The following is a 72,089-nucleotide window of genomic DNA, read 5'->3' as shown; positions in this document are numbered from 1 at the left end:
TAAAATACATAAACAACCAGGTCCTTCTGTATGGCACAGGGAACTCTATTCAATATCCTGTAATAAACCATAATGGAAAAGAATATGAAAAATGTGTGTGTGTGTATGTATATATATATATATATAACTGAATCACTTTGTTGTACACCAAAAACTAAGACAATATTGTAAATTAACTATATTCCAATAAAAGTAAATAATAAATAAAGAAAACCCCAACATAATCAATGGGCATTTACTTCAAAAGAACTTAAGAATTTAAAAGAAATGATCTTTCTAATCTTAAGAACTGAAATTTTGCAAAAGCAAGGGAAAATTAGAGGGGTTTGGTGAAGAGGAAATAAATAACAAAAGGGATGGAAAACTGAACCCAAGAAGAAAGGGTAAAGAATTCAACTGTATTCACTCCACGCAGAAGCAGGTAAGTGGGAGCTAGACCCTCACAGCACTCAGTATTCTCAAAATTTCTAGGCACTGAATTCCTACTGAATTCCACCCAGCGTGGGTCTTCCTGGGCCATGTCCCAGGAGCCTGGGTTAACAAGGCAGGCTAAGTTGCTTCAGTCAGGTCCGACTCTGTGCAACCCCACGCACTATAGTCCCCTGTCCACAGGATTCTCCAGGCAAGAATACTGGAGTGGGTTGCCATGCTCTCCTGCAGGGGATCTTCCCAATCCAGGGACCCAACCCCAGTCTCCTGCATTGCAGGCAGATTCTTTACCATTCTAGCCACCAGGGAAGCCCCATGGATGATCAAATCCATGTAAAATTCCAACCAAAGTTAGGGACTTAAAGAATGAAGAGGACAACTTTACGTCTTGGCAGGGGGACAAAATCTGACCCAGGACTTTTCCATCTCAAGCAGCCAGTGGAGGAGCCTGGGATTGTCCAGCAGCTCTCTCTGCTCAGCCACCTGCCACTCCTTTTCTCAGGCTGAACAGTGTTTCCAGGCAGCAGACAGGAGTGATGGCTGTCTAGTCCTGAGATCTGTCTGTCCTGTCTGACTTGGGTCCTGCCTCTGAGCCTGAGGTCTAGAACCTTTCAGCAGCCTGCTTTGTGATGAGGTGGACAGTTTGGGTCTTCTATCTGACAGGAGCCAGAGTGCCCAAGGGACCCCAGCAGGGAAGAAGCAGAGCAACAGACACACCCTGACTCGTGACTCTTCTCTCCTCCAGCCAACAGCTAAGCCCAGCTGGAAGGGAGAAGGCAGGAGAGCCAAGGGACACAGGCCACAAAGAACAGCCTCTGGGATGCTGAGCAGAGTAGAGATAGGTGGAGAATGAATGAGGACTTGGGGGACACCTGGAGACCAGTGCAGATGGTAAAGCGTGGAGCCAGGATTGGGAATGACCAGCCAGTGGAGGAGAAGGCAGAGCAACTGATATAGAACATTTAGCCCCAGCAGGACTTTAGCCCCAGCACCCTGTAGACAGTCCAGGAGAGCACTTTCAACACATAAACCATCTGTCATCCCGCCCTTGCCACTGTCCACCAGGACCCAAGGAGACAGGGCTGCAGTCTTGAGTCCCAGTAGAGGAGGAAGGCCAGTGGGTGAGCACATGGGGAATCACTTCTGCACAGCATGTCCAGCCCAGCAGCACAGGGCCTGGAGGGAGAGGGGGACATAATCAGAACTCCATGTCATAAACACCTTCTCGTCTTCTCTAAGGATGCTCCCTCTTCTACAGGCATTATGCTGTGACACTCAGTGGGTTTCGGCCTCTGCATTCAGACAAGCCAGCATCTTCAACAGACATAAGAGTTGGTGCTCAGCTACAGGGGAAGGAGAGAGGGTGGCCCCGGGGAGGGGTGGAGAAGAACCACGTGGGAATGAGGGGAGGAAGGAAAGCTGGGAGATTTTGTACAATCCCAATGAGACTAGCCACCGAAGATGCCTGTGTACATATGTATGTGTTAGTCACTTAGTTGTATCTGACTCTTTGCGACCCCCTGGATTGTAGCCGGCCAGGCTCCTCGGTTCACGGGATTCTCCAGGCAAGAATACTGGAGTGGGTGGTCACCCCCTCTCCAGGGAATCTTCCTGACCCAAGAATTAAACCCAGGTCTCCCACTTTGCAGGCAGATACTTTATCTTAGCCACCAGAGAAGCCCAAATATGCCTAACATTTTAAAAATAATTAAAAAAAATTTTTTTATATCATTATTGGGCCATACAGCATGTGGGACCTTAGTCCCCTGACCAGGGATCAAACTTGCACCCCTTGTATTGGAAGGGTAGAGTCTTAACCACTGGTCCACCAGGGAAGCCCACCTAAACTTCTGATAGAGATAAAACAGCTACTGATAATGATAACCATTTCAATTTTGCTCGACTCTGATCCCTAAATTACAACATCTCATCACCACTCCCCTCCTCCCCTTAAAAAAAAATCTGACTTTTCCAACAGAGTCAGAGCCCTTGGTTTCTTTTCGTTTGAAAAAAGTCAACTTCAAGAATGACTGCATTCTCATTCAAAACCAGTCTGAAGTCTGGGCAGGGCCTGCAGACATTTTGTCTCCTCTCTGCCTCTGCCCCGGGCTCCATCTAGCGGCCGCCAGCCAGTACTACACTCTTCATCCCACTTCTTAAAGATGTCTTTTTTTTTTTTTCCCCCCCCATAATGAGCTGGTTTCATAGAAAGTCATGAGACTTGATGGGGGAAAAAAAATTGGCCTCTGTGACAGACATTTTTTAAAAGTGGTTGAGCAATAAAGACTTCCCATTTATTGGATTTCACACATGATTTTGCCTGAGCCAAACCAAAGACTCATGACTCTCAAAAACGATGAATAGGCAGAGTACAGAGGGTTTGGGCAGTTTTATCAGGACTGTCTTGTTTTTAGGAAAGATGTCCGTGTGGACATAGGAATAGATGACTGATTTGCACATGGAATATGCACGGTTTTCAGGGTCGGTTCTCATACAGCTAAGACTTACTGGAGTCCTTGTTTGGTGCTGAACTGTGCCCCCACCTCAAATTCAAATAAATCCTAACCCCAAGTTCCCCGGGATAGAACCACACTGGAGATGAGGCAGTTAAGACTGGTGTCCTTATAAGAAGAGGAAATTTAAACATAGACTGTGTAGACACAGTGGGGGGACCAGGTGAGGCCACAGCAAGAAGATGGCCGCCCACCAGCCAAGGGGAGAGACCTCAGGAGATCCCAACTCCACTGGCACCTGATCTCGGACTTCCAGCCTCCGGAGCTACGGAGACAATACATTTTTCTTGTTTAAGCCCTTCAGGCTGCAGGGTTTTGTTGTGGTGGCCCTAGCAAAACTAACACAGCCCCTAAACTTTTTTTTTTTTTTTTTAATGTTTATATTTATTTGGCTGCACCAGGTCTTAGCTGCAGCACTCAGGGTCTTTACTTGTGGCATGCGGGATCTAGTGCCCTGACCAGGGATGGAACCCCAGGGCCCCCCGCACTGGGAGTGCGGAGTCTCAGCCACTGGACCCCCAGGGAAGTCCCTCCCCCTCAACTTTCCCCAGCCCACAAGCTGGGCAAATGTTGGGACACCAGAGGACATACTGGTCACATTAAGTTACGAGTGACCAGCGCGTTTTGTGTCCCTACAGCTCATACACAGTGAGTCTGGACTCTGCAGCGTTGGGCAATAGCTTTGGAAACCAACCGCCTTTGCCCACTCTTCCCTCCCGTCAGTAGGGGCGCTAATAAGAGTTAAACCTATCCTGGGACTGGGTTCATGGGCGGAGGTTTAGGAGAATCAAGACCCTTCCCCAGGGGGCAGTTGGGTGATAGACCTGCCTTGGACCACAACCAGGTGTGTAAGCTTGGGTAAGTACCGCGCCTCTCCCAGCCCTGGTTTTGTCCTCTGTAAAATGAGGGCGGCCGGGTTGCTAGGAGAATTAAAGGTGCTCATTTCACAGGACCTCTGGCTCCTATCTGCTCAGGACACTTCCACCAGCCACACCTAAGCCGAAGGGTGAACAGCAGGATCTTAAGGTGGGGAGGGGGTTGCGGAATCCGGACCGCCCTCCTCTCCAAAGAAGAGACGGAGAAGCTGGTTGTGCGCGTGTAGACCTTTAAACACCCTTGTTCTCCGCCCCTTGTAGTCCCCAGGGGACGCCCGGATAAAAGCCAACTTCGGAAAATTGCTTCCAGTGACCTTGGATTTCATGACCTCTCCAATCAGGATACAGGGGCCTTTGGCGAGAAATTCAGACTTGACAGAAACCCGATGGCTGCAGCACCTGCACCAGGAAAGGGCATCTGGCGCGAGGAGCCAGACCACCGGGGAACCGCAGCGCCGACTCAGCCGTCTCCGAGCGAGATCGATCTCCATCCGGCAGGGCCGTTTCCTTCGCCCGGCCCCGCGGCTCCGGGGCTGTGGCCGCGCGCGGCCCATTAGGGGCTCGGGGACCCGACGGCGCAGCGCTCCGCCCGGCGCCACGCCCTCCCCGCCCGGCCGCCCGCTCGCCCGCCCCGCTGGGGGTGAGGACAGCCCGCCGGGCCCCCGCAGTCCGCGTCCCCTCGCCACGCGGGCGGTGCGCACGGTGTCCCTGCGCGCGCGGCCGCGCCCTGAAGGCGCCGAAGCCCCGCGGCCCCTGCCTGGTCCCAGCGATGGGGTGGGGGGCGGCGCCCCCTGGCGGACATCGGCTCCCTCCAGCCGCTTCAGATGTTGAAGTTCGGTCGTCTGGGGGTGGTTATCTGCACACACTCACGCGCAGGCATACACACACGCACGCACGCACAAATAAAAGCCAGATGAGAGATTTCAGTTGGGTGCATCCGAGATCTCAGTGGCAAGATTCACACAGGCTGAATCAAAGAACAGAAAAGCAATAAAAACGAAAAATGGATTCGGCCAGAAACAAGCGCCGGGAAGGCTCTGGAACTGAACGCTATGTACCCAGCAGCCATAGAACACTCTGTGTTCCGTCTGGACTTATCTGCCCCGGGAAATAGAGGCGTGTGGCCTTTCTCTCCTGGAACCACTGTGCATTTGGCAAGGAAGGAATGCTTTGCAAATGACACTTGCTTTTTTTTTTTTTTTTTTTCTGAATGTATAATACTGACTCAGGAAGGCTGCTGTCAGAAAAGGGAAGGTCTCCTGTAGGCTCAATGAAGAAGAGAGTTAAAGCACCATAAACTTGAGGAGTTTCATTTGTTGGTTTGATGGAAGTAGAAATGATAAGTAAACTGTGTTCATATGAACATCTGAAAAAGCTTGTAACGCTCAGTGGCAACTCTAATCCAGCCTTGTGTTTTATTTCCTTCATAAAACATTTAAATGTGGAAAATGTCTAGGAGTTTCAGCCATCTGCGGCAGGCAGGCAGCCCCGTGACGGGGGGCCCCTTTCTGTCGCTCATTCTGTGCGTGGATGGCGGTGTGGTCAGTCATGCAATGGGATCTCATATAAAGCCCAGCAGAGGTAACAGGCTGACCCTTCTGCACAGAGCTGCAGTCGCTGGAGAGAGGAAAAAGAGGAGACGAGGCAGAGAGAGAGAGAGATGCTCTTGTTGACTTTGCAAACTAAATTAAAAGACATGTCCTTTTTGGACCAAATCAAAAAGGTGGCACTGTGTCCCTCAGGGCCTGGGGTTCTCAACCCTGGGGAAACCAGAGGGGCAGAGGAGCTAAGAGGGGTGAAGGGTCTCCTGGACGGCCCAAGGCCCAGCCTGACTCAGAGGACATCTTGGCCCATGCTTGACCACGTGGAGGCCATCTTCAGTCATTATTGAGAAAAGTCAAAATGATGGTCCAGGCTTTGTATCCACCACTCTGCCTGTGCAAGTCAGGGCTGCACTTCCTGCTTGGAGCCGCAGGAAGAGAAGCTGGTTACTCCGTGTTCTATTTAAACACCCCTGTTTGTTGAATTCTGCTCAGTGTTATGTGGCAGCCTGGATGGGAGGGGAGTTTGGGGGAGAATGCATACACATATATGTACAGCTGAGTCCCTTTGCTATCCACCTGAAGCTTTCACAACATTGTTAATCCGCTATACTCCAATATAATATAAAACGTTAAACAATAAATAAACAAAAATAAATAAACGATAAACGCCCCTGTTCTCCACCACTCAGCTCTGCTCTTGCGTTCAGGAGAAATGGAAGAACCTGGGGCACTGGAGGTGGAAATGGATCCGGGGAGTAGAGACTTTCAGAAGTGGGCGAAGGGAGGGACCTTACGTTTACATACTTTGGAAGAAATGTTATAGGTTCTGCTTTAGCTTTTGTGTTAAGTGATCAACTCAAGTCATCATGTGTTTACAAATACTTTTTAACTGCAGAGAACAGGAAAAGTTGGAAAACAAAGCAGTAAGGAATGAAGGCAACTTGACGTCTGTATACTGGTGAAAGAATAACTTTTCTTATCTAATCAAGACTAGTTAAGACCAGAGAGCAGGCATCACTCCATTATTATGGTAGCAGACATGTGACGCCTGTTGTGGCCAAACATGCTTGTGATGAAAGTCGTAACATCTTTGCTTATCTGCAGATGTAATGGAACTCTGCATACTTTACATTGTTGATTCTCAAAAAGTGTCACCTTGGAGCATATTCGAAATGCAGATTTTCAGGTCTCTTCCTAGACCTCCTGAGTAAGAAACTCTGAAGGTAGACTCAGCAGTCTGCTTTAACAAGCCCTCCAGACTGCAACACAGGGGACCCAGGTTTGATCCCTGGGTAGGGAAGATCCCCTGGAGAAGGGAATGGTTACCCACTCTAGTATTCTTGCCTGGAGAATGCCATGGACAGAGGAGCCTGGCAGGCTACAGTCCTTGGGGTTGCAAAGACTCAGACACGACTAAGCGACTAACACACACCCGGCGATTCTGACACTCTTAAGTTGAAGAACCTCTGCTCTGCATCGCATCTTCCTTGTGGTGTCAAGTATTTAACTTTGATCTGAAAGTAAGAGTAAATCCATGAGTGATGGGCTTAAAGTCAGGTTTGGAATATGGAAAACAAAAGGTTGATAAATATGAAATCATCATTCGCAACTCCTACTAAGTGTAAGACACTGCATAAATCAGCAGACAGCCTATGAGAAGAGACAGGTGAGATGAAAGGGGAGGGCAACAGGCTTCATGGAAGCTGGAGGGAGATATATGGTGAAGAGCCATGGGTACTGCTGCCAGCCAGGCCCGTTGAACATCTCCATCACTGATAATAAGCCAGTGCTTACCAACGTTAACATTTGCAGATCTAACTAAGTTTGTGGAAATCCCAAATTGATAGAACTGAGAAGACAGCAAACACAACTGGGATGATGGTTTAAAGCTAATAGTTTGTCATTTATTGGGGATAAAGTATTTTAGTCAGGGGGCTTCCCAGGTGGCTTAGCAGTAAAGAATCCACCTGCCAATGCAGGAGACACGGGTTCGATCCCTGGGCCGTGAAGAACCCCTGGAGGAGGGCATGGCACCCCACTCCCATATTCTTGCCTGCAAAATTCCATGGACAGAGGAGCCTTGTGGGCTACAGTCCATAGAATATGGTCACAAAGAGTCGGACGTGACTGAAGCAACTTAGCCACACACAGAGAAAATATACTCAGTGTAAAAGTCAATGGTATGATATGACCACCAGAAGACGTTAATGAGATGTTAGGCTCTCTTAAAGAAAGCCTTGTCTTTTAAGGGGAGTATGGTAGAGTGGAAAAATTCCCTCCAAAGCTACCCACGTCCTTATCTCTGGAGCCTGTGAATGCTACCTTATAAGGGCTTTGCTTTGCAGATGTGATGAAGTTAGGGGTCTTGAGATGGGGAGATGGTCCAAAATTATCCAGGTGAGCCCTAAATGCAATCAGATGCATTCCTCCTAAGAGGGAAGCAAAGGGAGATGTTACTAAATACAAAAGCGACAGTCCTGTGAAGACAGATGGACGGACTTGAAAGTGCTGGCCTTGAAGACTGGAGCAACGCTGCCACAAAATCAAGGAAAGCCGGCTGCCACCAGGAGCCAGAAGAGACAACAGAGTCTCAGGGCAGTGTAGGGGGTGGGGGACAGTCCAGGCGACACCTTGATTCTGGCCCAGGAACACCAATTTTGGAATCCTGGCTTCCAGAAGTGTGAGACAATAAATCCCTGTTGTTTCAAGCCATCATGTTTGTGGCCGCCTGTTACAGCGGCCACAGGAAATCAATCCAGGGAGAGAGGAGAGTTCCCTTCCATCTTTCCATCTTTCCCTTGGCAGGGCTGTGTTTGGTCTGGGCACCACACTTGGGAGATCCATCTACTGAAAGAGGCTTTAAGGGTTGTTCTGAACCATCCCGACAGGAAAAATGAAGACCAACAGTTGTAAGCTACCAGGTGCCAAATTTCAGCTTAAAATAAGGAACCGCCCACTGGTCAAAGAGGGAATGTGAAACGTGTTAGTTGATCAGTCATGTCTGACTCTAACCCCGTGGACTGTAGCCCTCCAGGTTCCTCTGTCCATGGGATTCTCCAGGCAAGAACACCAGAGTGCATAGCCATTTCCTTCTCCAGGGAATCTTCCTGACCCAAGGATTGAACCTGGATCTCCTGCATTTTAGACAGATTCTTTACCATGTGAACCACCAGGGAAGCCCAAAGAGGAAACAGCAATTTTAAATGGTAGGGACGCCACCATGACTAAAGGTATTCAAGCAGAGACTGAGCAGCATTTGTTAGGAATGTGAATACTGTAAAGGCGGTTCTAGCCCCAGAGGCAGGGTGGGTTGGAGACTGGATAAAATCCCTTTGAACCCAGGGATTCTAAGCCAGAGTGATTTTACAGCACTTCTCTGCTCTCACTGGAGCCCAGGCAGACAGGAAGAGGGTGCAAACAGTTGTAAAAGTCTGAGCATGCAATGATTAAACCCAGGCACGGATGTGGCTTTGGAGATGGAAAGGAAGGAATGCATTTTTAAAAAGGTTTTGGAGGCTTAAGTAATCAGCCTTTGGCAGCAGCTTGAATCTGGAGAGAGGGGAGTATTTATTAGGTGCCTACTAAGAGCATTGACCCGGTAGCCATGGGCAAAATAAATAAAGGATGGACGCCTATCTCCGGGAGAGGGGAGCCCACGGGAAATAATTAGGGCGCCGGGTGCGGTAATGAAGTCGCTGCGATGTGAGCGACAGTGGAGCACAGAAGGGGATTGAGAAGGCTGGATTCGTCGGAGTTTGGGGTTTGGTTTTTGAGGAAGTGGGCATTGAAAGCAGGAGGAGGGGAGTGAGGCTGGGCTTGGAGCTGCGGTGCCAGCAACGACAAAGCCTGAAAAGGTGCAAGATACCGAAGACGATGTTCAGCTGTTGTCACGCTCAATTTGAATGTGGTTGCGGCGCCTCCAAGGAGAGGATCTTGGTGACCCCAAAGTGGGAAAGCAGTTCTTAAAACCTCAGAAGGGCAGAGCGTGCGGCAAGTGCTTAATGGATTTGAATACATCACAGCAAAAGGATCTTAGAGGAAGGACAAGGTTGTCAGACAGACTGGGAGAAGATACCAGCAATAGCAAAACTGACAAGGGGCCAGCTCAACATGTGCACGAGCCCTGCGACTCACCAGTGGGAGTCAAGGTCCCCTCTCTTCAAGGAACGAAGGATCAGAGGAGGCAAATGCACAGAAGAGGCAACTGTTCTGGATAACAGGCATGCGAAGAGATGCTCCAACTCATTCGTAAGTAGAGAAATGCAGATGAAAGCAACAACCGGGCATCATTTACAGCCATTTGATGGGCCAGGATTGGGAAGCTGGGTGTTGGCAGGTAGTGGCCCAGGTGTGGCAACACTGGGACTCCTCGGTCCTGCGGGAGGTCTGCAGAACAGTGCAGCCTTTCTAGAGAGCAGCACTTAAGTCAAGGTCAACGTTCAGATCTGTAACCCAACACCACCCACACACGCATCCTGGGGAAGTCCGCCTCCATGTCCTAAGGGCCAGGGAGATGCTCACTGAAGTTCTGTTTGTGGCCGTGGGAGGTCCATCTGTGGGCCGAGTGGGAACAGTGGAAGAGGGGCTCTTGAAATGCCCTGCCAGAGCCCGAAGGCACGGGGTAAGGCAACGGAGCCTTGTAAACATACTGTGTGTCGGGAAGTGGGAGGCCAAACGAGGGCTACCAGACACCTGTGTGGGTTTCACGGCGCGTGCGTGTGAAACGGTGCAGGTGCGACGAGCACATTCGGACGGATGCCTAGCTGTTGCCGTTGTTCAGTTACTAAATCCTGTCCAGCTCTTAGTGACCCCATGGACTGTAGCCCGACAGGCTCCTGTGTCCTCCACTGTGCTCCCAGAGTTTGCTTAAACTCACGTCCATGAGTCGGTGATGCCATCCAACCATCACATTGTCTGCCGCCCCCTTCTCCTCCTACCCTCAATCTTTCCCAGTATCAAGGTCTTTTCCAGTGAGTGGGCTCTTTGCATCAGGTGCCTAGAGGGGAAAGAAAAGGCAGTAGGGAGTGGAAGCCAAAGATGAACGCACACACACACGCCTGGATACAGGAGGGAGACAGGGCTCTGCAGCAACCAGGGGTAAAGTACAGTATCACCAGAGGACTGTCCTCACCCCGGCCTCAGCTCCTGAGAGCACAATGACAGATGCTCCGAGGCCTTCTACCGATTATTAGTGCAATTCCAGACCTGAAGAGTACGCAGATGGCCTCTGAGATTGAGTAAAGAAAGTGGTACCACGAGGGACCCATGATGGGCTACAAAGTTGAAGTCACGACATTTTTTTTTTTTTAATGTATAGAACTACCATGGCTCAGATGGTTAAGAATCTGCCTGCAGTGTGGGAGACTTGGGTTCAATCCCTGGGTTGGGAAGATCCCCTGGAGGAGGGCATGGCAACCGACTCCAGTATTCTTGGCTGGAGAATCCCCACGGACAGAGGAGCCTGGCGGGCTATAGTCCATGGGGTCTCAAAGAGTCAGACACGACTGACCGACTAAGCACACCAAACTAGCAGATCAAAGAATGCCATTAGATATGACACTGCATTTTCTGCAAAACGATGGGATACTCTCTGTCAAAGTAGCAAAGAAAGGTGGCCAGGATGAGAAGTACCGAGTATGTCGTTTGTAGTTAGGTAACTAAATCCTGTCGAGCTTGGTTCAATTTAATTGAACAATCAATTTAATTCCATCTAGAGCTATGATTCTTTAGTTTTCAGGTCTGTACCCTTTGAGACTCTTACAAAGTGTTGGCTCCTCTTCCCAGAAAAATATACACAGTCATATACAAAAGTGGGCTTCCCAGACGGTGCTAGTGGTAAAGAACTCACCTACCAACGCAGGAGACATAAGAGAGCTGGGTTCGATCCCTGGGTCTGGAAGATCCCCTGGAGGAGGGCAATACAACCCACTCCAGTATTCTTGCCTGGAGAATCCTATGGACAGAGGAGTCTGGCAGGCTACAGCCCATGAGGTCGCAAAGAGTCAAAGACAATTGAGCGACTAAACAGTGACAAGACAGATGCGTGGCAAACGCGTAGCCTCAAAGCCACGAAGGCTGACCTTGACCTACATCTGCTTCCTGAGCATCGTCACCTCATTTACAAAGACTCCTGCGGACCAGCCTCTGCTCTCAGTTGACACGACTGAAGCGACTTAGCCTGCACGCACACAAAAGTCTGTGTTCAATACTGGGGGCGGGGGCAGCGTGCACCCTTGGAGCCACGGCTCTCAGGATTTTCAGAAGCAGCGGGATGCTCCGTTTTTTTTCACTGTATCCTATCAGGTGGCACAAAACTGTGACTTGTTCCATTACTGATGACGTTCACTTGGGTCACCCAACTAGGGGAATGCCAGCCAGTCTCCCCCTCTGTAAAAGCACTCGTCTCTGCTTTGCTATTGATAACTATTTCGTGGGGAGGCATGTCTAAACTGTTTGAATACCATGTTCCTCATCAATTTAGCCTGTCATTTATGTACATATATTCTTTCACCTATTTTTTCTATTTATTCTTTCATTTATTTATATCTTATGTACTTGTCTCCTGTTTTATTCATCAGGTTATCTCTTCCTATAATTTTGTATTTTGACGCTCATATTGTCCCCAGTTTGGCCATCAAAAACCCCAGCAAGACGTTTTCTGTTATTTAGAAACCCAGATCTGGGTGTTTTGCATGCTCATTGCAATTTGAGTGTCACTGCTCCTGGGGAAGGGACGTAAAATACAGACATAGATGGAGATGGAGATGACAATACAGCTGGACACACACACACAGACACAGCTATATTCATCTCTGTATCTTTCTGTTGAAAAAGGAGTTTGAACACCTCCAATTCCAGTCTAACTAGGAATTCTCATTTTCTTCCTTTCCATATTTGTACCTTCTTTCCCTGACAGTGATAAACTTGCTCCCTGTCATCCTTGAGACATTCATTTCTCTGACAATCTCCCTGCAAGTGGCCCATTCCTGTCCCCTCTCCTCCCCTCCCTAGGGCTCTGACCTCCTCCTTTGCACTCTGCCCACAACCCCACCCCAGCCCACCCCTGCCAAGGAGTTACCTAATTGTCTGCTCCTAAGCTAACAAATGGAGAAGGCAATGGCACCCCACTCCAGTGTTCTTGCCTGGAGAATCCCAGGGACGGGGGAGCCTGGTGGGCTGCCAACTATGGGGTTGCACAGAGTCGGACACGACTGAAGTGACTTAGCAGCAGCAGCAGCAAGCTAACAAAGAAACCTTAAAACTATACATGGTGCAAAAAATGTTCCATGGATTTTTACTTGACCTCCTATTTTCCTGATTTTAAAACCATCGGTCCTCTGATGTCTGTGCGTGAGATGTTGAGAAATCCCCCACCTCTGTTTGCATGCCTAGATGGGCACAGAACCTACGCCTGGCAGCTAAGTTCGCACCGCCAATGCCAACCCGCTTGGAACCCCAGCCTCAGGTCCTACTGCCTCACGCTCGTGCCTGAGTCCCCGACCCTCAGTCCCCGACCTGTCCTTTCACAGCCTCCTCAGCTCAGTACTGGAACCCCCTCCACTGAGTTACCCTGAAAACCCAGAAGTGATCCTGCGTTCTCCTCTTTCCCAAACACCACCTCCACACCCGACATGGAAACCTTTCTCCCACACGTATGTAGCCCACCTCCGTTTCTTTCTGCAGCTCCACAGCCAGCACCCTGGCCCGGGTCACCTCTGCTGCCCTTGAACCATCACAGTGACTACTCACAGGTCTCCTGGCACCGCCTGCTCCCTGGGCGGGTGGTACTGCTGTCCTGCCCAGTGCCCACACCTCCTGCCTCATCGACTTTGGCCTGTGCGCCTGTCCACGTATGGGATGTGAGCAGGGCTGGGCTCCACCTCCAGGCTGCAGGTCTCAGCTGCAGGGGATGGTCCCTTTGTCCCCAAAGGGTCACAGCCTGGCGAGAAGGGGCAGGGACAGTGCCACAGCCTACAGAAACCTGAGCTGGAATGGAATGTCACAGTCAGCATGGGCAATCTGGGGGTCGTAGCTTATAAAGGCAAAGCTAACGAATAAATCCTCGGCAGTCTATTCTGTGAGCAGCCATAAGAAATCTTTCAAAAAAATAAATCAATATACACGTACCCCAGTGTTCATTGCAGCACTGTTTACAATAGGCAGGACATGGAAGCAACCTAGATGTCCAGAGAGGAATGGATAAAGAAGATGTGGTACATATACACAATGGAGTATTATTCAGCCATAAAAAGGAACAAAAGTGAGCCATTTGCAGAGACATGGATGGACCTAGAGGCTGTCATAGAGAGTGTAAGTCAAAACGAGAAAAATAGATACCGTATAATATCACTTATATGTTGAATCGAGAAAATTGGTACAGATGAGCCTGCTTGCAAAGCAGAAACAGAGACACAGATGAGGAGAACAAACATATGGAGGCCAAGAGGGGAAGGGTTTTAAGGGATGAAAGGAGATTAGGATTGACATGTACACACTATTGATACGATGTATAAATAGGTAACTAATGAGAGTCCGGGGCTTCCCTGGTGGCTCAGACAGTAAAGCCTCTGCAATGGCACCCCACTCCAGTACTCTTGCCTGGAAAATCCCATGGACGGAGGAGCCTAGTAGGCTGCAGTCCATGGGGTCACTAAGAGTCGGACACGACTAAGCGACTTCACTTTCACTTTTCACTTTCATGCATTGGAGAAGGAAATGGCAACCCACTCCAGTGTTCTTGCCTGGAGAATCCCAGGGACGGGGGAGCCTGGTGGGCTGCCGTCTATGGGGTCGCACAGAGTCGGACACGACTGAAGTGACTTAGCAGCAGCAGCAGCAATGCAGGAGACCTGAGTTTGATCCCCAGGTCAGAAAGATACCCTGGAGAAGGAAATGGCAACCCACTCCAGTATTCTTGCCTGGAAAATTCCATGGATGGAGGAGCCTGGTGGGCTACAGTCCATGGGATCTCAAAGAGTCAGACACGAGTGAGCAACTTCACTGGTAATGAGCCCACTGCATAGCGTGGGGATCCACTAACTGCTCTGTGGTGACCTAAATGGGAAGGAAATCCAAAAAGGAGGGGACATTTGTATATATCTAGCTGGTTCACTTTGCTGTACAGCAGAAACTAACACGTCACGGTAAAGTCAGGTCTGACCTGGTGGTAGCCCACCAGACTCCTCTACATTCCAGGCAAGAATACTGAAGTGGGTTGCCATTCCCTTCTCCAGAGGATCTTCCCGACTCAGGGATTGAACCCAGGTCCCCTGCACTGCAGGCAGATTCTTTATCGTCTGAACCACCAGGGAAGCCCGAAAGCAACTGTACGCCAACATGAATTTTAAAATTAAAAAATATTAATAAATGAATCACTCCCAGTGACTTCACCCAGTCCCAGCGCCACCTAGGGTCCTGCTGGGTGGGCATGGGGGGAGCCCCAGCCCCCTGAGGCTGCTCCGTAACAGCACTGAGCTCCAGGCCTCATTCCCCCTACCCTGTGTGGGTAAGTGACCTGCCCAGGGCCCCACAATCCATCAGCCAGAATGGCAGGACCCCTGTCACTCAGCTTTCTGAGCCAGAAACTCGCCTGCTTCTCTAATCACTGACATGATGGTACCAGCCGTGCCTGGTGGCGGGGAACACACACTCCATAAATATTCATTCTTTACTGCCTGTGCACTTTTCTGCAGTGCAGTGACTCAGTCCTGCAGAGAAACACTTTGCTGCCTCCTGTAAATTCACGCTGGTAGCCAAGGGCTTTATTTTGCTCCAAGGCTTGTGTTGGGTATGTTGACCTCCTAACAGCGCCCTGCCACCAGTGGCTTCTCCCACCTCTGGTTCCAACATAAAGCTGTAGTGTGCCCCCTACACACAGCTTGGAAAAAGGCTATGAGGGGGGGCCAGGTGTCAGCTGGACCTGAGTCATGGTCATGGGTGTGCCGAGAAGCCAAGGGAGGCTATAGACAGAATGATCAAAACAACTTTCGAAAACAAGCAGAAATGCATCTAGCTCTTGAGTCTGTGGACTGTGTTTTACAGAGTGTTCCTTGAATTGTAAAGATGTGATACTTTTTTTTTTTTTTTGGATCACACAGCATGGCTTGTGGGATCTTAGTTCCTGGACCAGGGATGAGAACCCACCCACTCAGCAGTGAGAGCAGGAAGTCCTAACCATTGGACCACCTCGGAGTTTCCAAGATCTGACACATTTTTTTAAAAAATCATGAGACTTGTGAGCTGGGAGGAATTGTTGAAATCATTCACTTTGATTCTTTCCTGTTAAGAGTGAGCAAACTGGGGCCTGGAGATGTTACGATTTGGCCAAAGGCACAGGGAGAGTTAAGAGGAACCTAACTTCTAGATGTCTTTAATCACAGCCTCTCCTGTTAGGATTTAAAAGACCAAATGAATCAAGCTCTCTCCCTTCCCACCCCCACACCCCTTGCAAAAATCATGCCTCTTGTACAGCCTGACTACCCTCTGTGCTTGAGTCTGTCTTATCCAGGAGCCCTCAAGGAGGCCTGCCCATTGTTAAGGCATTCTGAGAGTTTAAAAAATGCTTGTTATTGATCAGCATCTGATTGCATGTAGCTCCTACCTGTATTAACCTGCTGCTGGAACTCGAGAATTCAGAATCTAGTATTTCTGATACCGTTCCCAGATACACAAGAGGCAATGGAAACATTCCAACTGAATTCCAAGCCCAATGAATGCCTGCACACTTACTTGTGGATAATGACCCCTGAAAACAATATCACAACCTGAAACTTATTCCTGGTTTCTGCTCTGGATGAAAATTTTCTAAACCTTGGCAGAAGAGGAACCCCCTCGGCCCTGAGTTCTGATGCCACTTTCATGGGTATCATGGTCAGGCTCTTGGTGCTCCTGAAAGAGAGCTCCCTGGGGATTCCTTAGCCACCAACTAAGAATCCACCCAACACACAAAACCAGCAAAGGGCTGCAAATCCTCCCAAGAGCATCTGTGCCACACTCAAGGCAAGAACGCCTTGTCATGGTCTTGACCGTCTATGTCAGATTGGAACATACCCACAAGGTGCTGAAGGCTTGCTGGCCTTCTCCAGGCAGCAGAGTGGAGGAGCCAGGGTTCACACAGGGTTGCAAGCCAGCTGTCAGGTGGTGGAGAAGCAAAGCCAGGTTCAAGGGCACAGAATTATGGAATTACCGGGAGGAAGAAGGTCATCAAGTAGAGCACATCTTAAAGAAGTCAGTGAGAGGTACCATTTGCTAATTACCTGGTGTCAGCCTCTTTGCGAAACATGGAGGTATGTTATCTCATTAAACTGCAATTAACTTCCCTAAACATAAGGAAGTGATTGTCATTCTATTTTGTAGAGGAGGAGGAAACAGAGCCATAGGGAGGTGGGATCCTTAGTAAAGGTGCTGCTTTAATAAACAGGATTCAAACCTAGATTCTCCAGATTGAGACTTGGAACCCTTCCTCCTCTGGCTCCTTTCTGGGCAGACTCTCCCTGAAGTGGGAGGGAGGTGCCTCTCCCTCCCTGCCCCCTCACCATAGCCAGAAAGTGCCCAAGTCTTCAAGTCCAGCTGTCTCCCACCTGCGGCCTAAGTGTCAGATGCTGCATGTGTGCTAAGTCGCTCAGTCGTGTCCGACTCTTTGTGACCCCATGGACTGTACCCCACCAGGCTCCTCTGTCCATGGGATTCTCCAGGCAAGAATACTGGAGTGAGTTGCCATGTCCTTCTCCAGGGGATCTTCCCAACCCAAGGATCGAACTCATGTCTTCTATGTCTGCTGCATTGGCAGGTGGATTCTTTATCACTAGCTCCACCTGGGAAGAGGCTGTAGGACTCAGTTTATGGAACAAAATGCCAAGTCAAATGGCAGACATGATTCACACCCTCTGTCAACCCTCCCCAGAGACCAGGTGGCCAGTCATTGGTCATAAGGCCACTTTCTCCAGTGGAGCAGGAGATCTGACTGGAGCGAGAAGCTCCAGTCACATCTGGAGCCTCTAGGCCCTTCAAGTGCCTCCAGTACAAAAGCTCCTGGAGGCTTCCTCCAGGCAAACTGCTGGATGGAGCACTAGCAATTATGGCGGGGCTGCCCAGGCTGAAATCCGACCAAACTTCCTGAACAGGGATGACCAGCAACTGGGGCCCAAAGCCACACCTGTCCATGCAGGGCCATGGCGGTGGCCCCACCAGCCTGGGGGCAAGACTCTGCAGTCAGGAGCTGGAAGTGCAGGGGGAAGCCTGTTGTGACCCTGCTCACCATCTCCAGCATCTCCTCCTGGCCAGCAGGCCAGCGTCTGAACGCCCTGGCCTAGCACACACAGCACAGGTGGTTCCTGGGAGACTACAGTCTCCTTTAGTAGCATCACTTCCATCTGACTCACACATTCCCCCTTCTCCCCTTTCACAGTGAGCTCCTCACTCCCTGTGCCTGCCAAGGTCTTCTTGATCCGAGCCTGAGCACAAGCTGCACCATCTAGCCGCAACGAACACCTGCTGTTCTCTAAGACGTAGCTCAAAGGTCCCGTCTTCTCCAGAACCTTCCCTGATCCCCAAGTGAGATTTCCTCTTAGGTATCACATGGTAAGTTATTCGAACATCTATTATTCTAACGAATGTACTAGACTCTTATTACTTGTTTGTGTACATCTTCTCTTTCAGACCCCAAACTTCTCACAGTAGCCATTGTTGTCATTGTTTTTCAGTCACTCAGCTGTGCCCAGCTCTTTTCTACCCCAGGGACTGCAGTACCCCAGGCTTCCCTGTCCTTCACTATCTCCCAGAGTTTGCTGAAACTCCATGTCTATTGAGTCAGTGGTGCCATCCAACCATCTCATCCTCTGTCATCCCCTTCTCCTCCTGCCCTCAAATCTTTCCCAGCCTCAGGGTCTTTTCCAATGAGTCAGTTCTTCTCATCAAGTGGCCAAAGTATTGGAGCTTCAGCTTAAGCATCAGTCCTTCCAATGAATATTCAGAGTTGATTTCCTTTACAATTGACAATCCTTTACAACTGATCTCCTTGCAGTCCAAAGGACTCTTAAGAGTCTTCTCCAGCACCACAATTCAAAAGCATCAGTTCTTCGGTGCTCAGCCTACTTTATGACCCACATAAAGCTCTTGCATCCGTACATGACTACTGGAAATACTGTAGCTTTGACTATACGGATCTTTGTTGGCATTAGGAAACTATTCTACATTTTTCAGCCAACAGCCCAGTCCTCTTATGTGCTGGCATCTCCAACACAGCATGGATCATGATCGGCTGTTATTCAGAATATTGCTCACCACTCTGATCAAGGTGAGCACTGCCTTTTGCAAAAGTTACACTGGATTCTCATCACCTCGATTTTACAGAAGAGGAAATGAATTCAGATGGGCTGAAGAGGCAGCGCAGTTCCAGCTAGTGAGTAGCCACGCCAAGATCCCCAAGGCCTGTCCAACTCCAGACCCCAGGTCCACTCTAAGGCCCTGATGATGCCAGTGCTGGCTACGTGGGAGGCTCTCCCTCCCTGCAGGGCTACGTTGCTCTGTTCACAGAAATGACTGTGTAGTTCCTCACCTCAGCTCAGCACAGGTCTTGGCATCCTCTGTGGTGCAATCACTTAATATGAGCAGGATAAAAGCCAAACATTAGACATCTGAATCTGAGCTCCAGAACTGGGCACGAAGAATGACTCCAGGAAGCCCTCAGGTTACACCAGTCACCTGCACCCCAGCCCAGAGCAGTCCCTTCCCAGAAGACGAAAGTTTAAACAAACACACCCACACCCAGGAAGGCTACCGCCTTCCTGTCACATACCAATGATTAATAAACACCTTCACTCGCGTGTTCAAGAAGAAATATGCCCACCCCTCCCAGGGGTAATCATTTCTCTGTTACACTGAAGTACATGCTTAGTTCTACAAATTCACAACCCTGGTTGCTGACTTTGAGAGTTTCAGTTCAGTCAGTTCAGTTGCTCAGTCATGTCCGACTCTTTGTGACCCCATGGACTGGACCCACACCAGGCCTTCCTGTCAATCACCAACTCCCGGAGTTTACTCAAACTCATGTCCATCGCGTCGGTGATGCTATCCAACCATCTCATCCTCAGCCGTCTCCTTCTCCTCTCGCCTTCAATCTTTCCCAGCCTCAGGGTCTTTTCCAAGGAGTCCATTCTTTGCATCCAGTGGCCAAAGTACTGGAGTTTCAGCTTCAGCATCAGTCCTTCCAATGAATATTCAGGACTGATTTCTTTTAGGATGGACTGGCTTGTTTAATGATTTGTTTAATGATTATTTTCTATTTCCTCTCCTGTAGATATCAACCTTTTTCTTGTCTTCTGGGATGAAATTATATCCAACACACACTGTCCACTTTTAACAGGCTTTCAGTGTCAACAGTTGAAATTGGCAGGAGCGGAGGAGGAACGACACAAGGAAAGAAAATGAGTCAAAGAGAAAAGAGGAGAGGGAAAACCTCAGCCTCTTAAACCTCAAGAATTGCTGTAGCTTCCCAGGCCAGCCTCTCCCTCTGGTGGGAGGAGTTGGGGGCGGGGGGGTGGGGGGACGCGGAGGGGGCGGTCCTGGTTCGCGCAGCCCGTGGGTAGCATTACCGACTGCGACCGGCAGAGGACGGCTTCCCCTTGTTTAAGGCAAATAACGGCACCCGGAGCTGCTATTCTCCCTGGGAATGCAGGTTTAAAGGCGCTTGCCTAAGCAGAGATCTTCTCAGCACGAACTGTAAATACATCTCGTCTTAGCCTTTACCTCTGTCGAAAGGGCAAAAAGGGGCTGGTGGAAAAACAAGCTGCTCGGCAAGGTCGTCAGGACACTCGCACACATGTTCGTGCATCATCCAGGTCTGGATGACTAAAGGTTTGGAGGAGGGGCTGGGCGTGAAGACTGGCCAGGAGGGGCGAGACCCACCCTGCTCCGGGAGCGCAGACTCTGGGAGGGGGTCAGAAGTCCATGGACCAGTCAGGGGAGCCCAAAGCCCCTGGAGGCGTTGGCACGCGTACCCACCTGCTCCTTGGGCGAGTCATGCTCAAGACCTGGGTGATCCCGCCTCCCAGGCCCGGGGAGAGCATCCCCTCCCGGTCCCATCCCCTATATTTCTGCTTTTCCCTGAACCCCTCACCCCCCAAGTCTTAAAGCAGGTCCTGAAGGAAGATAGCAGACCTTAAGACATTGTGTAGTTCCCTGAAAGAAGCAGGGCTTGGACCCACATGCTCTCTGGGCACCTGCTCCGTGCCACACAAGACCAAGCTCTGACTCCGATGAACTTAGGTTTCAAAGGGTGGGTAGCAGGTTATCAGTTGGTGAATGAATGAGCAAGGTAAATCCAGGAAGTGAGAAAGGCTGTAACAACAGGATAATGTGACAGAGAACCCAGGGCAGGTGGGACAGCGGGGGTTGAGGAGGGGCGGGAGTTGGGGGGCAGGTAGCACAGGCTTTCCAGGGACGTGATTTGGAGTTGAATCTGAAATTCCTTGTTCAGAACACCGCTCAGAGGTCTCCCCTGGTGATCTAGTAGCTGAGACTCTGAGCTCCCAACACAGGGGTTCCATCCCTGGTTAGGGAACTAGATCCCACATTGCCGATCCCATGTGCCACAACTAAGACTCTGGGCAACCAAATAAATACATAAATAGATTTTTTAAAAAAGAAGAACATCCCTCAGGTAGGATCAATTATTTACCTTCTGGAGTAGGTTCTTTCCAACCAAGGGGCCAGCAAAGACCCCTCGCCTTCACACAGGCTTGAAATTAGGGGGCAAAATGATCTGATTTGTGTTTTTAGGATGCCGTTCTGGCTACTGTCCAGAGCAGATCCAGGAAAGGACAGGAGACATCAGTGGGCATCAGTGGGCCAGGCCGGAGAGGACCACTTCTGGCCCCGCAGCCCACATGGAGATCCACAAGCCCACCAGAAAGAAGGAATGGTGGCCCTCACACAGCTCCGCCCTCCTCACTTCCCGGTGACCCGCTGGGAATCCTTTGCCCTTGGAGACATTGTTCAGCTCCCTAGGAGAAGCTGGGCTTGAACTGCATTTTTTAGATGGCGTTACTGTTACCGAGGTCAGGGGCAGCAGCAGAGAGGAGCAACCCAACATCCAAGGAGCGGTGGCTGCACCGGCGCAGGAGGGCCGAGAGGAGCTACTCCGTGATCAAGGTCCGGAGGGACAGCTGTGAGGAGATACCCCTCGTCCAAGGTAAGGAGCAGCGGCTGCGCTTTGCTGGAGCAGCCATGAAGAGACACCCCACATCCAAGGTAAGAAACACCCAAGTAAGGTGGTAGGTGTTGCGAGAGGCATCAGAGGGCAGACACACAAACCATAATCACAGAAAACTAGTCAATCTAATCACATGGACCACAGCCTGGTCTAACTCAATGAAACTAAGCCATGACGTGTGGGGCCACCCAAGACGGGCGGGTCATGGTGGAGAGGTCTGACAGAATGTGGTCCACTGGAGAAGGGAATGGCAAACCACTTCAGTATTCTTGCCTTGAGAACCCCATGAACAGTATAAAAAGGCAAAATGATAGGATACTGAAAGAGGAACTCCCCAGGTTGGTAGGTGCCCAATATGCTACTGGACATCAGTGGAGAAATAACTCCAGAAAGAATGAAGGGATGGAGCCAAAGCAAAAACAATACCCAGTTGTGGATGTCACTGGTGATAGAAGCAAGGTCCGATGCTATAAAGAGCAATATTGCATAGGAACCTGGAATGTGAGGTCCATGAATCAAGGCAAATTGAAAGTGGTCAAACAGGAGATGGCAAGAGTGAACGTCGACAATACAGGAATCAGCAAACTAAAATGGACTGGAATGGGTGAATTTAACTCAGATGACCATTATATCTACTACTGTGGGCAGGAATCCCTTAGAAGAAATGGAGTAGCCATCATGGTCAACAAAAGAGTCCGAAATGCAGTACCTGGATGCAATCTCAAAAACAACAGAATGATCCCTGTTCGTTTCCAAGGCAAACCATTCAATATCACAGTGAATCCAAGCCTATGCCCCAACCAGTAATGCTGAAGAAGCTGAAGTCGAACGGTTCTATGAAGACCTACAAGACCTTTTAGAACTAGCACCCAAAAAAGATGTCCTTTTCATTATAGGGGACTGGAATGCAAAAGTAGGAAGTCAAGAAACACCTGGGGTAACAGGCAAATTTGGCCTTGGAATACAGAATGAAGCAGGGCAAAGACTAATAGAGTTTTGCCAAGAGAACGCACTGGTCATAGCAAACACCCTCTTCCAACAACACAAGAGAAGACTCTACACATGGACATCACCAGATGGTCAACACTGAAATCAGATTGATTATATTCTTTGCAGCCAAAGATGGAGAAGCTCTATACGGTCAGCAAAAACAAGACCAGTAGCTGACTGTGGCTCAGACCAGGAACTCCTTATTGCCAAATTCAGACTTAAATTGAAGAAAATAGAGAAAACCACTAGACCATTCAGGTGTGACCTAAATCAAATTCCTTATGGTTATACAGTGGAAGTGAGAAATAGATTTAAGGGACTAGATCTGATAGATAGAGTGTCTGATGAACTATGGACAGAGGTTCGTGACATTGTACAGGAGATAGGGATCAAGACCATCCCCATGGAAAAGAAATGCAAAAAAGCAAAATGGCTGTCTGGGGAGGCCTTACAAATAGCCGTGAAAAGAAGAGAAGCGAAAAGCAAAGGAGAAAAGGAAAAATATAAGCATCTGAATGCAGAGTTCCAAAGAATAGCAAGGAGAGATAAGAAAGCTTTCCTCGGCGATTAATGCAAAGAAATAGAGGAAAACAACATAATGGGAAAGACTAGAGATCTCTTCAAGAAAACTAGAGATACCAAGGGAATATTTCATGCAAAGATGGGCTCGATAAAGGACAGAAATGGTATGGACCTAACAGAAGCAGAAGATATTAAAAAGAGGTGGCAAGAATACACAGAAGAACTGTACAGAAAAGATCTTCACGACCCAGATAATCACAATGGTGTGATCACTGACCTAGAGCCAGACATCCTGGAATGTGAAGTCATGTGGGCCTTAGAAAGCATCACTATGAACAAAGCTAGTGGAGGTGATGGAATTCCAGTTGAGCTGTTTCAAATCCTGGAAGATGATGCTGTGAAAGTGCTGCACTCAATATGCCAGCAAATTTGGAAAACTCAGCAGTGGCCACAAGACTGGAAAAGGTCAGTTTTCATTCCAATCCCAAAGAAAGGCAATGCCAAAGAATGCTCAAACTACCACACAATTGCACTCATTTCACACTCTAGTAAAGTAATGCTCAAAATTCTCCAAGCCAGGCTTCAGCAATACGCGAACCATGAACTTCCAGATGTTCAAGCTGGTTTTAGAAAAGGCAGAGGAACCAGAGATCAAATTGCCAACATCCGTTGGATCATCGAAAAAGCAAGAGAGTTCCAGAAAAACATCTATTTCTGCTTTATTGACTATGCCAAAGCCTTTGACTGTATGGATCACAATAAACTGTGGAAAATTCTGAAAGAGATGGGAATACCAGACCACCTGACCTGCCTCTTGAGAAACCTATATGCAGGTCAGGAAGCAACAGTTAGAACTGGACATGGAACAACAGACTGGTTCCAAATAGGAAAAGGAGTACGTCAAGGCTGTATATTGTCACCCTGCTTATTTAACTTCTATGCAGAGTACATCATGAGAAATGCTGGGCTGGAAGAAGCACAGGCTGGAATCAAGATTGCCGGGAGAAATATCAATCACCTCAGATATGCAGATGACCCCACCCTTATGGCAGAAAGTGAAGAGGAACTAAAAAGCCTCTTGATGAAAGTGAAAGAGGAGAGTGAAAAAGTTGGCTTAAAGCTCAACATTCAGAAAATGAAGATCATGGCATCTGGTCCCATCACTTCCTGGGAAATAGATGGGGAAACAGTGAAAACAGTGTCAGACTTTAATTTTTTGGGCTCCAAAATCACTGCAGATGGTGAGTGCAGCCATGAAATTAAAAGACGCTTACTCCTTGGAAGGAAAGTTATGACCAACCTAGATAGCATATTCAAAAGCAGAGACATTACTTTGCCAACAAAAGTCCATCTAGTCAAGGCTATGGTTTTTCCAGTGGTCATGTATGGATGTGAGAGTTGGACTGTGAAGAAAGCTGAGCACCGAAGAATTGATGCTTTTGAACTGTTGTGTTGGAGAAGACTCTTGAGAGTCCCTTGGACCGCAAGGAGATCCAACCAGTCCATTCTAAAGGAGATCAGTCCTGGTTGTTCTTTGGAAGGACTGATGCTAAAGCTGAAACTCCAATACTTTGGCCACCTCATGCGAAGAGTTGACTCATTGGAAAAGACCCTGATGCTGGGAGGGATTGGGGGCAGGAGGAGAAGGGGACGATAGAGGATGAGATGGCTGGATGGCATCACTGACTCGATGGACATGAGTTTGGGTGAACTCCGGGAGATGGTGATGGACAGGGAGGCCTGGCGTGCTGCGATTCATGGGGTCGCAAAGATTCGGACATGACTGAGCGACTGAACTGAACTAAACTGTTACTGGAGACTTGGAGGTTTTGCTGAGTAACTAACCCAACATCTCACAGATGATAATAATAATAAAGGACAGAGGTGATATTCAAACCCAAGTCTGTTGACCCCAGCACGTTGTGCTCTGAATCCTGTAACCACAGCCTGCCCGTCTCAGATCCGGGCCCCAGGGCCTCTGGAGCAGCTGGAGAAGACAACCTAGGAGGAACCAGGCCTTTGCTGCATCATCTCTTCCCGGACTGTCCTTCTCAGCAGAGGCAAACCCACCACTACCACGAGCACACAGAGAAATCAGTTTTCCATGGGCAGGTTCTAATCCAGACAGTCAGTGGGCCACACTGGCTGCCCCACTCCCAGCCCGGGCAGTCCTGGCTGTTTCCTTCATTCAGCCCCATCCACGGCACTAGGAGGTGGAGATGGGAGGGAGGTGGAGATGCCAGGAAGGCAGCGAGTGGAAGCTCTGGAGAGTATGAACAAGGCCCAGCCACACCTTGCCTGACATGTTCCTCCCAGAGCCCAAGCAGGAGAAGACCATGTGTGGGGAGGGGAAGCAGGGCCTCCAGCTCACTTAACAGAAAGTACACAGGAGCCAGCTTGAAGGAGCTCCCACTGATCAAATCTGGGACAATGAGTCCATCGAAACCAATAATGACGGCAATAACTCTAACACATTGAATTACAAATCTGTAATCCAAGGTGATACCGAAATCTGGCTCTGTCTCACAGTAGCTGATGACCTGGTTCAGGCCACAAATCGCCTCTGAGCCTCAGGTTTCCCCCTCTGCGCAGTGGGACGCCTGTCTTTGTAGTGTTACTGTCAGATCAATGATGATAAAGGTTACAGCAGTACCAAGTTGGTCTCAGGCCCTCAGAGACTGAATTCTGCAATCAGGCATTTGGATTCTGCTTCAGGTAACTTATTTAATATGTTTAAAGCTGGTTTACTCAAATGCAGAGAAACAAAAGCAGTAGTTTCTACCTCACAGGGTTGCTGTAAGGATGAAATTAAGTGATGCATACAAACACCTTAACCCCTCAACAAGCTTCTAGTTTATCACTGTAGTCATTTTTTTTATTACATGAAAGGTCTAGAAGCTATGACATCTCAATAGTAATAAACACACTAGCACACACGTTTTGTTTTCTAAATACCATTCCTATTAACAGGTGCCAGAGCTCCTTAGAGAAATAGCCAGGTCCAGCTGTTTCTTGCTATTGGGAGAAAAAAAAAAGCAAGGTGAGCCTGGACCATGAATCAGGGCTCACTTAACAGAGATGTGTCGAAAGTACACAGGAGCCAGCTTGGTGGAACTCCCACTGATCAAATTTGGGGCAATGAATCCACCAAAACCAATAATGATGCCAATTAACCCATATAACACATTGAATTAAAAATCTATAATCCAAAGTGATACCAAAAAGCAAAACAAAGGGCTTGAATTTTGCAACCCACCGATGTACTATGGGACTCGGGCAAGGATCGCCAATGGATCAGTGGATGCTAACATGAAGATTGCTGGGGAACAGAATAGTGCCAGGATCTTAAAGCAGCACCCCACAAGCTTCTCATTAACTACAGAATGTAAGCAGTGCCTTTTCGTGGAAAGACCTGGTTATCATTATTTGTTATCAAAGTTAGCATTACCAGAAATGGGCTTATGTACCTCTTGGAGGGGTTTCTCTGGGAAAATATAGCAAAATGTCAGCTGGTGAATCCAAGTGTAAGATATATTCATTGTACTGTTCTTTCAACTTTTCTGTAGGTTTCTGAGTGAGTGAAAAAGTTAGTCGCTCAGTCGTGTCCCACTCTTTGTGACCCCATGAACTGCAGCATGCCAGGCTTCCTGGGCCTTCACTGTCTCCCGGAGCTTGCTCAAACTCATGTCCATTGAGTCTGTGATGCCATCCAACCATCTCCTCCTCTGCTGCCCTCAATTTTTCCCAGCATCAGAGTCTTTCCCAATGATTCTGTCCCTAAATCTGTGACTTTCTTCCCCACTGGTGTCCCAACATCCAGTCATGAGCTCTCTACTCTCTGCTGGATGCCTCCCCGCCCTCCAGACCTCAAATCAGGGAGGCATGCTGCCCACACTTATACCCCTAACCTGCTCTTCTCATACCCCTAACCTGCTCTTCTCCTCTCTGTCTTTTCTGAGTTAATGGTGACTCTCTATTCTTCTGAAATCTAGGCAACCTCCTGACTCCTCCAGCTCATCCATCCCCTAAATCCCATCAGTCACCCAAATCCTGCAGATTCCACATCTCATCCAGCCCTCCCTAACGTGCTCACCGCCTTCGAGCAGGTCTCCCCAGTTTCCCTCTGGATTAACTGAATGAATCCATGGTTCCCCAGCTTTTCAGTCTTGCTTCCTCCAAAATGGCTCCTATACCGCCCATACAACAATCTTAGGTACAAATCTGACCCTGTCACTTTGCTACAGAGTGCGAAGCCCTGCTATACTCAACCTGGCGGTCTGGTATTTCCCTCGTTGTGGTCTTAGTGGGCTATTCTCAGAACCCCAAGGTGTTGTCATTTGTAGCAAGAAATATGTATCTGATCCCTGTCTGTCCTGTCTGGTTACCCTGTCCCCATCTTCCTGGCAGAGTTCTCAAACACTTGGAATTTCCTAAGTGTTGAGAGAAGTAAAGGTGGTTTTTGTGATGTTACTGAGGTGACTTCTGGAAAGCCCCCAAGTCTCTGAGGGTGGTGGGGGCCGCTCACCAGAAGACCTAACTGCAGGATGAGAGGGTTGGGATTTATAGTCCCACCCCCAGACCTTCCTGGAGGGGACAGAGGCTGGAGGTGGAATCCACTCCCCATGGCCAAGGAAAGTGGGGCTGGATCCCACATGTTGCAACTGAGAGCTCACTGCTCTCAAGTGGAATTTACAAACTGAAACTAAAGATCGTCTTGCCGACACTGAAGTTCCTGTGTGCCTCGACTGAAACCAGCGCAGCCAAATCAGTAAATAAAAATAAGCATTTTTTTTAAAAGGATGGCATTTGTTTGGAGAGCTAGGGAATGGATCTACAAGATGCCGTGCTGGGCCCCAGACCCCATGGGGCCAAAGCTCCTTGGTTGGAAACCTCACCCAGGTATCGCTTCTGGCTATTGACGCTTACCCTTTGTGCTAGACCAGTCACCTCATCAGTCACCTGGTTTCCTGAGTTCCGTGAGCCCCTCTAGAAAATTAATTGAAGCCCAGGTAGGGGTCGTGAGAACCACCGATTTAGAGTCAGTTGGTCAGAAGCACAGGGCTAGTGATTGGTGTCTGAAATTGGGGGTCTTGTGAGGCTGAGCCCTGGACTCATAGAATGTGATGCTCTCCCAGGGAGAGTTTCAGAATTGGGTTGAATGGGCAGAGGCGGGGGACACCAGGCTGGTGTCAGAGAACTGCCTGGTGCAGGGAAAACCCCCCATGCTGAACCTGGTGTCAGGAGCTCACCCTGACACTCCTGCCTGGTTCCCATCTCCAGGCTCTACCCAGGTTTCCCTGTCTACAGTGCTCACCACTTCAAGGATGCCTGACATCCTGCTAGACCCAGCACGGACCTCAGCATCCCTTTTAGGGCTCCCCCAGTGACTCAGATGTGAGTCTGCCGTCTTCTCTTGTTCAGTCACTCAGTCGTGTCCGACTCTTTGCGACCCCATGGACTGCAGCACGCCTGGCTTCCCAGTCCTTCACCATCTCCCGGAGTTGCTCAAACTCTTGTCCATTGAGTTGGCGATGCCGTCCAACCATCTCAGCCTCTGTCGTCATCCCCTTCTCCCCCTGTACTGCCCTGTATTCTGAGAATTCACGTCTATGTCTGTTTCCGCGTTGGGCTCCCAGGAGGCAAGGACACAATCTTAACTTGCTCTCTCCAGTGCCCATCACTCTACTTGACTTTGTCAACATCTGATTGCTTCAAAAACTCAATCTGAGAAAACCCTAGGGTCATGAAACATTTAGAACTGGAAGGGGAGCCGCAGAACCCCTAGTCAAACACCCTCATTTTCACCTGAAGACATTGAGAATCAGAGGTAGGTGGCTGGCTTGTCGTTGCTAGAACTGAGATTCTTTCTCGCTTCCCTTCCGTCCATGTGAAGTCAGGTGAATAAGAGAACTTGTGTAGGGGAGTGAGGAGACAGCAGGCTCACACGTGCCATATACCCGGGAACACCTGCCAGTTTTGAGGATCCTTGGAATTATAAAAGATATGGAAGTCCATCACTCCCCTCACCAGGGTCCTGACTGCGTTCAGGGGCCTGGCCTGGTCTCAGTCACACCCTCCCACCCAGCATGAGGCTGAACAGCGTGAGGGTTGACTCTCCTGCCCAGCTCAGAGGGCATCTCCAGGGTCCGTGTTCCTTTTATCACCGTGTTATACTCATCAGGGTTGTTAAGCCATTTGGTATCCCAGGCAACCTGCAAGCAGCTCCTGGATGTTTTAACTCAAAGAAAAGACATTTCCAAAGGGGCAGAAAGCTCTCTTCTCTAGGGTTTACCTCCACGGGCTCAGGAAGGCTAGTGTATAACCTTCCAAGGGACTACTCCCTGAGAGACTGGGTGCTCTCTTGGGCTCTGGGGGGTGGAAAGGAAGGACTGGGAGAGGAATATCAGCTCTGTAAGAACAGGTTTTTTTTTTTTTTTTCTAACTATGAAAATAGATTTCTGAAGTCTGAAACCCCAGCTGAGTTTTTCTGCAGGGGAATCCACAGGTTTCTGCATTAGCCCAGATGGCAGGTTAATCTTGAAATCGCCCAGTCAGAGACCTGAGGCAGAGCCAGTGGTTTCCTGAAAAGTCCCCAACCTGCTCAAGACAGCCCCGTGCAGCCCCGTTGCCCTTGACGCAGAGCCACCAAGGTGCTACCCAAGCCAGCCTGCTTGCAAAGCTTACTCCCCATCACCCCTGCCCATTTCCTTCTTTTGAAACCTCACCCTTGAATTCAGTTTCAGGGTTCCTATAAGTCCCCCAGGCTGAGAACATCAGACGTTCTGATGATTTTCTAGAGCCTCCATTCATAAAACACCTGGGCATTTCCACGTGGGGTGTCTTGTTCTTCACAGGGAAAGAAACAAAGGAAGTTGCCAAGCCCGTGTCTCTGTGAGTCATTAAACCCTCCTGCCCGCATCCCCAGGATGGCGGGGTCCCACAGCCCCTGAGGTCTGCACACCTGGGAGAGAAAAACGATGCTTGAGTTAAGTAGAACCTTTAATAAACAGACACAATCAGGCCGAGTGTGATGACAAAGTGTGCTGCTTTTAGGCGTGGTCCGCAGGGAGGCCAAGCCTGGCCGTGCACCCTCCGAGGTGTCGCCTTGTGGAAGTCCCCACAGCCCCCGCCTCTGCCAGCATTCTCGTGTAGCCCGCCCTCCGCAGGCCGCATCGGTGGGCTGCGGGTGTTTCCCTTGGCTAGTGTTTTGCAGGACCTGGCTCCGATCCACTGATTCACTGATACTTTCAGGGTCTCCGAAGCCCTGTGATTGCACTCACCCTGCCCCTTCTCCACCCCGCTCTGCCCCTGTGATTGCCGAAGCTCTGGTGGTACAAGGGCAGTCGTTCTGAGGCTACCACCAACAGTCAAGGGCACAGGCCCTCGCCAGGTCTGCAAAGGGCACTGACCCCCATTAGCACAGGAAGCTCCTATTGCCCTATTGGAACTTCTCTGGCAGTCCAGTGGTTAAGAATCCACCTGGCAATACAGGGAACATGGTTGGATCCTTGGTCAGGGAATGAATCCCACATGTCGTAGGGCAACTAAGCCTGAGCGCCACACTACTGAAGCCCAGAGCCCGTGCTTAGCAGCAAGAGAGCCCACTGCAATGAGAAGCCCAAGCCCTTGCACAGCAACAAAGCACCCGTGTGCCGCAAAAAGGCCCAGCACAGCCAAAAATAAACGGCAGAAAAGAACTTATTGCCAGGAAGGAAACTCAGCCCCTCCTGTGGGGTCATTCTTCTGATAGGATTAGATCCTAGGTTGAATGCTGCTTAAACTGAGACCCTGTATTAGTAAACGTTAGTCTCAACCCCTGGAAAACACCTTGATGCTGAGAAAGATTGAAGGCAGGAGGAGAAGGGGATGACAGAGGATGAGATAGTTGAATGGCATCACCGACTCGGTGGACATGAGTTTGAGCAAGCTCCAGGGGTTGGTGATGGACAGGGAAGCCTGGCGTGCTGCAGTCCATGGGGTCAGAAAGAGTTGGACACGACTAACTGACTGAACTGAACTGGTCTCAACCCCTGGTGGCTCAGATGGTAAAGAATCCGCCTGCAATGCAGGTAGACCCAAGTTTAATCCCTGGGTTGGGAAGATCTCCTGGAGAAGGAAATGACAACCTACTCCAATATTCTTGCCTGTGAATCCCATGGACGGAGGAATCTGGCAGGCTACAGTCCATGGGGTCACAAAGAGTCAAACACGACTGAGCACACACAGCCTCCACCGTGAATAGTGAAAAACCCCAAATCTCAGTGGCCCAAACAAGGCAGTGTTTGTGTCTGTCTCACATCCCCACGGAGGATGGAGTTGGTGAGTTCTGGGCAGTTACAGGGACCTTGAGGGGCCCAGCCACTTCCATCTTGCAGCTCTGCTCTGTGTGCTTCGGCTGCCAAGGTCTCCTTGGGTATCGTATCTCTAGTCCAGCAACAGGGACAGAAAGACCAGAAGGGGACAGTCCCTCTTTTGAAGAGCACTTCCTGGGAGCTGCAGCCACCCCTTCTGCTTACTTTCCATTGACCAGAATGTGGCTGGCCTTCTCAGGGGGGTGGGTGGGCATTTTTGTGGTTACAAGGATGGGGGCGGGGAGGATGTGACGGGCATTTACAGACCAATGATGCTAGACATCCTGAAATGTGACCAGTAGTCCCACACCACAAAGAGTTTCCGCAAGTTCCTGTGGGGTATTGAGGTTTATAATTATCTAAGCTGAAAAAGACCCTGATGCTGGGAAAGATTGAAGGCAGGAGGGAAGGGGACGACAGAGGATAAGATGGTTGGATGGCATCACCGACTCGAAGGATGTGAGTTTGAGCAAGCTCCGGGACTTAGTGATGGACAGGGAGACCTGGCGTGCTGCAGTCTGTGGGGTCGCAAAGAGTTGGACACAACTGAGTGACTGAACTGAACTGAAGCTTAGAAATTAACTCCTTTTGACATATTTACCAAAAACTACACGTGGTATTTTTTGAACTACTCAAATATACATTGAAATTTTCAAGTGTGCAATGATCAAGTTTTTTTTTTTTTCTTTCAGAATTGTACCAAGGCTTGTTCCCAATTTCAGAAATATGTCAACCACGACAGCTCCCTTCATTGCTACCACTGGAAAAATTCAGCCTTTGCCTGATGCCACATTCAGAGGGATTTATGTCTGTGTGCCAGCTTCCGGGGCCCTTCTTTCATCTTCTGGGAGAGACGTGACTGAGCATTTACAATATGTTAAGTGTAATATTTTGTTATAAGTTACTTTCCCTCTAGTTTCTCTTTAAAGTAATTTATTGATTTTTTTAAGCCTATAAATTTAATTTTAGGAGAATAAAGGAAAATTAGAAAGCATTTGTAGAGAAAGAAATGGCAACCCACTCCAGTATTCTTGTCTGGTTTCCTGACTTGCCCATGGACAGAGGAGCCTGGAGGGCTACAGCACGGGGCCGCAGAGTCGCACACGGCTGAGAGACTAAACTTCGACAAGGCATTTGTCATCGAAGGAGCTGCCAGGTGTGATGGGGAGACCACTGGCACATGCATAGCCTCAGAGCCACGAAGGCTGACCTCGACCTACATCTGCTTCCTGAGCATCTTCACCTCATTTCCAAAGACTCCTGCCAACCAGCCTCTGCTCTCAGTTGCCTGTGGGTCCCAAGCCCAGACCCAGCTCTCAAAACTTGCCCCCATCAGCACAGACCATGTGGCTTCCGGTGTTGCGGACACAGACTCCCCCAGGAAGGTCTGTGACAATTCAACACAGTCATTTTGTCACCGGGGACATTCCAACATGCTTGCCTTACTCTTGGTTTGACCCATAGGTGGAAATTAAGCTTTCAGCTATTTCTATCACCAAGTAACAAAGGAAACAGATACTCTGTCCCCTTGGCTCAGCCTCACCTGTATCTCCTGCCATGCCAATCCCACTCCCTGCTGGGAAACGGGGCGCTTGCATCTCAGAGACGGGCTGAAGGTCAGGGAGGTCTGGTGGACCAACTTCTTGGCAGTAAAAAAACCTGTTTTTAGATTTTGTTATGAGTCTTCCTGGTATAGAACAGCCCTCCAAAATGGACTCATCAAAATGACTTTCTCAAAAATTCTGTTTCACCCCAAAGACCAGAGGAAATAGGGCTAAGAAATGGAGCGCACTAGAAAGGACCACCTTGGCCGGCCCTGGATAGACAGAAAGTGCCCAGCGGGCTCAGCACAGGCGACGACATGCCCGGCTCTTCCCACCCCACCCGCCACTGCCTCTTCCCTGCCTTCAGACGAGAGTGACAGCCTTGGGGCCCAGATGGGACACCACCACCCTGGGGAGGGAAATCAGCCAGACTGCTTCAGATGAGTACGGATGCCTGGCTCTCAGCCCCGAGGCTTGCCTTTCATTGGTCTGGGTGGGCCTGGGCACTGATATACATATTTCTCAGCAGTCCCTTGGCGATCTGAAACCCATACCACCAGGAATCTGCACCACAGCTCCTCTCAACAGCTCTCTCCAACATGCCTTTATTTTGGCATTTCCCATTTCTTCTAGCTCCAGGGAGATGTGTATGTGTGCTAAGTCCCTTCAGTCGTGTGTGACTCTGCGACCCTATGGACTGTAGCCCACCAGGCTCCTCTGTCCATGGGATTCTCCAGGCAAGAATACTGCGGTGGGCTGCCATTTCCTCCTCCAGGGGATATTCCCGACCCAGGGATCAAACTCACGTCTCTTTTGTCCCCTGCATTGAGTTCTTTATCACAAGAACCATCTGGGAAACTCAGGGAGAAGGCTTTGGGGATGTACTACGAAACAAAAATGTTCATTACTCCTTAATAAGATGAATTTAAGTCACCCACAATCTGTCCTCCTGTCTCTGCCCTGACTCCTCCCTTGATGGGTCTCCATGCGCCATCCCTTTCTGTTTTCAAACTGATGTCTGATAAGTCACCATATTTTGAAAGACACCCTGTTAAACGAACAGGGTTGTTTTGGGGTTTTTTTTTTGGTAGGAGGAGGATGTTGTTCCACCCACCCAGCTATAAGTCAAAGTTATTTCCCCCTTGTTTTATAGTCAAAGTCAAATAAAAGCAATTACAGCACCTGTTATGGAGAGAATTATGTCCCCCCAAAATAGATATGTTCAAGTCCTAATCCCTAGCACTTCCGAATGTGACCTTATTTGGAAATAGGATTGTTAGGAAAATAATTCGTTAAATCACAACATGGTCATAGGAGTAATCTGACATGACTTGTGTCCTTCTGAGAAGATGACCTTGTAAAGACCAACATGCATATGGAAAATGCCACAGGAGGATGGAGGGTTGGCCAAGGGACACCCAGGACTGCTGGCAACCTCAGAAGCGGAGCAGAAGTCCCAGGACAGAGTGTCCTCCAGAGCTTCTGAGTGAGCACAGCCCTGCCCACACCGTGGTCTTGGACCTGTGGTCTCCAGAAGAGTGTGCGTTTCTGCTATAAGTCACCCACCTCATGGTGCTTTGTTACAAGAGCTGAGGGAAAGGAATGCAAACAAAGTTATTATGCCCACTTTTGTTTGTTTGAAAGAGGCAGTAGGTTGTGATGGCTGAGGGCGCAGACTTCCGTGTCAAGCCACCTGGCTTCCTGTGACTTCCTACGTGGCTTTTCTCACGTGGAAAATGAGGACCCTAAGACCTTAACGCAGAGAGTTGTTATCGTTGTTTAGGTGCTCAGTCGTGTCTGACTCTTTGTGAGCTCATGGACTATAGCTCGCCAGGCTCCTCTGTCCATGGGAATTCTCCAGGCAAGAATACTGGAGTGGGTTGCCATTTCCTTCCCCAGGGGATCTTCCCGACCCAGGAATCAAATCAGGGTCTCCTGCATTGGCAGGTGGACTCTTTACCACTGAGCCACCAGGGAAGGCAGGTCCTGCAGAGAGCTGTTAGGAAACGTGAAAGAGGTGATGTCTAAGAAGAACCCAGGCCTGGCACTCAGAGGTCCTCCCAAAGTACAGGGCTGACTGAGGGACAGGGCCTGGAGCAAGGAGCCAGGCTGGCTGTACAGACAGAGGAGGGCAGAGGCCAGCCAAGTGCCCACCCCCCGGGACGCTGTCAGGATGAGGGCGGTGATACACGAGAGCCCTTGCAGCGAGCGTCACATCACCATCATCAGGCTGCCATCGATTCATCACTGTTTCTGAGTTCCAACCTGATGGTGTTCAGAGCAATGCGGAGAGTGGTGTGCTGGGCCACAGTTCACACCCCAGGCATCTGGCTGACACGCAGACAACAGCAAACCCATTCACTTGGGTCTCACTGCTTAATTATTGCAATTTGGCACGGCTTCCGGTGCCTTGAGAGCCCTTGGACACGCACCATACGTTTTGGGCAGGAAGGCACGGCTGGCACGGGGACGGGCCCGTCAATCCTACAGCTCTGCTCTGCTAAGTGGTGGATGCTCTCCAAACACTCGGCCCCAAATGTACGGGAAGCAAAAGCCTGGCACTCAGAGGCACCAGGGCCACGCTCACCCACAACCCGCCTGCCAATCGTACCATCCTGCGTTCGTCACCAGAGGCAGTTTCCAGCCTGGTGGTGGAAAGAGGCGAGGGGGCAGCGAGTCATCAGCCGGCGAGATGTTTCATATGTGAGGAGGACTGGCCCAGGATACATAGAAGGCTAGAGCCCCTCACCCCCCAAGCCTGAGTGAAGAGCTGTGCGCCTGCCTGTCTTGGATGGCCCTTGACTATGGGTGCAGAGCAGAGATTGACTGAAGCCACGTCACCCACCCATTCATTCCTTTGATCAACCAACCAGCGTTCACTGAGCGTCTGCTCTGTGCTCAGCCCTGGTGACACAGAAATGACGGAGAAAGGGGGCCTCCTGAAAGGGAACATGGGTCTGGGCTCCCCCTATTCCAGAAGGATCCTTCACTGAATCCTTCGGGAGGCTGGAGGGAGCTGGCCCAGTTGCCAAGTTTGCTGATGACACTCATCGACAAGAGTGTAGCAACCTCTCTGATGGGCTGGGCAGACACAGGAGCCTGAGCTTCATTGGTGAATATTAAAAAGGTCTCACCCCTCACCGAACTTATATTAAGTCCCTAGGGAATGTGACATTTGCAACCTGAATATTTTCTAATCCTCTTGTGTGTGTGTGCACTGAGTCATGTCCAACTCTTTGCGACCCCATGGACTGTAGCCCGCCAGGCTCCTCTGTCCGTGGGATTCTCCAGGCAAGAATACTAGAGTGGGTTGCCATTTCCTTCTCCAGGGGATCTTCCCGACCCAGGAATCCAACCTGCATCTCTTGCGTCTCCTGCATTGGCAGGTGGATTCTTCACCACCAGCACCACCTGGGAAGCCCCAGGGAGACTTGGCCACAGTGATTTTCTACAGAGTTAGGAAGATGTCCTCACTTCTCAAAGCCCCAGGGTAACAAAAGGCAAACAATATACTCTCTCTCAAAGAGCTGGACACCAAAGCCAGAGCCCGCCAGCCATCTCACCACTTCCTGCTGAATGAGCAGGCCTGTCGCAAAGGCAGATTTGGCTCCTGCTCCTGCCTGAGGCTGCAGCAAAGCCACCTGTTCCTGGAAGATGACTCGGAGGTGACCTCTCAGGGAGGACAGGAAGATGGTCTGACAGTGACGGGGCAGAGGCCGGGCAACAGGGCCCAGTGTCCAGCTGAGAAGGCCTTGCTGGCCTCTCAGGGCTGGCGTGTCCCATCCCTGTGCTGAAGCGGTGATGGGAGTTGGGGGTACTTCTGGAAAAAGAAGAGGGACAAGGTCTTTATCTTGAGATGTGGTTAGAGGAATATTCCTCCCCCCGGGGAATAGGAACGGAAGCAGAAGGCAAATGAAGTCTCAGGAGGGACTCAGAACCAAGCACCCAGCCGAGGGTGTCTCAGCTGTGGCTCTCTGGACATCTGGGGCCAGGTACCTAATTCTTTGTTGTGTGTGTGTGTTGGGGTGGTGCGGTGGGTGTTGTCCTGTGTCTTGTGGAAAGTTTAACAGTATCCCTGGCCTCTGCCCGTTGGATGTGGTAGCCTCCCGCACCCCCAGCTTTGGTGACCAAAAAATGTCTGCAGATATTGCCAGGTGTCACCCAGGGACAGAATCGCTCCCGGCTGAGAGTCTCAGTCCAGCGGTCTCCTGGAACGAGTGTCCCCCGCGTCTGCCTGGCCGGCTCCCAGACCCCACTTCCTCTTCCCCGTGTCGGGACTCTCCCGGGTTTAGCTCTGAGACCCCCACGTCCCCTCAAGCACAGGCGGCCGGAACAGGTGGTCATTCTGCAGACTCCTCCGCGTCGTCGGCAGGAGCCCCACCCACTGTCCCTGAGCCCATGAGTGCGGCCGCCCCGCCCCTGCCTTCCCGTCCCTATTACCCTACCGTCCACATCCTCTGTAACGCAGCACCTATCGCCTCCTGACATCCTATTCGGGCTTCCCAGGTGACGCTAGTGGCAGAGAAACCGCCCCTGCCAATGCAGAAGCCTCAAGAGAGGCGGGTTGGATCCCTGGGTCGGGAAGATCCCCTGGAGAAGGAAATGGCAACCCACTCCAGTACCCTTGCCTGGAGAATCCCATGGACAGAGGAGCCTGGCGGGCTACAGTCCAGGGGGCCACAATGACCGAAGCGACTTGGCATGCGTGTATGACATACTATTTACTTTCGTGTGTTATTTACTGCCTGCCCCTCCTCTGCCAACCCCCCCCCCCCACCACCACACACACCCATAAAAGCTACTCCAGGGCTGGGATCTCTGCTTATTTCACGGCTGTGTCCCAAGTACCCATCATAGTAAGGGCCCATGGGGGATGCTGAACCAGCATTGTTGTTTGAAGGACCAGGACTTGAAAACCATCATGAGTATCTGAGACCTCTGTCATTGCTCCACTGCTGGTTATTTCCACTTTCCCAGCGTGGCTCTGCTGGCCACAGGAAGGGTCGTTAAGACACAACTGTGTCCAGACCGGCCCTCGGGCCAACTCCAGAGCCACCCCCCTCCACCGCCCTGATCACATCCATTGCCAACCTGGGTGGACAAGGACAAAGCAATTAAAATCCCATCCATCCTTCCTCAGTATTGGGATTAAATCCAGGCATTAGGATTGTGGATGGTGGATTGTGGATGATTTTTGATGTTTCTGCATTTTTTTTTCCTTCAGATTTACCACAATGAACTTGCATTTATTTAATGATGAGAAAAAAAGAAAAACGGAAAAATATAAACCTTACTCAGTTTGTGATTTTCACCATGACAGCTCCAAATAGGGCCTGGGGTCAGGCTCTTCTGCAGGACACGCTGAGATCTGCCTGCGGAGGGGGAGTCCCTTCCCGTCAGTGAGAGGTCTGTGAAATGGGCTGTTGACTTCTTGTTTTGAAGATTGTTTGTAAGAATCAGTGGACATCCTGGATACAAATGAAGGCCAGTGGCAGAGGTGCGGAAATGGGCTTGTTGTTAGGGCAGCTCTGACCAGCCGCCAGAAGTGTGTTGTGTCCTAGGAGGCCTGAACAGTTACCCCGTCTCTCCAAGGGATCATGCCAGAGGAAACCTGGCTTTGAGGCTCTCATTCAGTTACCATCACTGTCAGGCCTGTGATTAGCCGTGTCTGGTGGACTTCAGAGGCCCTGCTTGGCTACAGCCTAACAGCCGAGCTCCCAGGACCCCATTAGGAGAGGAACAGATGCCTTGGTTTCTCATGAGAGACCATCGTGACATGTATTAACAGCTCTGAAGTCCTGAGACCCACCAGGCCTGACATTAATAAGCAATGTTCCCCCTGTTTCTTTCCTGCTCCGTCTCCAGAAATGGCTCCTCGTGAAGAAGATTGTCATGACAACCTGAGTGCAGGCACCGTGGCAGGTGGGCCGCGACAGAGAGGCCCCGCATCCAGATGAAAGAGCCTGGTGAGGTTTTGGCCGTGGAGCTTGGCGGTGCAAAATCCACACGAGTGTGGAAGTCTGGTTTCATGAACAGAAAGCTGGGTTAGGGGCTTCTCCACACACGGGCTCCCGGCCCTGGAGAGGTCTGGAGGAGCCTCAGAGCCTGCGTGGACCTGGTCCTGCCCCGCCAATGCCCCCAGCCCTGCCCCGGGGTTTCTGGTCTCTTTGTGCCTTCAACCCGGGTAACCATGGTGCCAATAGGGGAGCAGCGCCCCTTTGATGCCTCTGACCCAGAGCTGTTGGAGGAAGCAGGTTGCTGATCCCAGCAGAGCTGTAAGAGCGCTCTACAAAGCCTGGCGTGCTGTTTGGGGGCAGCAAGTTCTCTGCGGTCCTGAGCAGAAAGGGCAGGCCCAGTCTCCTCTCCCCGGCCGTGCGGGTAACCTCTTAGCCTCCAGGCCCCTGTCCGGTCTCGCAGGTGGAGCTCCTTCTGCCCGGAGGCAGACGGTCCCCCCAAGGCACTCCCCTTGGTCCTTCTGACCAGAAGATCCGAGACCCCAGGAAATTGGCTTCTGCTGTGGAAAGGACAGGCCTCACTTGTCAGGACTCCTTGGATGGAATCCTGGCCCTGTCCCCCACCCTGTGTGACCTCAGGCAAGTCACAGAAACTTCTCCAAAACACATGCTGTCTCTCACCCTCCGGGTTCCCAAGCCCAGGCGGCATTAGGCTGACCTCTCGGCGGACACTGCTCCAAGTGCTACGCACACGCCTCTCACCTAGTCCCCACCATGGACCAGCACTATGATCATTCAGTCCCATTTTATAGATGAGGAAACTGAGGTCCAGAGATGTTAGGGTTCTTGCCCCAAATCGGAGATTCATGAGAGGCAGAGCCCAGAATTGGACCCAGGCGGTCTGACTCCATGTCTGTAAACAGTCAGCCCCGCTCTGGATTGTTCTGAAGCCTACACCAGCTTCTGCAGGACCCTCACCAATCTCGGCTTTCACCACGCATTCCTGTTCCTACGTCCCACTCACCCAGGCCTTCCTGAAGCAGCCAAGCCCACAATGACCTTCGGGCCTTTGAGTCCGCAGACCCACTGCCCAGGTCTCCCTTCTACTCAGCGCCTGGCTGCATCCTCCCCCTTTGCCCCTCTGCCTGCACACCTCCTCCTCACAGGCTATGGGACCAAGAAGAGAATCGTCTAGACTTCTGTCTGGGCCTCCTGTCAACTCGGAGGTGTAACTAGCCAGTCCATACCCCCCAGGGGTCTCACTGTCACCTAGTCCTGTCTGCTCTGGGGGTTGCTCCTTTCCATCCTCTGGGCCCAGTTCTTGCCCCTTTGTGGTTCACAGTCAGGTCGATTTAGGTCAAATCCCCTAGCCAACGAGAGAGTGTACGCACGGCCCACATGGCCCTCAGCTTCCGTCATTATTCGCATCACAGGGTGGGGGTGGCGGTGATGGGGGGACTTGTTTTCAAACAGCTCCCCTACTAAGAAAACTTCACACACAGAGAAACACAGAACTACAGAAATCCTGAAATGGCATCCCAGCCATTTCTTCACCTGGATCTCAGACCTATTTGTCTGCCTGTTTTGAAAACTGGAAAGGCTGCATATAAAATTATAGAGATAATCTGAGCTTTTAAATGACGTTATCTGCCTGACTCCAGAGATTTACTTTTGCTTTGAGTAGGCACTTCGGCCAGGGGTAGATTATCTTAATCCATCCTGGATGAGCTGATTCAAAGCCGGTTTCAGTCTGTGAAGGCTATTCCATTCCTGGTTCACCCTTATGGCAGGCAGTAACCCCTCTGTTGTCCCACCAAAGCCCTGGAGTGTTTCCTAAGCCCCCTCTCCTTTTGGCAGAACCTGAACTCAAATGTTTGTTTCTCCAGTCTCTTTTCAGTAGACTGAAAGTTCTAACCAATTCCTCAGCCCCTCATCTGGCACATAGAAATTGGCAAATGCCTTGTGGGGTAGGGGACGGGAAGGCTACCCTCTCTATAATACCCTCTTCTTGATTTTGGCCCCTCAAGTCACAGCACCCTTGGGAGCTCTCTGATACCTTCAAAAGAGTTTGTAAAAAATATTTTATCTGGTTTTTCTAGCCTCAAGAGAGGTGGGTTTGATCCTTAGTTATCTCAAGGTGGGGGCTAATATGATATAAGCTAGTCCACCATATTGGAAGTGAACATCTCTATTTGAGTTAATCCTCATTTAGGTTTTTTTTTTTTTTTCCTAATTGTTCTGTTTTCCAATGCTTTTTTTTTAAATTTATATATTTTTAATTGGAGGATAATTACTTTACAATGTTGTGTTGTTTTCTGCCGTACATCAACGGGAATCAGCCACAAGTATTTTATGCTTTGTTAATTTAAAGGTCTCACCAGAGTGTCTGGGGGAAGTGAGAATCCACATTTTTCATGCTGGTCTAGGATCGAACTCCTCAGGACAGGGAGGGTGAGGAAGGTGTCTGGCCATGGATTCAGATGGCACTTGTCCTAAACCAAGGTCAAAGAAAGTATGTGGATTGAAGGTTTCTATAGCAGCTGAATTCTCAGGCATTTTTCTTCAACAAGTCGACAAACTAGTTCGATTAATGCTAACCTTTCCTCCAGATAATGCAGCTTAGAAGCAAGGTAAGAGGCCATCTCCTGGTAAGAAATACGGTGATGTTGAGACCTACAGAGATTCTCAAACTGTGTGGGACCCTGAGGGTCCCAGGAAGAGCGGGTTTGGGAAGGTGTTCAGAGGGAGTGGAGCCCTGTCTCTGTTTTCAACCAGTTCAGCTCCCTCTTGGTCTATTTTATGTACTGGGTTTCTGACCAAGGTTTCCACCATGTGGACTCAGAAATTGTTCCATCAAAAAACTTTGAAACAGCTTCTTCTTATTGATAATCTGAGTTCTCTGGACAGAACTGACTTTCATAAGGCCGTACAAACGGTTCTTGTAAAGCCAGGACACAAACCAGCTGTTTTGATCATGGTTCAAGCACTTTCCACCACCTCACACTGAGTCACCTGGAGATTCAGTTTCCCAAAAGGTCCTTTGCTTTCAAAAAATGTTTCTCTTGAAGACCACTGTTCCTTAGTTTTTGTAGAGCTCTGCGGGCCCTTCTCACAAGGGCCCCCTAGAGGACATGGAGTGAACAAGGCTGTCATCTTTCTACAGATGGGACCAGAGGCAGCAAACCTCCCTGGAAGCACAGTGATGCCCTCCCTCAGAGACCCCAGGAGACCCTGCATCCTAGCTCCCGAGAGTCACTGTGTGACCGTGACAAGTCAGGCCACCTCACTGGGCCCTTATCCTCCATAAAATTAGAAATCAAGAAGGCCTTCTTGTGGAAGGCCCCTCAAAGAATCCCTGCAAGAGGGCTTGAGTCACCCAGGTATGGACACATGATCCTTCCTTCTCTTGGGAAGCCAAGGATGTCAACAAGCCCAAATGAGGATGGCAACAGCTCCAAGAGAGGAGCTATGTCTCTGAGACCAGGGAGGAGGATATACAGCATCAGTGTTCTGGGCTAAAGTGTGCAGTGCTTCGTTGCTCAATCATATCCGACTCTTTGAGACCCCATGGACTGTAGCCCACCAGGGTCCTCTGTCCATGGGATTCTCCAGGCAAGAATCCTGGAGTGGGTGGCCATGCCCTCCTCCAGGGGATCTTCCCAACCCAGGGATTGAAACCAGGCTAAACCATGTCCACCACCCCCCACCCCAATTTCCTGTGCTTCCCCTGATATCTCAGTTGGTAAAGAACCTGCGTGCAATGCAGGAGACCCCGGTTCAATTCCTGGGTTGGGAAGATCCACTCATCTGGTAAAGAATCCACCTGCAATTTGGGAGACCTAGGTTTGATCCTTGAGTTGGGAAGATTTCCTGGAGAAGGGAACGGCTACCCACTCTAGTATTCTGGCTGGGAGAATTCCGTGGACTGTATAGTCCATGGGGTTGCAAAGAGTTGGACACAACTGAGCGACTTTCACTTTTACCCAAATTCCTATATTGAAGTCCTAACTCCCAGTACCTCAGAATGTGACTGTATTGGATGCAGGACCTTTAAAGAGCTTAATTAAGATACTGAGATCACCATTTTGGGTCCTAATCCAATATGACTGGTGCCCTTATGAGAAGCCGAGGGAAGAAGCCACAGGAGAAATCAGATCTGCTGACACCTGGATCTTGCATTTCAGCCTCCAGAACCATGAGAAAATGAATGTCTGCTTGTCACCCAGTCTGTGGTCCCTCGTTATGGCAGCCCTAGCAATCTAACACAATTGGCAAATCCCCTGCTCAGCGACGTCCCCCACCTCTTTGGAAATTATTCCTGTTTGCTCTTTTGACAATCTCTCTTGTGAATGAACTGCAGAGAAATTCAATCCTTAGAATGAGTGAGATAAATAAAGTTATAATGAGATGTTGCTATGGACCTACCATTTCTGCCCTGGGGGAGAAGTCACAGCGATGAAGACCCAGCGTAGCCAAAATTAAATAAATAAGATAAAGATATTTAAGTTCTTTGTCCTAAACTGCAAAAATATGATTAAAACAGCTTACTTGCCCTGGAACTGTAAGCCTTGTGTTCAGTACACAGTTAAGCTCGGGCTGCTGCTGCTGCTGCTAAGTTGATTCGGTCATGTCCGACTCTGTGCAACCCTATAGACGGCAGCCCACCAGGCCCCACTGTCCCTGGGATTCTCCAGGCAAGAATACTGGAGTGGGTTGCCATTTCCTCCTCCAATGCATGAAAGTGAAAAGTCAAAGTGAAGTCGCTCAGTCGTGTCCGACTCTTAGCGACCCCATGGACTGCAGCCTACTAGGCTCCTCCGTCCATGGGATTTTCCAGGCAAGAGTACTGCAGTGGGGTGCCATTGCTTAGGCATAGTCAAGAAATAATTTTTGAAAACAACGTACAGTTGCGCGACATACAGGCATAAGCGTATCTGTTTCATGAATGTCCTGTGACAAAGTGCTAATGGTAAAGAACCCGCCTACCAATGCAGGAGACTTAAGAGCCATGGGTTCGATCCTCAGGTTGGGAAGATCCCGTGGAGGAGGGCATGGAACCCCACTCCAGTGTTCTTGCCTGCAGAATCCCATGGACAGAGGAGCCTGGAGGGCTCCAGTGCATAGGGTCACAAGAGTCGGACACGATGGAAGTGACTTAGCATGCACACAATGAAAGGATACGATAGCAGTTGATTTTTCATTGAAAGGGGAAAAGAGGTGTCTTTCTCCAGCCCAGAACCAAGAGTTGGTCAGAGGAAAGGATGGGGGACGATTTCAACAGATAAATAACCAAATGTCTGAAGAGAATTTGCAAACACAATGGATTTCCTTCCCAAGGACTGGAAGTGGCGTGGGCAGCTGGGCAACGAAAGAGCTGCAGTCATTTTCCGCTCCATTTCTACAGACGGCAACAGAAACATGATGGCGGAGAACAACGCCAAGTGACAATCTTCATTTCATTCCTCGGGGATAGAAAACACACCCGTTTATTAAGTCTTTAAAAGCTGTAACCACAGATTGCGGCAACAAGACGCGACAGAGAGAAGAGAGCTTGGGTTGAGCCAGCCGTATGTGGCAACCAAGTGAAAAGACGATTCCCGTCTGGTGGAGCAGCAGCCAGTCCCCGGGAAGAGCATGAACAAAGAGCTTCTCATTTACAGCGGAGATGCTGACATGCAGTGTGTTTTCCTTGGCAGACGGGCAAGCTCCCCAGAAAAGGAAGATTTAATGCAAGCAGGAAATACGAATACACTCTAGCAAACCATGTCCATTTTCTGCCTGGGGAGATCTCTGAGAAATGGATGGCCTTGGCTGTGGGTTAGGAGGATGTGAACGAGCTCTGCCCTAGGACCTTCTCCGGCGTCTCAACTCTGCCCAACCCGACATTCACAGTGAAGTCTCTCCTGTCTCAACATCCCCAGGCAAGAGCAGCCCACCTGAATTCATTTTACCACAAATGGAGACTTGCCCATATAAATTTCTAACAGTTGGTCATCAATAAATACTTGTTAAGTGAAGTTTTTTTTTTTTTATTTTGTAGTCACTGAACCCGCTTCTAGACACAGAGGATACTGATTTTGAGCAAGGATTTTAAAATTAGATGAATGAAGATTCGAAAAGTTGCTCTAACCCCATTTTAGCTGTGTGACCTTGTGTAAGGTGTTGAACTCCTCTTAATGTAGTTTTACCATCTTTTAAATAGGCATGATGGGACCTTTCTGGTGGTCCAGTGGCTAAGACCCTGAGCTCCCAAAGCAGGGGCCCAGGTTTGATCCCTGGTCAGGGAACTAGATCCCACATGGCGTAACTAAGAGTTCACCTGCCGCAACAAAAGATCCTGCATGCCGCAACTAAGACTTGGCATAGCCAGATAAATAAATAAACAAAAAAGGCATGACAATGTACAAAAAAGTCTGTAAAGTACTCAGCGCAGAACATAGCAAACTCCTCATTCAGTACATACGTGTTGTTGCATTATCACTACGACCACACCTCAGTGCAGGTGGCCAGCGTCTGTCCCCTGTTGGCCGAAAAACCCCCAACTCATCTCCCTGACTCCAGCATTTCCCCACACCCCAGACTCTTCCGCACACTAGGGCCAGAGTGATCTTCCAGAACACAAATCTAATTGGTATTAAGAAGATCCAAAAATCCTCTCTTCCAAAACACTGATCATAAATTGTCAAAACCAACTTTGCCTGAGGTCATGAAATTATCCAAAGGCTTGCAGTCATCTGGGAAGCTTATCAATGGCTAAAGCTTGGTAAAAACAGTGAGATTTATGGGGTTTTAAATTGCTGTATTCCAGTCTTTCCACTTCCAGCTCCATGGTTGCCTTGAAAAACCAGTCATAGTAACACCAGCAACCTGATAGCCACCACACCGGTGGAGATGGCGCTGGAGTTCCTTTAAAGCTTCATTTCCAGGGAACCATCAGTATCTGACCTCTCTGGTAGTTCCCTGCAAGTGTCCACCTGCAAAGCCATCTTTATTTTACCTGACTTGGCGTTCATTCCTTGCAAAAAGCCTTTTCCCCGGGGCAGGGTGGCGGGGGTGGGTGTCGCAGACAGTGGTTGTCAAAAAAAGAAATTAAAGGCAGCAGTTTAACTTTGCAGCTGGGTGCTTTGTGGCCACCTGAGGCAGTGAACAACAGTTGGGACAAACAATTAGCTGACCACAAAGCTTAAAGGGAAAGGCTGAGGAATGAATTTCCAAACGGGCTTTGAAAAACTTTGACATTTTCTCGGGAATCTCAAAGGCCATGTGGACCTGAAGGGCTATGAGTGTGCCTAGAGCTGTGTGTGTTGTTGCTGTTCAGTCGCTCAGTCGTGTCCGACTCTTTGTGACCCCATGGACTGCAGCACGCCGGGGCTATGTAAATGCTCACAAAAGACCTCAAAAGGCCCGAAGCTCTCACCTCTCACCGACCTTGATGCGCTGCACAACCAGGAATTGATAGCTAAGGCATACCTGTCAACTTCCTGGCTGAGCGTTGAAGATGAGCCCCTCCAGGCACAAGGAGCCCTTGGCAACGAATGAGAGATTTATTGGTTATGGAAATTTAAGGAAATCTCTGTCCATTCATTAACTGACCGGTGAGCTAAAGAGTTTTAGTGGCTAAACATGAACAAGATGACAGACTTTACAAAATTCATTCAGAAAAGGTATTAAAACAACAATAGCAACAACAACAACAAACCCTGGAGACAGGGCAGAATCTGATTTTCGGAGTTATGTCACATTGTAATTGTTGCTGTTCAGTCACTGAGTCGTGTCAAACTCTGCAACCCCATGAACTGCAGCACACCAGGCTTTCCTGTCCTTCACCATCTCCCGGAGTTTGTTCAAACACATATCCATTGAGTCAGTAATGCTACTTAACCATCTCATCCTCTGTCACCCCCTTCTCCTCCTGCCCCCAATCTTTCCCAGTACCAGGGTCTTTTCCAATATCACATTCAGTTCAGTTCAGTTCAGTCGCTCAGTCGTGTCCAACTCTTTGTGACCCCATGAATTGCAGCACGCCAGGCCTCCCTGTCCATCACCAACTCCCGGAGTTCACTCAAACTCACGTCCTTCGAGTTGGTGATTCCATCCAGCCATCTCATCCTCTGTCGTCCCCTTTTCCTCCTGCCCCCAATCCCTCCCATTATCAGAGTCTTTTCCAGTGAGTCAACTCTTCACATGAGGTGGCCAAAGTAATGGTGTTTCAGCTTTAGCATCATTCCTTCCAAAGAACACATAGGGCTGACCTCCTTTAGAATGGACTGGTTGGATCTCCTTGCAGTCCAAGGGACTCTCAAGAGTCTTCTCCAACACCACAGTTCAAAAGCATCAATTCTTCGGCACTCAGCTTTCTTCACAGTCCAACTCTCACATCCATACATGACCACTGGAAAAACCATAGCCTTGACTAGATGGACCTTTGTTGACAAAGTAATGTCTCTGCTTTTTAATATGCTTTCTACATTACATCATTTTAAATATAATCAAGAAAGGAGGATGATCTTCCCTGGTGGTCCAGTGATTAAGCCCCCAAGCTTTCAATGCAGGGGGCACTGGTTCAATCCCTGGTCAGGGAACTAAGATCACAGATGTCTCATTGCTGCTGCTGCTAAGTCACTTCAGTCGTGTCCGACTCTGTGCGACCCCGTAGACGGAAGCCCACCAGGCTCCCCCGTCCCTGGGATTCTCCAGGCAAGAACACTGGATTGGGTCGCCATTGCCTTCTCCAATTCATGAAAGTGAAAAGTGAAAGTGAAGTCGCTCAGTCGTGTCTTGACTCTTCGTGATCCCATGGACTACAGCCCACCAGGCTCCTCTGTCCATGGGATTTTCCAGACAAGAATACTGGAGTGGGGTGCTCACAGTGCTGGCCAAATAAATAAATAGCAATTAAAAAAAAAAGGAGGAGGAGGAGAAAATAAGACACAGGTGAAAGGGGAAGTTACCGTGTGCCAGACACTGAGCAAATGCTCTGCACTTGCCAACTCAGATAACTCTCACACCCACCTGCAAAGGTATTGTTCTTATCTTACAGACTATTAAAACCCAGTCCCAGGGGGTTAGCCTGATGTGGTCATACAGCCCGGAAGTGGCAGGGGAGGCAGGGCATGGCCCCCAAGAGTCTGGGCAGAGCACCCCTACTCTCCACCTTTGGGCGGATCTGCCTGGGACCACCTGTTGTGTCTTTAGAACACCCGTGAGCTGTTTGAGGTAGTCATTAGCTGAATAAATGCTTTTCAGCAGGGGGTAATCATTATATTAATTATCGTAATAATCAGGTTCATCAGGCACTGGGTGCGATGCTTCCTAACAGAATAGAAGCGCTCTCTGTGCTATTCACAGGCCCCCGGCAGCTTCACACAGCCCTCCAGCTTCACTGGATGTTTGTAAATGCTTACCGACCCAAAGTCCTGGGGCCCCTTGGAAAGTCACGGGAGCAAAGTTCAAGTGCATGAGTTTCCAAGCATCACCTCTAGGCTTCCATCTGGAGGCAGTGTGATGTTGGCCTCACCCTCGGTCCCCTGTCACCCACAGACCTGTGTTAATGCCAAACTGGTAGATGGAGCCCAAGGGGCCTTTTTTTTTTTAAAACAGCCCAGCTGTGAACTGGTTAATTTTTGCTTGTGTTCCGTAACTCTCAAAGACTTGAATATGTTCAGGGTTAAAAGACTTTCTCAATATCTCTGCCTCCTAGCTAAGAAGGGGTGCAGTATTAGAGTTCACCGTGTGCCATAACCTGAAGGTGACATTCTGACCCAACTTCGGAATAAATAGACTTAAAACAGAATTTCATAAGAAGCAACAATTCCATTATATCTTAAATTTTAAAAGCTTTTAACTTTGTCTTTTTTCTCCCCTCATAACCATTAGTGTTGATGGAGCATGGAAATCATCTGGGGAAACAACAGTGTCCTTTGCTGGCTAATGTTGCTTCCTTTTCCTTACTATTGCGAAATGCGGTTTTCTAATAGATGATGTTTAGTGCTCTCTGTTCACCTCTCTTAAGGCTCTGTTGAGCATGACAAATGTGGGGATGATTGCTTCTAGGGTTTCATTGAGAAGATAAAACAGTAATATATTAAATTTGTATTTAATCAAGTTCTTCTACAAGAGGCCTTTCATTGTTTGGCCTTGTTGACAACATACGAGTTGCCCAGTTTCCAGCTGATGCTACTCTTGCCCTTCAAGGTGCCAGCCACAGTCCAGCCTCTCAGTAGCCTTCTCCATCCGAATTCCCATAGAGCTGGTGTCCCAGGGTGTGCTCACTTCTAACTGTGGGAACAACAGAGCAGTGGTGTGCCCCTCACTGTTTGCGGCAGGAAGGCGTGCCACTTTCGAATCCCCTCTAGCCTGAACTCCATCCCACACGTGAAGGATTGCGAATTCAAGTTCCTGTCCCAGCAACTTGTCATGGAAAGTTTTGGGCTGCAAAACAGCCCATCCTTTTATCTTCAAAGCTTGAAATCTCTTGCATCTAAGGAAATAGCTTATTTGGGTTGAGAAAAGACAATTTGATTTTAGGATGGTTAAACAGAGGGTTAGTGAAAAATTAAAACCAAACAACTGTAAGCCTAATAAAAGATTCGAGTGGTTGTAAATCTGCTGGTGATTCGTTAACGCCACCTAAAAGCAGGCAGCCTTCTGTAGAGGATGCAATACTGAGGGGCTTGCTGAGTGAGGGGATAGGATGCACCTCAGAGGTTCTGATGAGATAGGTTGGGACAGCATGTGTCAGAGCAGGACTGTGAACACGAGACAATGACATGGTGGTGCAACATATACATGGGCGTGCGCGCGTGCACACACACACAAACTATCCGTGTTTGCAAAAGTTACTTGCCCACTAAGCCAGCAGGACTTCACTAACCGCATGGTCTGCCAGGACTCTGACAGTTTAGGTTTTCCCACAGTGATTTAAAATCTTATTATCACCAGGCTATTAAATCACTTATTGTGTGACCTTAGACAAAGTGCCCAACCTTTCTGAGCCTCAATTTCTTAATCTATGAAATTGATTAAAGAATTCCTTGTAGGCAGGTTGTTGGTGAGGAATAGCAATAATGGCTGAAACATCCAGGGCAGTAAGTGGAACACAGTGAGTGCTCAGTGCACAGGACGAATTGCTATGACTTTTATTCTTATTCTTAATCAGGGGATGAAGATCAGGGATTTGAGGGAAATTAATGTCAACTGTCTTTTTAAAAGAAATGTCCTAGCGCTGAAGTAGTTTTTCTTTAAAATGTTGCCTATAGTGTCCTTATTAGAGCTTTAAGACTGTGTGTGTGTGTGTGTGTGTGATAAGTCCTGCTTATGTGTGTGTGCATGCCCACTCACTTAGCTGTGTCTAACTCTTTGTGACCCCCCGGGACTGTAGCCTGCCAGGTTCCTCTGTCCATGGGATTTCCCAGGCAAGAATATTGGAGTGGGTCACCATTCCCTTCTCCAGAGGATCTTCCTGGACCAGGGAACAAACCCATGTCTCTTGAGTTTGCTGCATTAGCAGGCAGATTTGTTATCACTGAGCCACCTGGGAAGCCCCAAACCCTGCATAAATAGCTATTTTTAAATCTTTTATTTTTTAAAGTAATTTTATTTATTTATTGGCCATACCTCAAGGCATGTGGGATCTTAGTTCCCTGACCAGGGATCGAACCTGTGCCCCTGCAGTGGAAGTGCAGACTCATAACCACTAGACCACCAGGGAAGGCCCTAAATCTTTTAAAATGTGTTGTGATTATATGTTTACAAGAAAGAATGGGACATCAGATTTCTGGTTCCTCAAGTAAAGAGCTTGGAAGTTGCCCCTGTGTTCTAGTAAGTCAAAGCTTAACAGACTGAAAATTCAACAACTCTCTAGGCTGCAATAAGAGAGGGAGGGGGGACACGGGGCAACCACTGCCTGCAAGACTGCAGACCCAGCCGAGCAAGTACAGGAAGCGGCAGCCGCCCGGAGTGGGCTCAGTGGGAGCCAGTGCTGGGACAAAAACCGCAGCCGTGATGTTCAAATCCCCTAGACACTCCATGTAGACAAGTCTGAGAGCTAAAATCTCCAGGGGGATGCCATCAGAGCAGGCCCCCACAGTCTTGCAGGATTTCCCACAGTAAATATCAGAGAAAAGCTCCCTCATGCTCCCAGCAGTGGGAGGGGAAAAGGATCCATGTTAAAATACACCAGACATATATCTCTTGGGACTGACACATACACATTACAATATATAAAATAGATGACGGATAAGGACATAAGTACAGCACATTGTGCACCCTGGACTCAGTCATATTTCTTTGTGACCCCATGGACTGTAGCCCACCAGGCTCCTCTGTCCATGGAATTTCCCAAGAATACCGGAGTGGGTTACCATTTCCTACTCCAGGGGATCTTCCTGACCTGGGGATCAAACCCGGGTCTTTTGTGTCTCCTGCATTGGCAGGCAGATTCTTTACCAGTAGTGCCAGACAATCTTGGCTAGCATAGGGAATTGTACTCAATACTCTGCAATGATCTGTATGGGAAAAGAATCTAAAAAGGAAAAAAGAGTGGATATATATATATATAAATATATATAACTGATTCACTTTTCTATACACCTGAAAATAACAACATCGTAAATCAACTACAGCCCAATAAAAACTTTTAAAAGAAAAAGAAATACACCATAGCCCTCTGTGCTTCTTTTTTTTTTTTTTTTCCTCTGTGCATCTTAACAATGCCTGCCCTCAGGGGGAACTAGGTAACCAGAGCCTGGCCTGCTGGGGCATGATCAGGGCCAGACTGCCTGGGGAAGGGAAATCCCCACCTCCACCTGCCCTAGCCATCCTGTGCCTCCTAAAAGAGGAGGAAAAATAAACTGAGAAATACTTGTGAAGCTCACAGTCCAGAGACACAGGCTCAGAGAAACACAGTGCCCCACCCTTCCCCACCCTTCACACCTCACCAACCTATCACTGAGGGCCTGTTTATGGCTGTTCCTTTTTACCCAGCACATCGTGTCTGGCTATTAAGAAAGATCACAAGGTCTACCAAAAGGCAGAAATCACAGCCGAAGAGACGGAGCAAGCATCAGAACCAGACGTGGAAGGCATGTCGGAATGATCAGACCAGGGATTTAAAACAACTCGGATGACTATGCTAAGAGCGCTAATGGATAGAGAAGACAGACACAGGACAGATGGACTGTGTAAGCAGAGAGATGGAAGTGCTGAGAAGGAACCAGAGAGAAGTGCTGGAGATCAAAGGCATTGCAGCAGAAATGAAGAATGCCTTTGATGGGCTTACAGGCAGACCTCGTTTTATTGCACTTCACTTTATTGGGTTATCACAGACCCAAAGAACCACTGGGTGGTTCTTCTTTTATTTTTTTTTTTAAACAAATCGAAGGAACCCTCCTGCATAGAACCAGTCTATCTGCACCATTCCTCCAACAGCATTCTCTCACTTTGTGTTTCAGTGTCATGTTTTGGTAATTCTCACAATATTTCAAACTTTTTTCATTATTATTTGTTAGAATGCTGTATAGTCAGAGATCTTTGATGTTCCTACTGTAATTGTTTTGAGATGCCACACACCCACAGTAGATGGAAAACTTAATCAATGGCTCCACCAGGACTGTTACCCTGTCTCCTTCCCTACTTCTTGAGACACAACAATATTGAAATTAGGCCACTTAATAACCCTACAATGGCCTCTAAGTGTTCAAGTGAAAGAAAGCATTGCACATTTCTCACTTTAAATCAAAGGCTAGAAATGGGGCTTCCCTGGTGGCTCAGGGATAAAGACTCTGCCTGCCAATGCAGGAGATGTTTGATCTAATGCCATGTTTGATCCCTGGTCCGGGGAGATCCCACATGCCATGGAGCAGTTAAGTCCGTTCACCACAACTACTGAGCCTGTGCTCTAGAGCTCAGGAGCCACAACAAGGAATAACCCCTGCTCGCCCCAACTAGAGAAAGCCCACTTGTAGCCACAAAGACCCACCACAATCAAAAAATAAACAAATAAGTCAGTCTTTAAAAAAAAATCAATCAATATATTGGGAATTCCCTGGCAGTCCAGTAGTTAGGACTCCAAGTTCTCACTGCCAAGGGTCCAGGTTCAATCCCTGGTTGGGGAGCTGAGATCCCACAAGTGGTACAGCCAAAAAAAAAAAACACCCAATATAATCCATCACATCAACAGACTGAAAAAGGAACACCGGAAGGTTCTGGAAGTTATAGCTCAGGTCTCACCATTCCCCACCACACTGCTTTGGGACTATCCAAGCCCATCTGGTCCCACAGAAAGAGGAAGCAACAGCCCAGCTCTGGTAGCATGAGCCCCCTGAACCGGGCCGAGCTGGGGATCGATGGAAGCAGGGGGCCTGGCCCCGGAACTGGAGCTCAGCAACCTGAGGGTTTACAGGCACAGCTCTGGGCAGGAACAGAAGCAAGGGGGAGGCTGCAGCGGCTCCAGGTTTCTGTGGTCTACTGGGGAGCTCCCCTCCTCTCCCCTCACACTCATCAGGGCAGACACACAAAGGCCTCCATCTCAGTAACACACATCAGCAGAGAGGGGAGTGGACGGGTCAGGGAGACAGAGTTCGTGATCCAAACTGCACCTCTGCAGAGAACAACCACTAGAAGAAAGACATCAAGCCAACAGCACGAATCTCAGGAGCAGAACTTGCGGGACAAATGGACCAAGAGGGAGGTTGACACATGTGTGTGCTCAGTCGCTCAGTCGTGTCCCACTCTTTGCGACCCCAGGGACTGTAGCCCACCAGGCTCCTCTGTCCATGGGCTTCTCCAGGCAAGAATACTGGAGTGGGTTGCCATGCCCTCCTCCAGGGGATCTTCCCAACCCAGGGATTGAACCCAGGGCTCCTGCATTGCAGGCGGATTCTTTACCAGATGAGCCACCAGGGAAGCCCAAATTGACATAATAAATAGGCTCAAAGAGGTGGGGGAGTACAAATGTAATGTGAACCAGGCAGAGAAGTTATCAAATAGGAAGCAATGCCTGGTCTACTGAAGGTGGGGCAGGCAGTCATTCCAAGGTCCAGCAAACTTCTCGGCACAGCAGATGGAACTCCAGCCCACTTTGTACCTCCCCAGAGAGAGTGGGAGAGGTTATGGGGGATGCTGTCAACCCTACCCTTCCTTGGATGCTAAGGGCCTCCTCTGCAGACCTTAAGCAGTCCCCCACCACACGTCAGTGAGCTGCAGCGCTAATGTGGAGAATGGCGCACTATTCTGTGAAGAGAGTTTATTTCTTAACCATGGATCTGACAGGGTGATTCTCCAGCCCAAACACGTTCAGTGGCTTTCTGCCATCAGCCAAAGGTTCTCGGAATGACTCATGAGGCTCTTACATTCTGGCCCCAAACCACCATCCCAATTTTTCCTCCTGCCACCGTCCTCCAAACACCTGATGGTTCTGCAACATGAAAGCCTGCATGAAAGATGTCAAAGCACAGAGGCTCCTTCCAGGCACTGATTCTGCAGGTCTGTGATCGCCGCCTGCAACTGCTGGAGAGAAGTGGGAGAAACAGCCGTGGTCCGTGAGCATGCCTGCCTGGGGGCTGGCAAGATGGGGAAAGCTTGCCATGCTGAGAGAAATGAGCTTCAGCTAGAAGCTCCCACATGTAATGTGGTTTTTCATAGCTTCACGCCTCAGAAAATGCTGCTGCAACTGCCTAGAAGGTTCTTCCCCAGTCCATCCACCAATTAAACTCCTACGCATCCTTCAAGACCCCAGCCCCTCACCAGGAGCCTTAATGCTTTATTTTCCGTGAGGCTGCAGCTGTGATTTCAGGCATACAACACACAGCGCTGTGGGGTGGTCTATGGACCCATCTCTCCAATAGTGAGCGCTTGGAGGGCAGGGACTAACTTTATGCTGCTCTGAATCCACTGTGCCTGTCATGTAGAGACCATTTAATAGATGCTTGAGTCATTAATTAAATACAGATGTCTAGCTAGCTAATTAATCATAACGGAAAATTATGCTCTACTAGGAGATCTGTCCAGGGTGATTCTTCGGAATTCCTGCCTGAGGGAGAATAGAATTAGTCTAGTCTGGATTATCCTAGAGGTGGGTCAGTATCATTTAATTACAGGCCCTGGTAGGCCTCCTCTGAGCACCTGCCTGTCTGAGACTGAGGCTCTCCCAGAAGGGTCCCCCGGTTTCCACCGCAGAGGCTGCTGCTCCAGCAATGCCGGCCAGTATCCAGCAGGGTGTACATCCAAGATTGAAGGTTTGATTTTCAAATCTCCTAGACCCCAAAGACAACCTTGTTCTGTGGGAGAGAGATTTCATGCTCTTTTATGGGCATAGGACTCCTGCATCTGGCCAGCCATAATGAACAGTTTTCACTATACATTTCAGTGTAAATAAATGATTTTCAGCTTCCTTGACGGTCAGGGCTGTAGATGGTGTGAGCCCAGGGGTCCTGGGAACCCTTTGCCATCTCGCTTCTCTGTGCATCCTCCCCCACCCCACCCAGCCCCACACGCATCCCCTGGCTGCCTCGCCTCTGGTCCAGGTGTTTCCTTGACCTGGAAGTCTCGACCCACTCCCGCCCAGCCCACCCTCTGATGGTAAACACCTACTCATTGATCTTTCAAAACTCAGGTCAATAGATTCATCTCTACCGCTATTTTAGATTCCACATATAAGCAATATCCTATGATATTTGTCTTTCTCTGTCTGACTTATTTCACCCAGTATGCCAAAGGAACATATTTATAAAACAGGAATGGAGTCACAGATGTAGAAAACAAACTTATGCTTCCTAAGAGGGAGAAGGGGTAAATTGAGAGTTTCGGATTGACATATACGACTACTATATATTAAATAGATAACTAGTAAAGACCTGCTGAGGGGCTTCCCTGATGGTTCAGTGGGTAAAGAATCCACCTATAATGCAGGAGACACAGGAGACGTGAGTTCGATCCCTGGGTCGAGAAGGTCCCCCGGAAGGAGGAAATGGCAACTAACTCCAGTATTCTTGCCTAGAGAATTCCATGGCCAGAGGAGCCTGGCGTGCTGCAGTCCACGGGGTCGCAAAGAGTCAGACACGACTGAGCAACTGAGCACACACACATGCACACATATATAAACTAGATAACTAATAAGGACCTACTGTATAGCACAAGGAATTCTGCTCAATACTCTGTATGTAATGATCTCTATGGGAAAAGAATCTGAGTAAAATGGGGTCTTCCTTGCAAGGAATGTAAACCTCTTTGGTAGGCTGTAGAGGCCACCTGTGGTTAAGAAAACGATGGAACTCAATCCTGAGGGATGGAGGGGAGTGACGAGCGAGCAGCGGCACAAAAACCCCCATCGCAAGAGCTCTGGGACTTCCCTCGTGGTCCAGCGGTTAAGAATCCACTTGCCAAGGCAGGGAATGCAAGTTCAATCCCTTGTCCAGGAAGATTCCCCATGCCACAGGGCAACTAAGCTTGTGAGCCTGCAACAACTGAGCCCTCACGCCGCAGCTCCTGAAATCCACGCTCCTAGAGCCCACGCTTCACACTAAGAGAAACCAACGCAATGAGAAGCCCTCGCACTGAAACTACAGAGGAGCCACTCGCCACGACTACAGAAAGCCTGCTCACAGCAACGAAGACCCGGCACAGCCAAAAATAAATAAACAAAATGCCATCCACTTACAAAAATAAAAAAAAAAGAAGAGCTTTGGAGCCAAGTTCCTAAGTCAGTTGACAGAGGAGAATAAGAATGAAAATGGTACTAACTTTGTGTGGCATTTCTTCCATGGTTGTTCTTCAAGAAACGGCTGATTCAGGAGTTGATATTAAGCTCAGCTCTTTTAGGGGAGAGAACCGTCTTTGAAAATTACAGACAGAAAAGCATCCGGAACGCCCTCCCCCTCCCCTAAACCTGGCTTTGATCTTAGCGTCCCCATCCAGGCTGGGTGGCCAGGAGTACAAGGAATGACGCAACAGAGGGACTCACAGAATTACAGAAACAGTGTTTCACAGCTGGCTTAGCTTGTAAAGATTAACTTCGAAAACTAGTAAGTGCGTACCACTTATGTACTGGCTTCTGTTCTAAAGGTGTCACATGAATTATTTATTGAATCTTGCCAACAACCCTCTAGGGTAGCTACTGTTATATTGTTATTCAGTCACTAAGTTGTGTCCGACTCTTAGCGACCCCATGGACTGCAGCATGCCAGGCCTCCCTGTCCATCACCAACCCCCAGAGCTTGCTCAAACTCATTCCATCGAGTCAGTGATACATCCAACCATCTCATCCTCTGTCGCCCCCTTCTCCTCCTGCCTTTAGTCTTTCCCAGCATCAGGGTCTTTTCCAATGTGTCAGCTCTTCCCATCAGGTGGTCAAAGTATTGGAGCTTCAGCATCAGTCCTTTCAATGAATATTTAGGGTTGATTTCCTTTAAGATTGACTGGTTTTATCTCCTTGCAGTCCAAGGGACTCTCAAGAGTCTTCTCCAGCACCACAATTGGAAAGCATCAATTCTTTGGTGCTCAGCCTTCTTTATGGTTCAACTCTCACATCCATATGTGATTACTATTATGATCTCCATTTAATAGATAAGGAACCTGGGGCTGAAAACCGTGTCAACTTGTCCCGGGTCTCCCAGCTAGAGAGAGACAGCTGGGGTGAGCAGCTAGGTAGCGTCCAGCCTCTGGAGCCCCTACTTTTAACCCCATGCCATCCCACCCTCGGCATGGAGGCCAGAGTGAGGGATGCAAGACAGAAGATGGTCACCTCATCCTTGTGGGGTAATGGGAAGACTAAACTGGATTTGGGGGTGACTCTTTGTGGCTAAGGATGGATGAAGGAAAGGAATGAGGAGCTGGGCCATCTCTGGGGGCTCTGGTCCAAAAGGCAGTTGCCTGGGTGGGTGATGACTGACAGCAGCCAGGGCACCAGTGTGGATGCATCCAGGGAATGTCAAACGTCAGGACTAGGAGACCCGGAAGACAAGGAAAAGCCAAGATGCACCCCAAAGTTGAGGACAGCCGTGGCTGCAAACAGCAGCCTTCTTGGTAGTGTATTCAGTCTGTTGTTGAACAGGTTGCCCTAAGGGACCTTGGAGACAGCTCTTCCCAGTGGACATTCATGACTGGCCTGGTGTCCCCAGTCTAGGCTCCAGCCAGGTATGCGTGGTGCCTTTGGAAGCTCCAGGGCACAGTGGCCAGGGTTCACATTGGCCAAGTCATCATGTCCCTCTGCACCAAGCTGCAGAACAAGGAGCATGTAACTGAGGCCCTCCTCAGGGCCAGGTTCAAGTTCCCCGGCTGTCAGAAGATCCATATCTCCAAGAAGTGGGGATTTACTAAGTTTAACGGGGGTGAATTTGAAAACATGATGGCAGAAAATCAGCTCACCTGGGATGGCTGTGGGGTCAAACACGTGGGTAATTGTGACCCCCTGGACAAACGGCGGCCCTGAACTCATGAGAGCCTGGGCGCTGTCCACTCCTTACTCTGGCCCATCAATAAATCAATAAAGTTGAGGACAAGAGCAGACGCCTCAAGGGCCGAAACCCACACGGATGAGGGACTAGGAAGCAGAACCCCAGGTGCAGAACCCCAGACTGGCAGGAGCCTCCATGTGTGAATAATCAGCCAGTTGCAGGCCAGGAGGTCAGGCCAGGTACAAGGAGGGGGCCCGGGTAAGGGGGTATCATGGTAAGATGACCACAGGCATTTGAAGTCTGACTATCAGCAGTGAAAACAGCCCCCTAGAACAGTGGTCCCTAACCTGCTTGACCAGGGACCAATTTTGTGGAAGACAATTTTTCCACAGACCAGGTGTGGGGCAGTGGTTTTGGGGTGATTCAAGTGAGTTACATTTACTGTGCACTTTATTTCTAATCTGGGCTTCCCTGGTGGCTCAGACGATAAAGAATCTGCCTGCAATGCAGGAGATGTGGGTTTGACCCCTGGGTTGGGAAGATGCCCTAGAGAAGGGCATGGCAACCCACTCCAGTATTCCTGCCTGGAGAATCCCATGGACAGAGGAGCCCAGTGGGCTACAGTCCATGAGGTCGCAAAGAGTCGGACACGACTGAGCTTCAGAACAGTTTGACTTCACTTCTTCCTTATTTTTAATCTAATGCTGCTGTTGATCTGATTGGAGGTACTGGTCCACGGCCGGGAGGTTAGGGACTCCTTGCCCAGAGAGATGAGCCAGGACGGGCTCCTTCGAAGCATGTGGTCAGGAAATGCTCAGACTGGCCTCTGAGTTCCCCCTGGGCAGGGAGCCCATGATTTCAGGCTTCTGAACGGCCCCCAGGGAAATCTCCCTCTCTGACCACAGGCTCATGTGCCCTGGCCTCACTCACCAAGGGTGCTGCCAAGTTCTGTCCTGTAAATTTTGGGCACTGAGCAAATATTAAGCCGTAAAAAAACGGGAGCAGAGAAATCATTAGCGGTGTACCAGTGATCACGTAATGTCACTGCGGAGACTTTCCAAGTAAATAATTTCCTTTCCAGCCACCGAGTATCATAATGACACAGCCAAGACGGGTTTCTATTTATTCCCGGCCAGTCTCTCTCAGATTTACGTTCCAATCATGAGATGGGACTCTCACTGCATTTCAGCGCATTACTTAATCAAAGGGGATGCCGGTTGACCCCAGTGTGTCTTAAAGTTGGGGTTATTTATGGATATGGTTTCGCGTGGAGGGTCACCGTGGGGCCTAATCTGCATATGCCTCTCAGGAGAGCTGGGACGTTATTTGCATAAGAAGCCCTAGGTTTCTGGGGAGGACCCAGAAAGAGGACTGCAGCATAGCTGAAGGGCGGAGGCCCTGCTTTTAGGGAGGACTCTAGTCAAGCCACACAGGAGAGCACTTAGGGCAAGTGGGGCTCCCACCTCACCTCAAGTCTAAAGTGAACCAGTGAACCAGTGTTCTGCTTCAAAGGGTGTCTTGGTACCCATGACACCATGACATGGGTACCAAGTCATGACACCATGAACAGTCCCCTAGTTCCTCCCAGGCTCTTCCTAGAGAATTTCTTGTTTAGGCATCAAGTTGTGTCCAACCCTTTGCATGGACTGTAGCACACCAGTCCTCCCTGTCCCTCACCATCTCCTGGAGTTTGCCCAAGTTCATGTCCGTTGAATCGGTGATGCCATCCAACCATCTCATCCTCTGTCACCTTCTTCTCCTTCGGCCCTCAATCTTTCCCAGGATCAGGGTATTTTCCGATGAGCTGGCCTAGAGAAGAGGGTGTCCTTACGAGCTACACTGCAGTCATGGACTTTCTATTTTTTTTAACTATTTCACTTACATTTTATTCTTTTTAAAAAATTTTTAATTGGAGGATAATTGCTTTACAATATTGTGCTGGTTTCTGCCATACATCAACATGAATCAGCCATAGGTGTACATATGTCCCTCTCTCTTGAACATCCCTCCCATCCCGTCCCTACCCATCTAGGTTACCAGAAAACACCAGATTTGAGCTCCCTGCAGTGAATTCCCACTGGCTCTCTGTTTTACGTATGGTAATATAAATGCTTCAGTGTTACTCTCTCAATTCGCCCCTCTCTCCCCTTCCCTCACTGTGTCCTTATGAGCCACACTGCACTGCCATGGACTAAATTTTATGCAAATCATTTCTCAATGATGTTCTGGGTGAAAGAGCAAGACCAGAAGGTGTGGCTCCTGCCCTGGAAGGCTCTTACTGTCCAGGAAGGAAGAGAGACTTGTGCCACGGAAGCTGGAGCAGTGGTTTATCTTACTGCTGTATGTCTTCCTGAGGGCCTGAGCCGTCTGTCATATGTAATGTCCCTCTCTGTCTCTAGCAATTTTCTCTGCTCTAAAGTCTACTTTACTCAAGTCAATACACCCACTCCTGCTTATTACTATTATTTACATGGTATATCTTTTTCTATCCTTTTACTTTCAATCTACCCATGTTGTTGTATTTGAAGTGAGTAACCCACCAGGCTCCTCTGTCCATGGGATTTCCCAGGCAAGAATACTGGAGTGGGTTGCCATTCCCATTTCCAAGGGATCTTCCCAACCCCGGGTCTCCTACACTGCAGGTGGATTCTTTACCGTCTGAGCCACCAGGGAAGCAACTCAGATAGATCCCTGGTCAAGGAACTAAGATGCACATGTTGTCATTCAGTCGCTCAGTCCTGTCCGACCCTTTGCAACCCCAAGGACTGTAGCCCACCAGGCTTCCCTGTCCTCCACCATCTCCCAAAGCTTGCTCGAATTCATACGCATTGATTTGGTGATGCTATCCAATCATCTTATCCTCAGTCACCCCCTTCTCCTCCTGCCCTCAATCTTTTCCAGCATCAGGGTCTTTTCCAGTGAATTGGCTCTTCAAATCAGGAAGCCACAGTATTGGAGCTTCAGCATCAGTCCTTCCAGTGAATACTCAGGGGTGATTTCCTTTAGGACTGACCTAAGATCAATCTCCTTACAGTTGGATCTCTTTGCAGTCCAAGGAACTCTCAAGAGTCTTCTTCAGCACCTCAATTCGAAAGCATCAATTCTTCAATGTTCAAACTTCTTTATGGTCCAACTCTCACATCAGTATATGTCTACTAGAAAAATCATAGCTTTGACTATATGGACCTTTGTCAGCAATATACTGGAATATATATATGTTGGCAATATCTGAAATCTACTGGAGGCGATAAAGAAATCCCAGAGACCCACCACTGTGATGTTCCTCAAGTTCTGAGGACCCTGAGAAGCCTGCCTTCTTTCTGTCTTTCGGAGTCTTCTGGGGACTTCCCTAGTGGTTTGGCGGATAAGATTCCATGCTTCCATGGCAGGGGCACAGGTTCAATACCTGGCTGGGGAACTAAGGTCCCGCATGAGGTGTAGCTAAGAAAAACACACAAATCCCTGCCAAAGCAGTCTTCTTAGGCTTTTCTGTTGTGTTATGTCTGTGGTCTTTTAGTTGTGAGAGTGAGGGGCTTGGAGGAATACAACCACTTCATCTTGACTAGAACCGAAGTCTGACTGTATCTGGCATGTTTGGGAGAGATCAGATGTGCTCCGAGACCTAAGGCAATCTCAGAGTTCCCTCATGACCAAGTGGGTGGAGAAATAGCTGAGAGAAAGAGCCAGTAAGCTTGCCAAAAGGTTGCCGTGACATGGGAGGAAAAGTTTTTATTGCTTTAAACATACTGCCTTTCCCACAAATTAAAACTCAGTCATGATCCAGGAACCCTGCACCCTGAGCCAGCTTCAAACCATAAACTACAGACTTTATAGAGCACAGTTCACTTTCCCATGTTGGTCGGATACATTTGGTTATTATTAATTACTCGGTAGGCAGGCTAGGGGGAGAAGGCAATGGCACCCCACTCCAGTACTCTTGCCTGGAAAATCCCATGGACGGAGGAACCTGGTGGGCTGCAGTCCATGGGGTCGCTGAGAGTCGGATACGACTGAGCAACTTCACTTTCACTTTTCAGTTTCATGCATTGGAGGAGGAAATGGCAACCCACTTCAGTGTTCTTGCCTGGAGAATCCCAGGGATGGGGGAGCCTGGTAGGCTGCCGTCTATGGGGTCGCACAGAGTCGGACACAACTGAAGCGACTTAGCAGCAGCAGCAGGCAGGCTAGGGCACGGAAAACACCACCATGAACACCGCGAGTGCGCCAACAGTTCTAGAACCTAAATTCTAACGTTCCTTGACTGAGGCTTTTTCAGACTTTGTCTTCAAAGGCACTTTATGAAGCACAACACACACGAGGCACCACAGCTGCCCCCAAACAAGTAGGAACAGCACGCGAGGTTAATTGAAACGGGCTTTACCGGGAATTCAGTGTGAAGAAACCGAGGCTCATTGAAATGCTTTGATATGCTGCAAGAAACAGTGACTTTTGTCCCCAATTTCTGACATCTCTTTCAATGCAACGTTTTTAAACATCTGTTTCTAGAGCAGAGCAGGAAATCTCTAAGCAGCCATAACTCTTCGCTCGTGTCACATGGAAACTACAGGCTGTAATTTTTTTTTTTTACTCTTACCATGAAATCTTTTTTTCTTTTAAACCAGTTCAAAGCAGAGCATTTAATGGGCATTTATACACGGGAGAGTTTGAGAGGCTACTTTTTACAAATGGCTGTCATGAGATGAGTCATGATCAATGATGAGATTCTGCTTTAGGCAGGGTTATGAATGGAGCTGCTTTATTGGCAAGCTAGGGGCAAAGGGGGAGCCACCTGATTCTGAGTCAGTCCCATAGAAAAGAAAGGCAAACTGCAAATGGATTGATAGGTACCTCGCTTCTGGGCACCTCTTTGAAGCAAGAATAACTCTTCTGGCCCTTTGTTTGACTGCGTGCTTTCAAAACTGTGTTTCCAGTCTCTGTGACCGAAGTTTCTATGGCTTCAGTGGCTGTGGATTACACAGAGAGGGGAATGTGTGTGTGTGTGCGTGTGTGTGCCTGCTCAGTAGGCGGAGGTCAAGGTAGTTTTTTTTCCTTGATGAAATATATGAGGTGCCATATGGTGGAGCAACCTGAGAATACCAGGTGTGCCTGCATCAGAATCTAAAGTGCCGTTACCATGGAGACCAGCACTCCCTCAGCATGTAGGGCCTCTACTTCCGCCTTCAGAGGCGCTTACTTGTCTAATAGGAACAGGTGCTCTGACATACAAAAGAAGTAAACCTTGAAGGCAAGCCTTTAGGAATTTCTAATTTTTTTTCCTTGATTCTAAAGAGTTTTCTCCCTCTGTACTTCATGAGTGAAGGCTTTGCTGAACTAACAACAACAATAATAATAATAATAGTAGCCTTTATCACACAGTGTTCTTCCTAGGTGGTTCAGTGGTAAAGAACCCGCCTGCTAAGCAGGAGACATGGGTTCTATCCCTGGGTTGGGAAGATCCCCTGGAGAAGGAAACGGCAACCCGCTCTAGTATTCTTGCCTGAGAAATCCCATGGACAGAGGAGGCTGGCAGGCTACAGACCATGGGGTCCCGGAGTCAGACACGACTGAGCAACTAAACAACAGCAACAAATTAAGATGGTGCTTTGTGTTATATATACTCTATCTATCCTTGGAGTAAGTGTTTTATCTATATTTTACAGATGAGAAAACCAAACCAAGACTTCAAGAAAGTTTCCCAAGCCATAATCTCACAAACAGCTGTCTAGGTTGGAACTCGAACCCGGAACCAACTGTGCACTTAACTCCTTGCCAAAAGGTGATGAATTCATTACATCTGGAGTATATCTGTTTGTTCAAAGGATTATCAAGCTTTTCAGTCCTAGGCACTAAGAACTGAGAGGCAAAAGAAAAAGGAAGTGAAGTTCCTGAAAGGTTTCCAATGGCCAAGTGATAACTTATTGATAGGACAAGCCACAATCGCATTGAGAACCGATGGCTAAGATTTTTTGAGCATCTGTATGTGACCTTCATTCTTTCATCAAATATGTACTGAGACCTGTGGATGACAAAAACTCTTAATAACAAATCAGACAAAAATCCCTGCCTGGGGGGACTTCCTAAACCCCAGTTTGTGTCTGTGTCAGACACTGGACCATGAGAACTCAGAAGCAGTAAAAGAGTTTATGAATAAGAAGCCAGGATAACCTAACTGCAATGCACTGAGACAAGAGCTAGATTCCAAAGAGGTGCAAAGCTCGGGAATGGTGCTACTAGGGGGGCACCGGGGAATCCAAGGTTTCTTTCTCTAGCTTTAGATGACTAGATTCCTCAAAGATCCCAGATCCTCTGACCTCCCTGGAGATCCTTTGGGACCCTCTTGGTCAACTCCTGAGAAGCTGGAACCCCTTGGGTGGCTCATTCTAGGGCAAACCATTGTCATGGGGTGACTGTCATACCAGGGCCCCCACACTTGTGCATCAGACGATTGATGAGCATAGGATCTGACATCTGTTCCTAACTCATGGCATTTCTTTACCTTTCATTTTGATCATTCTAGCTCTTCCTTCCACCTGAGCTCTGTTTAAACATTGTTTCAACAGCCTTAAATATAATCTGTTCTTTCCAGCTTTGGGTCCTCCAGAAATTTGATATCTTCACCTTGTATTAAAACACTTGGAGGGAGTTCCCTGGTGGTCCAGTGGTTAGGACTCCACTCCCACTACAGGAGCACTCGTCTCATCCCTGTGCAGGGAACTAAGATCTGACATGCCGTGCAGCCAAAAAATAAACAAATAAATAAATGAACTAAAAAAAATGGGAGTGGGAAGGAGGCTCAAAAGGGAGGGCATATGTCTGTATACTTAGTTGATTCACACTCTTATGCAGCAGAAACTAACATAATTGTAAAGCAATTATCCTCCAATTAAAAGTAAATTGGACTTCCCTGGTGGCTCAGTGGTAAAGAATCTGACTGCCAATGCAGGATATGTAGGTTTAATCCCTGGGTTGGGAAGATCCCCACTCCAGTATTCTTGCCTGGGAAATCCCAGGGACAAAAGAGCCTGGTGGCCAAGAGTCCATGGGGTCACCAAAGAGTCAGACATGACTTAGCAACTAAACAACAAATTAAATTTAAAAAAAAAAAGAAAGAAAAAACAAGCATTTGGAGAACAGTGTCAAGGACAGGCCTAGAGACTAAAGCCTTCTTTCCAGCCCAGCAGAAATCCACTAAGTAATACACTTTGGTGCAGTCATTTGCCCCGCCAAGAACCAAGGAACCTATTATTGAAGTTACACCTCTCTACCTTGCCCTGAGGACATGATGAAGGATGCTGCCAAAAGCCTTGGCAAAATTCCTTCTCCCAGCTCCAGAGACAAGCGCGCTTCTATATTGGGAGGAGACTGAGGTGGGGATATCGCGATTGCTTCGAAATCCAAAATGTAAGATGAGAAAACCAAACTGTTTGTCTGGAGCCATGAGAGTCAACTCAGGCCTGTTGTTCACACTTGACTTCTGATGACCTAGTGCCACTCTGTCAGTCAAACACAAAGGAAATGTTACTAAACAATTGCCCCACTTTGTTTCATTAATGTTTGTGTAGACAAGCAATATCAGAGCAACATATAAACAGAGTTCATTGTTCGCATTCAATAAAACTTACAATAAAGCAAATCCAATACATTTTAATGAAATGCATGTCTACGATTGTGTTGTATGGTAATTAAATAGAATTATAAGAATTCACAGCAACTGAAATTATTTCTTACATAGTACAAAATTCTGGGGGTGAGAACTGGGTAAAGAAAGGTCCTTGAAAAAAAGGAAATGAGATGGGTTAGTGGGGAGGGAATTAGGGTCATCTAAAAAGATCATGGTTATGGGTGGGTTTTTGCCCTGTTTTAAGCCAAGCAGTTCCAAAGACTGTAGAATTTCCAGTCCTTGCCCTTGGCTAAATTTACAAGCTAGGAACTTGGGCAGGAATAGAGTCTATATTCAGTTCTTCTAAGAGAAAAGAAAGCTAAGAATCAACTAAAATCAGCTAAAGCTGATTCTAGGAGTATTGTTAAGATACTGAGGTAAGGGACTTCCCTGGTGGTTAAGACTTTGCCTTCCAGCACAGGAGGTCAGAGTTCAGCCCCTGGTTGGAAAACTTAAGACCCCACATGCCTCGTGGCTAAAACACCAAAACATAAACCAGGAGCAGTATTGTAACATATTCAATAAAGACTTCAAAACCGGTTCACATAAAAAAAAAAAAAAAAAATCTTAAAAAAACCAAAAGAAGATAGTAAGGTGAAAGGCAATGCCTCCCTCTATTATGGCAACAAGAATAAATTGGGCCTTCATGTGCAAGAACTTGGGGGTTGGATTCAGATTATCTAGGAACTCTTTAAAAAGTCAGACACTTCAATCACACTGAAGCCCACTGATCAAGGTCTCAAGGAAGCAGGTTTAGACCTGTGTATTTTTCAGAGCCTCCTAAGTGGTCCTGACAGTCACCCGAGTTGATTATCTAGAAGCGTTAGGTACAGAAGGTTTATATACCTGGGGGAGATTAGAAAGCACAGCCAGAGAGTGGGGAGAGACAGCTGAAGAAGTAGAAAACCCCACGTGCTACACCACCACTGTGTGGAAGAAAATCTAATCAGATTGCATTCCTAACACCCACCAGCACTCAGGGAAAAGGGACTCTGCCTGAGACGGTCAGGTGCCTGCGTGTGCTCAGTCGCTTCAGTCCTCTCCGACTCCTTGTGACCCCGTGGACTGTAGCCCGCCAGGCTCCTCTGTCCATGGGATTCCCCAGGCAAGAGTACTGGAGTGGATCGCCATGTCCTTCTCCAGTGGATCTTCCCGACCCAGGAAGGGGTTCTTTGCCATTAGTGCCACCACTGAGACGTCAGGGTGGGTGGCGGGGGAGGTCATTTTAGGGCAATACAGAGCAGGCTGGGTGGGCTGTTAAAACACGAGGTTTCAGAAAACCAACGTAAGGGAACTGGCACTTGATTCACAGGGAGAAGATGCTTTAGGAGGTGAGAGGAAGTGATAAAACAGAAAGAGGCCTTTTCAAAATTGAGTCAGGCTAATCTTGCCTCTAGTGTGCAGATGCCAAAGCAATTTTCAAAGAACTCTTCTTAGGTGTGTCCCTTCCTCCTCCTCTCCCCTTTCACTGCCACAGGCTAAAGGTGGAGACTCCGTCCTGGGAAGGGTGCTCTGTCTGCCCCACAGCACAGCCCAGATAAGCCACTCAAGCTCAGCTATGCTGGCAGTTCTGCCAGAAATTCCATACTTCTGCAATCTATTTTGTCTAAGATGCTCAAATGCAAACAAATATTTAAATTACACTGGTCACTGACTTCCCTGGAGGTCCAGCGGTGATGACTTCATGCTGCCAACACAGAGGGCACAGGTTCGATCCCTGGTTGGGGAACTAAGATCCCCCAAGTCACATGGCATGGCCAAAAAGGATATAAATTATGCTGGTCACACACCTAAGAGCTTTTAGAATGTGAAATATGGTTGTCACCAAGTGTTGCGCATCAGTAGGTGCTTGCCTGTGAGCTGCCCCTCAAAGAAAGAGGCTACACTGTACCCTGAAATCTTCCTGGGTGTATGAGAGGTCACCCCATTCACTTTCCTCATGGATCTTATTTGTGAGCCTCTCATGCAACAGACAGGGCTTCCCTTGTGGCTCAGCTGGTAAAGAACCCACCTGCAATGTGGGGCACCTGGGTTTGATCCCTGGGTTGGGAAGATCCCCTGGCATAAGGGAAAGGCTACCCACTCCAGTATTCTGATGTGAAGAATTCCATGGACTGTATAGTCCATGGGGTCACAAAGAGTCGGACACGACTGAGCGACTTTGACTTTCATGCAACAGCCTGGAGGAGGAAATTGTAACCCACTCCGGTGTTCTTGCCGAGAATCCCACGGACAGAGGAGCCTGACGGGCTACAGTCCTTGGGGTTGGAAAGAGAGGGACCCGACTGAGCATCTACACGGACAACAGGCACTGTGTCGCCCCTGTAACCAGCCTCTCCCTGGAGTAGTGGCCGCTCCTGTTTTGCCTCTTTCCGTCGTGCCACAATCCTAGGCCTCTACACGGGAGCTCTTCCAGGAACTTCCATCTATTTTATCACTTTTTCATTGGCCATTGACTTCAGAACTTGAAATCTCTGGAGAGCAGGAGTGGGGTGCTGGGAAAGTCAGTGGCTACATAAAGGTTATCCGCGTCTCCCACAGGCAGTGCTGCGTCTTGTTATTTCTCCTCAGTTGAACCACGGGGGAACATTAGAGGCCCATGGAAGCCCTGCCAAGCAGCTCTCACCTAGTTTAATGTCTCCAGCGTTGAGAGTCATCCCCCTACTGTTACCCCACAAAGGCTAAAGGAAGCACATTGCCTACTCCATACGGGGTTTAAATCAAATTGGCGCAGGGTGACGTCTATTTGTAAAATAGAGATGCAATTTGCCTTGGCAGAACTGTGCCTTCCTATTGTACTAAACAGCTCCCAGCGCTCTGTTGACGCTACGTAATAAATTTAAGTAAGTTACCTCTAATATGAATGAGGCTGGGTAAAATAAATTGATAGAAAATTGAGCTAGTTTTCATCCCCAGACCGACCACCAGGTTTGAGGCTATTTCTGTCTCCAGGAGGGGTATGATTTCACAAACAGTAGAAGCCTTTTCTCATCCAATTAGCAAAGCACTTCTTCCCTTAATAAGGTTTTTCACAAGGTGATGATGTGAAGAGAGTGTTGTTCGGAGATCTTGCTGCCGATCACATCCCTGGACCTCAGTCCCTCTACCAGAAAAATAAGAGCAGGAGATAAGACCTCCAGATATCAATCTGGCCCTAAAGCTTTCCGGCTTTCCAATTCTAAAAATTCCAAATAAGAAAAAATGAAAGTTAAAGACAGAAAGCCACAAGGATTGACGTACATACACTACACACACTATGTATAAGACAGGTAACTGCTGCTGCTGCTGCTGCTCAGTCGCTTCAGTCATGTCCGACTCTGTGCGACCCCAGAGACGGCAGCCCACCAGGCTCCCCCGTCCCTGGGATTCTCCAGGCAAGAACACTGGAGTGGGTGGCCATTTCCTTCTCCAATGCATCAAAGTGAAAAGTGAAAGGGAAGTCGCTCAGTCGTGTCTGACTCTTTGCGACGCCATGGACTGCAGCCTACCAGACTCCTCCGTCCATGGGATTTTCCAGGCAAGAGTACTGGAGTGGGGTGCCATTGCCTTCTCCAAAAGCAGATAACTAGTGAGAGCCTATTGTACAGCACAGGGAACTCTACTCAATGCTCTGAGGTGACCTAAATGGGAGGGAAATCCAAAAAAAGAGGGGAGATACATATACATATAGTGGATTCACTTTGCTATATGATAGAAACTAATGTAACATTGTAAACAACTATCTTCCAATAAGAATTAATTTTTTAAAATTAAAAAAAAAAAGCAACCAGGAAAACCAAATTGAATAGCCAGGCCAGCCAAAGCAGATAAGTAGCTGTGAAGCACAGTTACCTGGTGAGTACCACCTGTGCAGAGTGCATTCCTGTCCCAATTATTCAAACCAAGCCCCTGATGCTGGGAAAGATTGAAGGAAAGAGAAGGGGATGACAGCATGAGATGGTTGGATGGCATCACAGATTCAATGGACATAAGCCTGAGCAAACTCTGGGAGTTAGTGAAGGACAGGGAAGCCTGGTGTGCTGCAGTCCATGGAGTTGCAAACAGTCAGACACGACTTAGTGACAACCACCACCACCACCCTGGGAGGAGGGTTATACCTCTTGATGCCTCTTGGAGAGAACAGTTCCTGATTCCACTGACAAAAAGTTTGGCCATATGACTTGTTTTGACCAGTGGTAACAGACTTGATGTGTGTGACATCTCAAGAGGAGTTTTAAGAGCCTCTGAGAGCTTGCGAACCCCCTTGCTCTCCTTCCAATGCTGTGAGAACAAAGTCAATGAAGGTTTTAGGGATCTCAAGAAGGGATCATTGTATGGAGCAAAATCACAGCTGTAGCAGAGCTGCAGATGACATGAGAATAAGATCCATACCTTTGTTCTTGCAAGCCACTGAAACCTGGGGCATATTTCATCCCTCAGTCTTACCGAGAGAAAGTGGACTGATTCACTACCCTCCATGGGGCACAAATGATAAATACTCAAAGAAGGACAAGGATGACATGGCTAATGTGTGCTCTTAGACTGAAAGCTCCTGGCGGCAGCAGCCTCATTCTCATGGATGCCAGAAACGCACAGCTCTCCAAACACACAGCCCCGGCTCCCGCCCATGGGAATTTGAGGCTGGCACAACACCACCATCACGGTGATGCCCTCCATTCATTATGTTTCGAATTGGAGTTCAATGGGGGTAAAGGCAGACCGTGGACTTATCCTCAGAGTCCCAAGCCACTACCTGATCTCTGATTGCCCACAGGTCTGCAGGAAACCTCGAACCTGTCCCCAAAGTCCTGTCATGTGGCCTTTGAAATCTCACAGTGGATTCTCAGTTCAGAGAGGTCATCCCCCAGGCCCAGACTGTGTCTCTTTTTTTTTTTGGTGGTTGTTCATTTGAAAGTAGGCACAGTATTTAAAGGTTTCTCATAGAACAAATGGGTTCTCTTGCTCAGTATGAGGAACACTAGATACAACGAGCTGTAAGGTCCCTTTTGGCTCTGAAACGGATCAGTCTTTCAGCATTATCCAATTTGGACATTATTTTCCTCACCATTTGATAGGCAGATATCAAATTTATTAGTGGCACATATCAACTTTATGCAGTTAATTAGGGCAGAAAAACAGACGAATTTTCCAAGTGAATTGACATCATAATCTAAGTGAGATGAACATGGTTATAAGGCAAACCTGTCTCCGCTTATCAGAGAGTATTGTGTATGTTACTTTTGAAGAAAAAAGAACTAGTTAGATTAAAAATCTGTGAACAAAGTCAAAACAAAGAATTCAAATATATATTTTTTCACTCTTATACAGCCTGAGGGCAATAGCCACAAGAAATTACTATAAAGTGTGAGTAATGCAAAATAGATTTTGTGAATTTCCATCTGAAACGTGAATTTAACATACAACTACAAATTAAGAAATGCTTTTTGATTTATAAAGTAGGCTTGATTCATATGTGGAAAAAATTATGTCCCATAGACAGCTCCAAGATGAACCCTAGGCTGCACGTGGACCTGGAAAAGTGGAGGGGAGTTTCATAGACTGAAAAGATACTGTGACTGCAGAGCCAGACCTTCATCCACATTCGTCAAAACCAAAGCACCCAAGGCCACCGCCACCCGTCCTGAGAAGATGGGCAAAGTCAGCGACTCCACGACCAGCTATCACAACGACAGACCTCTAAGCTACTGAAAGGAACTGAAGTTCTGTGTTTACTTAGGGCACGTACACAGACTAACACCCAGCCTTACCCTGGGCTTTCGGCTTAGGAGCCAATGTCCAATCCCAGCTTCGCCATCGCCATGTGGTAAAGAAGTTTCCTCGTGTCACTATTTTTCATGAGGACTTTTGCTTACAGGGTCACAGTGAAGACAGAGCCTTCTAGTAGGAGTCTCACTGCCCACCGGGCACGGAGCCATGACATGTGCGACATCCTGCAGGGGGGACAGCAGTGACTGATGCCCCCTGCCTCCCATGACTCGCTGCTGCTAGTGTGTGAAAGAACCTGCTCTGATAGAAGGCAGACTGACACAAGTCAGCAGCGAGTGGGGATGTCACCTCTCTCGCCACGTGATAAACTCCTCTTTGTGCTTCAGAGCCTGGCTGATAG

General features: G+C 48.7%; 1 pseudogene; it reads left to right on the top strand.

The window, feature by feature from the left end:
* Positions 1-57,918: 57,918 nt before the first annotated feature.
* Positions 57,919-58,008, top strand: LOC147361602 (small nucleolar RNA SNORA70; annotated as a pseudogene).
* Positions 58,009-72,089: the final 14,081 nt, after the last annotated feature.

Source organism: Bos grunniens, chromosome 12 (assembly GCF_055505025.1).
Source record: "Bos grunniens cultivar Pamir isolate PY7600 chromosome 12, Bosgru_T2T1.0, whole genome shotgun sequence".
Taxonomy (NCBI): domain Eukaryota; kingdom Metazoa; phylum Chordata; class Mammalia; order Artiodactyla; family Bovidae; genus Bos; species Bos grunniens.
The sequence above is the reverse complement of the archived record's forward strand: the minus strand, read 5'-3'. Positions and strand labels throughout refer to the sequence as shown.